This window comes from Polyodon spathula, chromosome 43 (genome assembly GCF_017654505.1).
Source record: "Polyodon spathula isolate WHYD16114869_AA chromosome 43, ASM1765450v1, whole genome shotgun sequence".
In the NCBI taxonomy this organism is placed as follows: domain Eukaryota; kingdom Metazoa; phylum Chordata; class Actinopteri; order Acipenseriformes; family Polyodontidae; genus Polyodon; species Polyodon spathula.
Genome location: NC_054576.1, coordinates 3,294,714 through 3,366,092, shown reverse-complemented (window position 1 = coordinate 3,366,092; position 71,379 = coordinate 3,294,714). Strand labels below are relative to the sequence as shown.

The window sequence follows — 71,379 nt, the reverse complement described above, 5'->3', positions numbered from 1 at the left end:
TGTGACTGCAGTGTGTTTTGACAGTCTACCCTCTCTGAGCCCTCTCTGTGATTGCATGCTCGGGGTTAATTGATTTTTTTCCCTGAAGCCCAGCACTAGTCTTCAGGAACGTTCTCCGGGGGATCAATTGATGTCAGCGCCGATGAAACGATGAAGAACTGAAGTGATTCAAAGCCATGATTACAGCAATCCGCTAATCAATATGGGCAATGCATGAATGTTTTTAATCAACACGTTTTCTGCTAAGAAGAGACCATTATAAAAGCGTCCCACAGTAGAAGCACAGCAAAGTCTGGTAAAGCATAGGGAAGCATTGTAAAGCACAGAGAGGTCTGGTAAAGCACAGGGAAGCATTGTAAAGCACAGAGAGGTCTGGTAAAGCATAGGGAAGCATTGTAAACACAGAGAGGTCTGGTAAAGCATAGGGAAGCATTGCAAAGCACAGAGAGGTCTGGTAAAGCACAGGGAAGCATTGTAAAGCACAGAGAGGTCTGGTAAAGCATAGGGAAGCATTGTAAAGCACAGAGAGGTCTGGTAAAGCATAGGGAAGCATTGCAAAGCACAGAGAGGTCTGGTAAAGCATAGGGAAGCATTGTAAAGCACAGAGAGGTCTGGTAAAGCATAGGGAGCATTGTAAAGCACAGAGAGGTCTGGTAAAGCATAGGGAAGCATTGTAAAGCACAGAGAGGTCTGGTAAAGCATAGGGAAGCATTGTAAAACACAGAGAGGTCTGGTAAAGCATAGGGAAGCATTGTAAAGCACAGAGAGGTCTGGTAAAGCATAGGGAAGCATTGTAAAGCACAGAGAGGTCTGGTAAAGCATAGTGAAGCATCGTAAAGCACAGAAAGGTCTGGTAAAGCATATTCATAAATAAAGCACTACAATTATATTTATTAAACCCTTAATTAAGATGGAAACCCGCAACCTTGTTCTCTGCTCTTGAGTTGCCCCGATATCAAATCGCACTGTGTTTTGTATTTGCTCTTACTAGGGCTGAAGTCATTGGATTTTGTATCGTGCTCTTAATTGTGCTGTGTGGGTAAGGGCGTCTGCTAATAATAATAATAATAATAATAATAATAATAATAACCCTATTGGCTAATACAGTGTCAGATGACCAAAATTTGCTGGTGCTTTTGCCCACAAACTGGGGCACGGGTCTGACTGGTTTAATCTGTACTGGTTTAATCACTCTGTAGCCAACAGTCAAAACACTCCTGCCCTCTGACGTCACTCTGCAGCCAACAATCAAAACACTCCTGCCCTCTGACATCACTCTGCAGCCAACAATCAAAACACTCCTGCCCTCTGACGTCACTCTGCAGCCAACAATCAAAACACTCCTGCCCTCTGACATCACTCTGCAGCCAACAATCAAAACACTCCTGCCCTCTGACATCACTCTGCAGCCAACAGTCAAAACACTCCTGCCCTCTGACATCACTCTGCAGCCAACAATCAAAACACTCCTGCCCTCTGACATCACAGCTTTAATGAAACTGATAGACTGAGACACACACACACACACACGCACACACACACACACACACACGCACACACTGACACACACACACACACACACACACACGCACACACTGAGACACACACACACACACGCACACACTGAGACACACACACACACACACGCACACACACACACACACACACACACACACACGCACACACTGAGACACACACACACACGCGCACACACTGAGACACACACACACACACACGCACACACTGAGACACACACACACACACATGCACGCACACACGCTCTGTGATTGCATCTCTCTCTCTCTCGACCCCTCAGAGATTCCTTTCTCATTCATCTCCTCCTGTGATGGCAGGCAGATTGTGTAATTTTGCATGGGCTGTGGTCCGGCTTGACTGTGAAGGAGTGATTATCAAGCATCAAAACAGCACCTCAGCAAACAGACAAACAGATCCTCATGATCCGCCCTCCTGACAAAGGGAAGGCCCGAGAGGCTTTCAGATTTCAATTAAAAGCCTTTCCTCTCTCTCACCCCCCCCCCCCCCCCCCCCCCCCCCCCTCACTGCACCTTTCATCAGAGTTCAGCGGGGGGACTCTGAGAGACTTTGGAAGCGAAAAATTTAAAATGACTAACTCATTAATATAATCTAAGATGTTAAGGCAATTCCACAGGCTTGCAGCCCCAGCAAAGGCGGCCCGCTTGCCGCGTTATAAGCCATGAAGCACGCAGACGCTTCTCAAGCAGAGTGCTGCTTTCCCCATGTCTCAATGTGTCCCGAATCCGCATGCCTGTCCAAACTCTCCCCTTTCAATTAAAACAGGATTCATGACAAGGTAACGAGGCCAGCCGACCCTGTCTCTTCTATCAGTGGTTTAAGAAGCCTGATTGGAGCTCTTTAAGTAGGTTCATAGGCTTCACCTTAACCCCAAATTGCTTGAGTTAGCCCTCCCCCCCGCCCCACCCTCCTCACCTGGAACATAACTTTGCACTGATCCTCTGGCTTCTGCATCACACACATGTTGCAGCCCATGATTGTGACGAACTCGACACGAGCAGAGAACAGTGACCCTTCAGCTCAGGGGGCGTGCGTTCAGCCTCTTCGTTGATCCCTAATGAGCCTTAATATGTCCTTAATCTGGGATTAATAGTTAATCCTCGAGTTGATGCTCAGCTGGATCTCTCAGTAGATCCTTTATAGATCCCCAGTGGGTCCCTTGGTGGTTCCTCGGTTGAAGAGTCAGAAACTGCGTTGATCCGTTCGAGTTAACCAGGTAAAACCAGAAGTCATCAAGCAGACCAGCGTTTGGGCTCCAGTGCCTTCATCAGTGTTACTGAAACTAAACTGAGTCAAGCAGACCAGCGTCTGGGCTCTAGAGCTTCATCAGTGTTACTGAAACTAAACTGAGTCAAGCAGAGCAGCGTTTGGGCTCCAGTGCTTCATCAGTGTTACTGAAACTAAACTGAGTCAAGCAGACCAGCGTTTGGGCTCTAGTGCTTCATCAGTGTTACTGAAACTAAACTGAGTCAAGCAGACCAGCGTTTGGGCTCTAGTGCCTTCATCAGTGTTACTGAAACTAAACTGAGTCAAGCAGAGCAGCGTTTGGGCTCTAGAGCTTCATCAGTGTTACTGAAACTAAACTGAGTCAAGCAGACCAGCGTTTGGGCTCTAGAGCTTCATCAGTGTTATTGAAACTAAACTGAGTCAAGCAGAGCAGCGTTTGGGCTCCAGTGCCTTCATCAGTGTTACTGAAACTAAACTGAGTCAAGCAGAGCAGCGTTTGGGCTCTAGAGCTTCATCAGTGTTACTGAAACTAAACTGAGTCAAGCAGACCAGCGTTTGGGCTCTAGAGCTTCATCAGTGTTACTGAAACTAAACTGAGTCAAGCAGAGCAGCGTTTGGGCTCTAGTGCCTTCATCAGTGTTACTGAAACTAAACTGAGTCAAGCAGAGCAGCGTTTGGGCTCCAGTGCCTTCATCAGTGTTACTGAAACTAAACTGAGTCAAGCAGACCAGCGTTTGGGCTCCAGTGCAGACAATCGTCCAAGTTACCAAATAAAAACGTTCCTTATTTTGGTTCAGTTGGTAAACCGCCTAAGCCAACAAGGGGGCTCCAACTCAATCCATTTGGGTGGGGGAGGAGTGGCGAGGGGGGTTCTCTCCACATAATAAGAATAATAATGTTTTAGAATTTGTCCAGAAAAACTTAAGCCATATCACGTCCGCATAAATATTTCAAAGCCGTGGATTTTTTTTCCCTTTCATTCCCAAGGATATGAAGAGTCACGGAGAGTAGTGGATGTTTTTAAATCCTTTTGAAATGTCTTGAAAGCGACGGTTTGATCGAGAGCTGGGTGAGGTTTAGACGTGCACCACGGCCCTCGCCTGTGTTTATTATTCAGGGAGAACCAGATCAAAGCCAAGCTCTCCTGTGTCCTGAGCCAAAAACTCTCCCCCAATTTCCAGCCTTCTTTCTGCATCTGTAGAAGAAATTGCAATTCTTTTTCACTTTCCTTCTTTCCTTCTTTCTCTGGTTCACATGACGTCCCTGTTCTGGTGCCCAGCAGAGCTGACTTCAGTTCTGAAGTATTGATTCGTGTTCAACTGGGTCTGTATCGCTTATATTCTGTTACAGAGAGAAACAGCAGAGAGAATGCAAACCCAGCATAGAGCGCTCCATCCAAAGAGAATCAGGGCATAGATCTGCGTGCATTTCAATGATTCACTTTACAACTAACTCATCCAAAATCAACATAGAAACCACTGGTTTAATTTGCACTGTCAATTACAATAACAGCGCACTGTAATTACACACTATTGTCACTCATAACAACCATCATTCTCAATATTATAATCCTGAATTAGGATGTGTGTGGCACATGAAAGACAGATGAATTCAATTCAGGATGAAAGGACTCAAATCACACAGCATACAATCAGGAACGTGGATATCGTGAACACATGAAGGCAGGTGGGGGTTGAATGGATATTTAAAACTAAAGAAATTTCCCTGCTGAAGTATTTGCGACCCATGCGAGGGTGAGACGGCTCTAATAATAATAATAATAATAATAATAATAAGAAGAAGAAGAAGAAGAAGAAGAAGAAGAAGAAGAAAGAAGAAGAAGAAGAAGAGACGTTTCCAAAGTTGTAAGGCGCAGATATCAAATAAAATAAAATAAAATAATCTAAAAGTTTTAAAAGATATTTATAGCTTATGAAACAAGGGGGGGGGACGACGACAATGTAGTTAATGAATGTATAAATACCGGTGCATGAATTCGAGGATTTTGGCGTGGTTGGTCGGTCCCTTGTGTTTGGAGGTTAATAAAATGAAACTCGGGCGTGACGTGGTCCGGTCCAGCCCAGTCCAGCCCGATGGTGCAGCCCGGTACACACTCACGAGCAGAGGGTTAGAACGGAGGTCGTGCCTCTTTCTCCTTGTAAAAGAGCACGCCTGCATCAACACCAGAGCTGCAGAAATACCACGGATGCGAACTGCAGAGGCAGACTCCAGTCCCGCTGGTGCAATATCGGGGAATGCTGCGCTCAGCTCCGACGACTGCAAGATTCTCCTTGGGTTCTTTTTTTTTTAAAAACCCGGGAGGAAATATCATTCCAGAGGCTTGATCAGACTGAAAGCAATTCCGCTGATCTGATTCTCTCTCTCTCTCTCTCTCTCTCACACACACACACACTCTACCTATCGCTCCCTCCCTCTCCCTCTCACACGGTCTACCTATTCTCCCTCTCTTTCTCTCCCTCTTTCAGCAAGTGTTGCTCCCTCTCTCCATCCCATTGTTTTTCCTTCAAGGTCTCTCTCACTGTCTCTCCTTCCCTCTATCTGTCAAACCTCCCCCTCTATTTCATTTGCATTGTATCTCCCCTTTCTCTAACCACTACTCTATCTCTATCCTTTCTCCGAGAGAGGAGAGTCATCTAATAGGAAGTAAGCTTCCCTCTCGCTCCCCATCCCTAGCCTCCCCCCCCCCCCCCCCCCCCCCCCCACCCCCCTCTCTCTCACTCACTCTCCTCCTAAGCTCTCAATCTCTCTCAGAAATAATTCAAATTATTTTTGTCTTTATCGGCAGGATAATTCATACAAGCACTGTCAAAGTGAATGCAGCACACTTATAGACATATTTAATAATGATCTATTTATATCAGGAGAGTGGGAGGGAAAGGGGGAGGCAGAGGGGATGAGAGAGATGGAAGAGACAGAGAGGGGGAGAAAGGGGGAGTGAGAGGGGATGAGAGAGATGGGAGAGACAGAGAGGGGGAGAAAGGGGGAGGCAGAGGGGATGAAAGAGATAGGAGAGACAGAGAGGGGGAGAAAGGGGGAGGCAGAGGGGATGAAAGAGATAGGAGAGACAGAGAGGGGGAGAAAGGGGGAGTGAGAGGGGATGAGAGAGATGGGAGAGACAGAGAGGGGGAGAAAGGGGGAGTGAGGGGATGAGAGAGATGGGAGAGACAGAGAGGGGGAGAAAGGGGGAGGGAGGGGATGAGAGAGATGGGAAAGATAGAGAGGGGAGTGAGAGGGGATGAGAGAGAAAGGGGGGATGAAGGAGACGGGGGTAGAGAGAGTATACCACCTCATGAATCTGATTGTACGGAATATGAGGATTTTTTAATTGAATATTTCTTGGCTGATCTGTTAAACACACACTGACACAACTACATCAATGCGCACACACTGAGACAGACGCAAATACACAACTACACACACTGAGACAGACGCAAATACACAACTACACACACTGACACAACTACATCAATGCGCACACACTGAGACAGACGCAAATACACAACTACACACACTGAGACAGACGCAAATACACAACTACACACACTGACACAACTACATCAATGCGCACACACTGAGACAGACGCAAATACACAACTACACACACTGAGACAGACGCAAATACACAACTACACACACACGTGAGGACGAAATACACAACTTGAGACAGACGCAAATGCACAACTGGTGTTTTTTACATCAATGCGCTGAAACTGAGACAGACGCAAATGACAACTACACACACACGTGAGGGATTTGTGCTGATGCTGGTGTTTTTTTCTCGCTGAAAAGAGAAATGATAGTATTGAGAGAGAGAGAGAGAGAGAGAGAGAGAGAGAGAGGGAGGAGAGAGGGAGAGAGGGAGAGAGAGAGGGAGGAGAGAGAGGAGAGAGGAGAGAGAGAGGGAGGAGAGAGAGGGAGGAGAGAGAGGAGAGAGAGAGAGAGAGAGAGAGAGAGAGAGAGAGAGAGAGAGAGGGAGGAGAGAGAGGAGAATTTCAAGGACATTGTTTAACTGTGTGCTGGGTTATCATTCACAGAATGTACTGAGGCAGCACATAGCGACAGACAGAGGGCTAATTCAACGAAAGCACCAGAGCCCGAATTCCGGTCTGCTTGACTCATTGAAAAATGGGACATTTCGAAACCTAACATGAAGCCCTGATTTTGACGACACGCGACGATAATACCTGAAAAGGAAGACCATCTGAAAAAAAAATTTTTGCGATATCGTTTTGTAGTTTCTTTGATTGCACTATGTTAAGTAGAAGATCTAAATGATGTTCCTGTAGTTTTTATTTTATTACTTCTTAGCTGATAGAAAACTTTTGGTCAGAGCTGTACATGTCGGGGCTGTTGCCAGCCATGAAAAATCTCTGTAAAGCAGCGTGTAAAAGAGCCGAAATAAATCATATTGGTATGATTTTAACAGAGGATAGATTTAAGCTAATTGATTTTAAGGACGCACTCTTTTATAGGGGGGGCTGTGATAACATTGCTTTTGCGATATGACACTCAGCCCTGGCACTAGCGTGTACGAGGGACACAGGGGTGAGCGATTAAAAGGATTACAGCAGAGTCTGGCTGCAAGAAATATCAGAGTCAACAGCATCAGCGTGTTCTAATCGCATCACAGGCAGGCTACATGTGTTAATCTCCACAGCAAACAACCGGAGACACAGCACAGTGTGAGTGTGAGTGCGTTCCTAACAGCTCTCTCTCTCCCCTCTGCTCAGTAAATGTTTGGGAATGTGCTTCGGAGGAGCTTTTGAAGGCATTGATTTTCAATCAGAAAGCCCCTTATTGCAGATCTGATCAATAGCTCCTGTAACAAGAGCTGGGAGAGGACAGGCTGCTCCCCAGACACTTCATTTACACAATAGAGGAGAGACACACATGCACTGAGACACAGTGAGAGACACACACACGCACTGAGACACAGAGAGACACAGTGAGAGACACACACACGCACTGAGACACAGAGAGACACAGTGAGAGACACACACACGCACTGAGACACAATGAGAGACACACGCACTGAGACACAGAGAGACACAGTGAGAGACACACATGCACTGAGACACAGAGAGACACAATGAGAGACACACACGCACTGAGACACAGAGAGACACAGTGAGAGACACACACACGCACTGAGACACAGAGAGAGACACGCACGCACTGAGACACAGAGAGAGAGACACACACACTGAGACACACACGCAGTGAGACACACACACACACTGAGACACACACGCAGTGAGACACACACACACACTGAGACACACACACACGCAGTGAGATCTGCATCTCTCAGGAACAGAAGAGGGGGAGAGGAGAGGGGGAGAGGGAGAGACAGAGAGAGAGAGGGAAGGAGGGGAAGAGAGAGAGAGAGGGAGGTCTCACATTGATTCTCATACAGTGGGATTTCCTAGTCTAAGCTCCACGGGACGAGGGAGGGGAGGGGTGTAGGTTCCTCAGCACAGCGCTCGCTCTCCCCTCCTCCCCCTCCTCTTCACCTCCTTCTCTGCAGCAGCAGCTCGTTATAATCGACTCGCCAAAGCAAACCAGGCAGAGAATGTCAGCAGGGACTCACAGAACCAGCAACAGACGTGTCAGAAATAACAGAGAGAGGGAGAGAGGAGAGGGAGAGAGTGAGACGAGGACGAGGGGGCACATCACCTCACACACACCCCTGCTTGTAGGGAGAAAGGGAGCGAGTCCCTCTCTCCTCGGGGGGGCAAAAACCCTCTCACCTGTCCACACCCCCGTGTGTGGTGTGTGGAGAGAGGGGGACGACTACAGAGGGAGAGAGGACAGTCTGTCTAACAGTCTCCTCTTTACAGACAGGAGAGAGGAGTGACCACGAGGTGGGGGGCACACACACACACACACCCTGCTTTACAGACAGGGAGAGAGGAGAGGGAGAGAGGACGAGGTGGGGGGCACACACACACACATACCCCCTGCTTTACAGACAGGGAGGAGAGGGAGTGGGAGAGGAGAGAGAGAGGAGAGGGAGGGAGGACAGCGGTGGGGGGCACACACACACACACCCTGCTTTACAGACAGGGAGAGGAGGAGAGAGGAGGGAGGACGAGGTGGGGGGCACGCACACACACACACACACACACACACACACACACACGCACCCTGATGTTACAGACAGGGAGGTTTTGAGGAATGTCGGAGGTCTCTCCTCACACTCTGACGACTTCTCGGGGGCTAACTTTCTCCACACACACACACACACACACACACACACACACACACCACACACACACACACACACACACACACACCCACACACACACACACACACATCCGGGAGAAATCACGTTTGCACAAAACCTTGTTCATTTAAGCCGGCAATGGCCGTTATATTCAAATGTATTTAAAAAAAAAAAAAAAAAAGTATTTATAATAAACCAACATTTGCATAGAACCAGCGGTCCGCATCAAGATTCAATGAAGCACAGGGCTGGTATGATAATTAATAATCTTACAGTTTACATTGCAATATCACTTATGGCTGTCTGTACCACACACAATAATAATAACCTGACTACATCTCAATACATTTCAATGCGTTTCCTTGCCAGAGCAGATACAGGATTACGAGCGCTCAACATTACCACTCGGTGTTTGGGCTTGTAATCCGTCTGCAAATCTGTTGATTCTAAAGTCCAGGGACGAGAAAAATGATTTCAGGACCCCAAGTCTTGAGGGGGAGTATATAACTTATATGTTACTTGTGGAGAGGGAGTATATATATATATATTATATATATATTATATATATATATATATATATATATAAAGGTTTACGTACGACACTCGACGGTGAGAGACCACCAACGGCACAAATAAAAGGAAGGAAGGTCCAAGGATCCAATTCGTCTAGGTCCCCACCGGTTCAACAATCTAAAGGTCAGGATTCCAGGGCCAGTCGCGAATTAGATCGTTTTGAAAGCTGGCTTGTGTGTGAAGTCGGAATAGACCTGCTTGAGAAACGATTGTGCCTCCTGTCAGTTCTGTGTCAACTCAGCGCCTGCCTTCTTTCTGTTCCTTAAGTAGATAGATAGATATGCCAACCCTCTCCAGGCTGGAGTCTCACTTATACTGCTCCTGAAGTCCCAGCTTCTCATATCGCAACCGGACCGATTCTCAAGTCCGATTTGGTAGAGAAGTCTGTGTTCATCATCCAGCTCCAGGACCTACATTGTAACTCCAGTTTTTTGCAAAAAAAAACGTTTAATGTGAGGACACCATATACTGTGAGACACCCCCCCCCCCCCCCCCCCCACACACACACACACACACACACAGACACCCCCCCCCACACACACACACACACACACACACACCACCGAATGACACTCTGTGGGGGGTGTGTGTGTGTGTGATGTGTGGCACTATGGCAATCTGTGTGGGGGGGTTGTGTGTGTGGATACTATGACACCTGTTGGGGGGGCCCCCCCCCACACACACACACACACACACACACACACACACACACACACACCGCTCTATGACACACCCAGGGGGGGGGTGTTGTGTCCACAGTGTGGGTTGGTGTGGTGTGTACTGTGAGTGTGGCTGTATTGACATGACACTTGGGGGGGGCACACACACACTGTGAGACACACACAAACCAAAATCAGAATTTCAAAAACATTTGTCTAACTTTTATTTCTAAAAGAAAAAATAAACAAAAAAAAAAAAACATTAAAAAAACATAAAAGGTTCAGCAAATAATTACAAGCAGGACAGTATTATTATAATAATAATACAAAACCATGAACAATATTACAGTGAAAAACAGAAGAAGAACATCCAATACAAGAAGTCGAGTGTTTTGAGATGGGAAACCAAGTAGCACCAAGAAAAGTCATCAGATTCTCTTTTGAAAACGTTTATTCTTTTTGAACTTCAAACAGTCCCTTCCTTTCACCACAACTTAAACAGTAAGTGAAATTGTATTTATTTCTGGCAGCTTCTAAACAGCCTGCCAGCCGCTCCCTCTCTCTTTAGTGTCACACTAGGAGAGCAAGCAAGGTGTGGAGACTACAGCTCCCAGCATGCCTCGCTCCGCACTACAAAAAGAAGGATGATGGGAGCTGTAGTGCTTTAAACAGCCACGTGGGGCAGTAGTAAGTAAACCATAACTTCGAGGACTGTAAGAGACACACAGGTACCGAGGCAGAGGGGGAGCGTGTGTTCATGCCAGCAATAACCCCACCTGTCCTCCGTTCAGGGAGCCCTGCCCACGTGCTTGCCCCACTGCACAGGCAGCGCTAGGTGCCCTCAATCCTGCTGCTGCATTTCCCCAAATTTGCTGGTTTTCAATAGGCCAGGATTCAGACAGGGAGATAAAAGGAGGGAGCATTGAGTGATATGAGAGAGAGATGTTAAAATAAACATTGAGTGCATGTAGCATCTGCACTAGCGCGTAAACATTTTGAAAGAGACACGGGGTGCAGAGTGCCGATGTGTTCACTGTGGCCTCAGGAGGTCCTAAACCAATGAATCAAGGGTTGTAGTGTCCATACTCTCTTCGGGAGCCTCGACCCCCCCACCCCACCCCCTCCCACATTATGATAGCAGGGAAATTCTGGGGAGAGGAAAGGAAAGAAAAGAAAGCGAAAGAGGGCTCGCCGACTTCTCAAGCCAGCAGACATGAGAGTCAGCTGTTTTTTTTTTTGTGGCCAGAAAAAAAAAAAAAAAAAAATTTTTAAGAACAGTAATAAAGTAACACACTGAGTCCATCACAAGATCTGCAAAGAAACAGAAAACACAGATTACTGCAAAGCGCAGAGCCACTCGCTGCCCTGCAGAGATGGGAACAGGACTCCCGCTGCACAGCAGTGTGATCCAGTGCTGCTTTCACTAGGAGTTTAATAATCAGACTCCCGCTGCACAGCAGTGTGATCCAGTCCTGCTTTCACTAGGAGTTTAATAATCAGACTCCCGCTGCACAGCAGTGTGATCCAGTCCTGCTTTCACTAGGAGTTTAATAATGAGACTCCCGCTGCACAGCAGTGTGATCCAGTCCTGCTTTCACTAGGAGTTTAATAATCAGACTCCCGCTGCACAGCAGTGTGATCCAGTCCTGCTTTCACTAGGAGTTTAATAATCAGACTCCCGCTGCACAGCAGTGTGATCCAGTCCTGCTTTCACTAGGAGTTTAATAATCAGACTCCCGCTGCACAGCGGTGTGATCCAGTCCTGCTTTCACTAGGAGTTTAATAATCAGACTCCCGCTGCACAGCAGTGTGATCCAGTCCTGCTTTCACTAGGAGTTTAATAATCAGACTCCCGCTGCACAGCAGTGTGATCCAGTCCTGCTTTCACTAGGAGTTTAATAATCAGACTCCCGCTGCACAGCAGTGTGATCCAGTCCTGCTTTCACTAGGAGTTTAATAATGAGACTCCCGCTGCACAGCATTGTGATCCAGTCCTGCTTTCACTAGGAGTTTAATAATCAGACTCCCGCTGCACAGCAGTGTGATCCAGTCCAGGTTTCACTAGTTTAATAATAAGACACACCTGAGCTTGTTAGCTAAAAACACTGGGGGGGCTGATCAAGCTGCTAGTGAAACCTGGACTGGATCACACTGCTGTGCAATAGGAGTCTGATTCCCATCCCTGCAACCCCTCTCAATATTACGTGCATATAGCGCTTTGAGACAAGAAGCCTGCCCGACAAACTAAAGAGAGCAGAAAAAACGTCCAAATGATTGTTTGACGATCTGCTAGGATTTCTAACGGAAATCCGATCTCGCTGCTTTTAAAAGCCAGATTGAAAACACCCCCGATAACCGAGCGGACGTCGATTTTAACGGGTCACGCTATTTTAGATTGTTTCTTGTTTTTGTCACTGCTTTTAAAAAGTACAATTCACATCCCTGGAGCTGGCTCTCCTCCTCACCCCCACTCCATTGCTGCTGTGCCGTGGCTCTGCCATCCCTGCCCTCGTTTTCTTGTTCTCGAACCCGTCTCCCGAGACTGGCAGGAGCCCCTCTCCTCCTCCTCGATCACACTTCCTCTTCCTCCTCTTGTCCGATTCCTTCGCTCGAACCCTCCCCCCGGGCCGACTCTCCAGCCTCTGAGCCTGAGAAGAGAAATCAGACCAGTTGCGTTCAAACCCGCTCCAAATCCAGTCTGAAACTCTGTGTGCTGCTGTTACAGCTTCCGCTAGAAGACATTTCCTAGTTTCTTTGATTACGTGTTAAATAGAAGATTGAAAGTTATGCTCGGCTGTAGAAAACCTTTCAATCCGACTCTGATTCTCAGCTCTGCCTTTCCCAGGGGGAGGGGCGTGTGTTTCGTACCTCTATGATGGTGGTCAGCGTGTCCAGGGGGGGGCTCTGCGCTGCCTGCAGGACTCTCCAGATGGACTGGCTCTGATCCAAAGACACCTCCAGGAGATCGCCTTCCGTCTGTAGCTCCTCTAGCTCCGAGCGAGCCTGGGGGGAGAGCTCGATCACCGGGCCTTCGAGCAGGGGCAGCAGAGCGTGAAGCTGCTCAATATCTAGAGAGAGAGAGAGGTTAGTACAATACAATGCGCTACAACAGTGCAGTGCACTAATCTACGATGCACTGCGACAGCACTGCAGACAGACAGACAGTGGCATTGCAACAGCAATGCAGGCAGACAGACAGTGGCATTGCAACAGCACTGCAGACTGACACATTGGCACTGCAACAGCACTACAGACAAACAGTGGCATTGCAACAGCAATGCAGACAGACAGACAGAGGCACTGCAACAGCAATGCAGACAGACAGACAGTGGCACTGCAACAGCAATGCAGGCAGACAGACAGTGGCATTGCAACAGCAATGCAGGCAGACAGACAGTGGCATTGCAACAGCAATGCAGGCAGACAGACAGTGGCATTGCAACAGCAATGCAGGCAGACAGACAGTGGCATTGCAACAGCAATGCAGGCAGACAGACAGTGGCATTGCAACAGCAATGCAGGCAGACAGACAGTGGCATTGCAACAGCAATGCAGGCAGACAGACAGTGGCATTGCAACAGCAATGCAGGCAGACAGACAGTGGCATTGCAACAGCAATGCAGGCAGACAGACAGTGGCATTGCAACAGCAATGCAGGCAGACAGACAGTGGCATTGCAACAGCAATGCAGACAGACAGACAGTGGCATTGCAACAGCAATGCAGGCAGACAGACAGTGGCATTGCAACAGCAATGCAGACAGACAGACAGTGGCATTGCAACAGCAATGCAGACAGACAGACAGTGGCATTGCAACAGCAATGCAGGCAGACAGACTACAGACAGACAGTGGCATTGCAACAGCAATGCAGGCAGACAGACAGTGGCATTGCAACAGCAATGCAGACAGACAGACAGTGGCAACAGCATGGCATTGCAACAGCAATGCAGGCAGACAGACAGTGGCATTGCAACAGCAATGCAGGCAGACAGACAGTGGCATTGCAACAGCAATGCAGGCAGACAGACAGTGGCATTGCAACAGCAATGCAGGCAGACAGACAGTGGCATTGCAACAGCAATGCAGGCAGACAGACAGTGGCATTGCAACAGCAATGCAGGCAGACAGACAGTGGCATTGCAACAGCAATGCAGGCAGACAGACAGTGGCATTGCAACAGCAATGCAGGCAGACAGACAGTGGCATTGCAACAGCAATGCAGGCAGACAGACAGTGGCATTGCAACAGCAATGCAGGCAGACAGACAGTGGCATTGCAACAGCAATGCAGGCAGACAGACAGTGGCATTGCAACAGCAATGCAGGCAGACAGACAGTGGCATTGCAACAGCAATGCAGGCAGACAGACAGTGGCATTGCAACAGCAATGCAGGCAGACAGACAGTGGCATTGCAACAGCAATGCAGGCAGACAGACAGTGGCATTGCAACAGCAATGCAGGCAGACAGACAGTGGCATTGCAACAGCAATGCAGACAGACAGACAGTGGCACTGCAACAGCAATGCAGACAGACAGACAGTGGCACTGCAACAGCAATGCAGACAGACAGACAGTGGCACTGCAACAGCAATGCAGACAGACAGACAGTGGCACTGCAACAGCAACAGGCAGACAGACAGTGGCATGCAGAATGCAGACAGACAGTGGCACTGCAACAGCAATGCAGACAGACAGACAGTGGCATTGCAACAGCAATGCAGGCAGACAGACAGTGGCATTGCAACAGCAATGCAGGCAGACAGACAGTGGCATTGCAACAGCAATGCAGGCAGACAGACAGTGGCACTGCAACAGCAATGCAGGCAGACAGACAGTGGCACTGCAACAGCAATGCAGGCAGACAGACAGTGGCATTGCAACAGCAATGCAGGCAGACAGACAGTGGCATTGCAACAGCAATGCAGGCAGACAGACAGTGGCATTGCAACAGCAATGCAGACAGACAGACAGTGGCATTGCAACAGCAATGCAGACAGACAGACAGTGGCACTGCAACAGCAATGCAGACAGACAGCAGTGGCATTGCAACAGCACTGCAGACAGACAGTGGCATTGCAACAGCAATGCAGGCAGACAGACAGTGGCACTGCAACAGCAATGCAGGCAGACAGACAGTGGCATTGCAACAGCACTGCAGACAGACAGACAGTGGCATTGCAATAATGGTTCTGTGTTCTACCGAGGGGGCGATGGCAGCAAGTACAAGCCAGCTGCAATGGGGTGAAACTGCCTTTGAAAAGCACTAGATTGTAGAACTGAAGGGAGTAACACTGGTGTCTCAGAGAGCTAGGAGGCGCTGAAGACAGTCTGGGAAGGGTCGCCCTTCTCCTCACCTGTCACACCAGAGCTGCCATTCCCCGTCCTCGAGTGCCCATTCTCTTGGGAGGACTGTGGGGACAAAACATAATTATAAAAAAGGACAGCAGAATCAGGAAGTGTCTCATGGTAATAGAAATAAGACTCCAACTGCATAGCAGCTCCACCCACTCCAGGTTTTACTAGCAGCTTGATTAGCCCCAGAGAATCTGTAGCGTTACATTCAATTCAAAACAAAACCACACTTTACCTTTGCTCTGTCTATCTAAACTAACACACACCTCTCCCCTCCTCTCTTCTGCGGCTGTATTCGTTCTCTCTTCTGCCTCCTCCTTCCCCCCTTCCCTGCTGTCGTCCTCACTGTGCCCGTCTCCTCTCTCTGTCCTGTCTTCACCGTGTCCATTCCCAGCACTGCCATGACCGCCTGTCCCGGCTTTGTCCCGCCGGGCCAGCCTGTCCTGCAGCTGCGTCAGCTTCTCCAGCGCCCCCTGGAGCTCGGGGGAGGCCAGCGCGGCCGCAGCGCGGCTCTGCCAGTTGATAGCCCTCTCGGTCAGGCACTGCAGTGCCTCTCCCTCCGGCAGGCGCACAGGGACACGCTGCAGAGCCACCAGCAGGGCCAGGATGGTCTCCAGTCTGGGGCGCCGACTGCGCTGGCAGAGCGGGCACAGGAACCTGGAATCCCAGTCCCACCAGCACAGCGCCGGACTGGGAGGAGAGGAGGCGGCGGGGCTGGGGGAGGTCTGGGGGAGGAGTTTGGGAAAAGAAACGCAACCGCTGTGGAATAAGTCTCTGCAGAGCTGGCAGCGGAGCATGGGGGGCCGCGGGGGGGGGCCCCACACACGCAGGAGTGGGGGGCAGGGGAGGGGGGTGGTGGGGGCAGCTGCGGGTCCCCACCTCCCCCCCGTCGAGACGTCCCGCCAGAGGTGGAGGGAGGGGGAGCAGCCCCGTCCCGAACCTGTCCAACTCGCCGACGATTCCTTCCTTCTCTTTCTGCTCGCTAAAGACGGGGCAGGGCTTGACAGGTCTCCTGCAGTCGCCGGATTCCTTCCTTCTCTTTCTGCTCGCCTTGTTTGAAAGCAGAGACCTGGAGGGAAGGGGGGAGAGAGAGAGAGAGAGAGGAGAGAGAGAGTGATGGGAGAGTGGAGAGAATGAGGGAGAGTCCTGACAGACAGAGAGGAGAGAGAGAGAGAGAGAGAGAGAGAGGATTATTGGAGCGGGGAGGCGAGCGAGAGGAGAGATAGACAGACAGACAGACAGAGAGAGAGAGGCAACTCACGATGGATCCAGGATCCCGGAGATCCTGAGCAGACAGACCCAAGCTATCTATGTCAGATTTATACAGGAGGGAGCAATCCCTCTCCCCTCTCTCCCTCTCTCTCCCTCTCCCTCTCCCTCTCCCTCTCCCGCACCCGCCTTCTCCACTTGGAACGCTTCACACTGTCTGAGCTGGCATCAGCACAAGGGCACAGCACCTGAGAACAGAGAGAAAGAGACAGGGTTTACACACACAGAGCACCTGAGAGAGGAGTGAGAGAGAGACAGCGTTTACACACACACACAAACAGAGCACCCGTGAGGAGAGAGAGAGACAGGGCAATACATAGACACATATATATAAAACAAACAAAAAAACACATGCTATACATACACACACACACTTTCAGCAGGGTTACACACACACACTTTCAGCAGGGTTACACACACACACACACACACCCACATCCAGCAGGGTTACACACACACACACACACACACACACACACACACACACACACACACACACACACACCTCCAGCAGGCTGTAGCAGGAGTTCCTCTTCAGGAAGGTCTTGCTCGCCTTCTCTCTCCAGGAGTGAGCGGTCACCACCTGCAGCTCCAGGTGCCGCAGCTCCTCCATGTGCACAGGCAGGTCCCTGCCGATCGCAACAAGCCCCTCCAGATCATCCAGGCAGGGAAAGTGCTCTCCGTTCTGGGGAGAGAGAGAGGGGGGGGGGGGGAGGAGAGACTGGAGAGACTGCAGAGAGAGAGGGGGGGTGAGACTGGAGAGACTGCAGAGAGAGAGGGGGGGGGAGACTGGAGAGAGACTGGAGAGACTGGAGAGACTGCAGAGAGAGAGGGGTGAGACTGGAGAGACTGCAGAGAGAGAGGGGGGGGGTGAGACTGGAGAGACTGCAGAGAGAGAGGGAGGGGGTGAGACTGGAGAGACTGCAGAGAGAGAGGGGGGGGGTGAGACTGGAGAGACTGCAGAGAGAGAGGGGGGGGGTGAGACTGGAGAGACTGCAGAGAGAGAGGGAGGGGGTGAGACTGGAGAGACTGCAGAGAGAGAGGGGGGGGGTGAGACTGGAGAGACTGCAGAGAGAGAGGGGGGGGGTGAGACTGGAGAGACTGCAGAGAGAGAGGGGGGGGGTGAGACTGGAGAGACTGCAGAGAGAGAGGGAGGGGGTGAGACTGGAGAGACTGCAGAGAGAGAGGGGGGGGGTGAGACTGGAGAGACTGCAGAGAGAGAGGGGGGGAGACTGGAGAGACTGCAGAGAGAGAGGGGGGGGGTGAGACTGGAGAGACTGCAGAGAGAGAGGGGGGGGGTGAGACTGGAGAGACTGCAGAGAGAGAGGGGGGGGGTGAGACTGGAGAGACTGCAGAGAGAGAGGGGGGGGGGACTGAGACTGGAGAGACTGCAGAGAGAGAGGGGGGGGGTGAGACTGGAGAGACTGCAGAGAGAGAGGGGGGGGGTGAGACTGGAGAGACTGCAGAGAGAGAGGGGGGGAGACTGGAGAGACTGCAGAGAGAGAGGGAGGGGGTGAGACTGGAGAGACTGCAGAGAGAGAGAGGGGGAGACTGGAGAGACTGCAGAGAGAGAGGGGGGGGTGAGACTGGAGAGACTGCAGAGAGAGAGGGGGGGTGAGACTGGAGAGACTGCAGAGAGAGAGAGGGGGAGACTGGAGAGACTGCAGAGAGAGAGAGGGGGAGACTGGAGAGACTGCAGAGAGAGAGGGAGGGGGTGAGACTGGAGAGACTGCAGAGAGAGAGAGGGGGAGACTGGAGAGACTGCAGAGAGAGAGGGAGGGGGTGAGACTGGAGAGACTGCAGAGAGAGAGGGGGGGTGAGACTGGAGAGACTGCAGAGAGAGAGGGGGGGTGAGACTGGAGAGACTGCAGAGAGAGAGGGGGAGACTGGAGAGACTGCAGAGAGAGAGAGAGGGGTGGGGGGGAGAGAGACTGGGGTGCTGAGTGCCAGGATGCTGTGTGTATTGATCAGTATTGATCGATTATGGATTGGTTACCTGTATCTCCTCCAGGTCGGCGGTCCAGGCCCGTGCCTTGCTCAAGGCCTCACTGAGTGCCAGGATGTTGGGCAGCTGCACTGGGATGTTCCGAGCCTCCTTAATGATGGCCTCCAAGGTGGCAGGGGGGTGCTTCTGCCTGTGGGGGGGAGCGACAGTATTGACTCTATATTCATCTTGTATTGATTCCACTGACTATTGCCCAAGATCCACTCTCTATTGTCCCGGTGCTGCTCACCTGGCCTCCAGGCAGATGCCAGCCTTCTCCTCCCAGCTCTCCGCGATGGTCAGCAACTCCTGCAGCTCGGCCATGGCTTTCTCCACGGCGGCGCTCTGTGGCACGCTGCAGCCCGCCTCCATCAGCGACCTCATGACCTCCAGGGTGACCAGCGACCCCGTCGAGGCCAGGGCCCGCTTCACCTCCCCCAGCCAGCGCCCCTGCTCCAGCAGACCCCTCAGCTGCTCCAGCTCGGGGGCCTCCACAGCCAGGACAGACCCCTGCTCCAGCAGGGCCTGGATCTGAGAGGGGTCCGCAGGGGACAGCGTCGCCCCCTGCAGGAGAGCTTGAGCACTGCGCTGGTACATCTCTGCCACAGACAACACGGCCTGGGAGACACGCAACGGAAGAGAAATGAATTAACGAGAGAGAAGTCAGCCCTGCCTCCCACACCAGTGACCCCCCCCAGCCCTGCCTCTCTCACCAGTGACCCCCCCAGCCCTGCCTCTCACACCAGTGATCCCCCCAGCCCTGCCTCTCACACCAGTGAATCTCATACCAGTTCATATATACAGCTCTTGCCAAAAGTTCAGCATCACCTAGATTTTTAGAACTGAAACACAATAAAAAATAAATATATAAACATAATTTAGATATTTTATTTAACATTATGCAAATCAAAGAAACTACGCAATGACATCACAAAAAAAAGCCATAACAGCAGCACAGCAGTATTTCATGTTAGATTTCCAAATGTCACATTTTTTGAATTTCTATCTGGAAAACTACAAAGCGCTGGTGTGTAATTCAACACGTTAAATTTATAAAGCAGAATTAGCTCATCGTAGAAGGTGATGCAAAACCTTTGGCCACAGCTGTACTGCCAACTTCCAGTGGAGTGTGCTGCCCTCTTGTGGACAGACTGGGCAGTGCAGTGACTTGTATGGATCTGTACAGCCGGACAGACCTTACAGTCCCTCACCTGCACCTCTGGGATCTGGGAGAGGACACAGGGAAGCGCCAGCATCTGATCCAGGAACGTCTTCAACTCGGCCACCGTCATCTTGGGCAGACTGGGGAGGAGAAGAGAGGAGAGAGAGAGAGAGAGAGGGGGGTCAGGATACTGACAGACACAGGAGACAAGTCCAGCTGCACAGAGAGACAACTCAGGTTAGACAGGATGACACACACATGTTCATTAATAAGTGTAGGTAACTAGAGGAGTGTGTGAGCGAGTGACTAGCCTGTACGGAAAGATCTTGTGCACTGGAAAGCAACGTACATTAAAAACAGCAATAAAACGCAATATAAAAACATCCCCATTTACTACAACACACACAGCCCCCCACACACAGCCCCCCTCACGCACTCACACAGAGCCCCCCTCTCACCCGGCCTGACTGCGTGTCTTCCCCAGCAGGGCGGCAGTCTCGCTCACACAGCGCTCTGCCTCGGAGATCGTTCCTCGGAGACGGTGCAGCAGCTCGTTGTCAGGAAATTTCTTATCAGCAGCTTCAGAGCACAGGGCTCTCAGCTCCTCCACCACTGCGGGGAAGAGGGGGGCAGAGGAGCGCTTCAAACAGGGTGACAGACTGGAAGAGAGCGAGTCACGCAGAGCAGCGTTCGGGCTCCAGTGCTTCATCAGTGTTAATGAAAGTGGACTGACCCCCCTCCCCCCCCGGTCCCCTCAAAATCCTCAGGACTCCTCCTCCTCTCACCTCTCTTCCTCCCGTCCTCCATGTCCAGGGCCTGCTTCACCTTGCCTGCCCAGGTATCGTAGGACTCTGCTCTCAGCTTCAGCTTGTGCAGCATGGTGGGCAACTCATCTAGCGTGTATCGATACCTGAGAGAGAGCGAGAGAGAGAGGGCGGGGAGAGAGAAACAACGTGATCCTCAGTCGGTTACATTACACTAATGACTCACTATTATTATTATTTTGTATTTGCTCTGGAGAGCCCCGCACTATAATAACAATACAACCCATTTTTAAAGTAGTTCTACATAATCCAGGCTTAACCACAGGCTGGGTTCCCGTCTTCTCTCTGCAGACTGAAATGCATTTCTTAATTTCTGAAGGTTGCGCAGTGTCGATGGACAGTGGTACCCAAGGCAGTGTCTCTCCGGGGGACAGCGTGGACAGGGGTACCTGAGGTAGTGTCTCTCTGGGGGACAGGCGCACAGCTCGTCCATGTGATTCAGGCAGACCAGCCTCTCGGGGCAGCTGTAGCAGGCGAGCGCCGACAGGAAGCAGGTGGTCTTGCACTTGTCACAAACCCGCTCGTCATCTGGGAGCAACTCGAATGCCTCGCGCTCCGCCTCCGTGATACCCTGAGAGACACGGGACACCTTAATACAGGGGGAGAGGGGGAGCGCGACCCACAGAGAAACAGGGAGACAGACAGCACTGCTCTCCTCAATGCCCTCTCCAGCAGTGCCCTCCTCCTCCCCTCCCTCTCCAGCAGAGCCCTCCTCCTCCTCCCCTCCCTCTCCAGCAGCGGCCTCCTCCTCCTCCCCTCCCTCTCCAGCAGCGCCCTCCTCCTCCTCCCCTCCCTCTCCAGCAGCGCCCTCCTCCTCCTCCCCTCCCTCTCCAGCAGTCCCTCCTCCTCCTCCCCTCCCTCTCCAGCAGCACCCTCCTCCTCCCCTCCCTCTCCAGCAGTGCCCTCCTCCTCCCCCTCTCTCCTCACCTTGTCCAGCAGCGCTTTCCTCAGCTTCCTCTCCTCCTGCACCATGATGAACATCTCCTTGTGCACCGCGATGGCCATGTTGAGGTCCAGTCTCTCCGGGCAGGCCGCCATCTTGCAGGTGAGCTCCTCGTGAGAGAACACGCAGTACCGATGCAGGCGGCGATAATGCTCAATGCAGCGGCGTCCTGCCGGGAGCTGGGGACGAGGGACGGGGGACACAGAGAGGTTAACCACACAGAGAGAGAGAGATCTCTACTGTCTGTGAGGGTGTAGCTGCTGAGAGGGACCCACGAGCAGCGAGATTTCTAATCAGGTCTTTCTCCCGTCTGTGTTTTAACCCTTTAAGAATTCAATTGATACCCGCTTAGTGACATGAAAAAAATAAATAAATAAAATAAATAAATCGATGCGTTGATACTCACCCAGTCTGCGGCAGCGAAGTTCACTGCCTCTGCAAAGTTGTACCCTTGGTTGAAGCCACTGTGGTAAGCCCTAGGGAAGGTGATCACAAACTCCCCCGCACACTGATTGGTACGCACCACCTGGAAAAGGGAAAGATTGTAGAGGATTAGACCAACTGAAGAAAAAGCAGAAGGGGGGGGGGGGGGTCTTTTTCTTTCACATTGCTCTCTGTGCGTTTCTCGCTCTGTCTCCGCACTCACCGGCACCCCGTACCCCATCAGGATGTTGGGGTTCATGATGGTGACGAGCTGGTGCAGCAGGTCTGGCTGGCTCTCGAACAGTTCGGGGGTCAGCTTCTTCATCACCTCCTCCAGGCGCTCCGCGGAGGACGAGGGGACCCCGTACCAGGTCTTGGGCTCCCCCCTGGAACAAAGAGGAAGGGAGGTGGGGGGGGGGGGTAGACTCCTCAACACTTCAAAAGAAGCAGCAAACAAACCCAGACAGCTCTCTACACCTCCTCTCTCCTCACCAGTGCAGGTAGTTGATGGAGTAGCTCCAGTGGTCCTCGATGTGCCAGCAGAAGGTTGAGAAGACCATGCCCACGTAGAGCCAGGGCACCTTCATGCCCGAGATGTCAGCGTTGATGTGACACAGCACGGACTGCTCCAGCACGGGCATGACGTTGAGGTTCCAGCCACTGTGGGCGTACTCCTGAGTGAGCGAGAGAGAGAGAGCAGCAATCATAGTTAGCGTTACCAAATCACAGCGAGGCTCTCCTTACCACACACAACGTTTATATTGTACACTGCACCTCCACCAAACCCAGTAAAGCACTAAAATCAACCAGACCTCCTCCTCCAGTCCCGCCCCTCCTCCAGTCCCGCCCCTCCTCCAAAGCGAGGTGGTCCCCCGGGAGGAGGAGGGCCCTCCTGTGGAAGGTCCTCCTCACCTAGGGAGGTCCTCCTCCAAGGAAATCAGGGAGGGGGAGGAGGTCAGGAGGAGGGGGAGGAGAGGGTAGGGGAGTTAGTCAGAGGGGGAGGGGAGGGGAGGTCAGGGAGGGGAGGGGTGGGCGGAGGCAGGGAGTTTTCCTCCCAAATCCCCCCCCCCCCTTACCCCTCCCTACACCTCTGGAGGAGGGGGTCCTCCAGTCCAGGGGAAGGGGAGGGGAGGAGGTCCAGGGGAGGGGAGGAGGAGGAGCAGGGAGGGGAGGAGGAGGAGGTCCCCTCCATCCTCCCCTCCCTCTCCTCCTCCAGGGGAGGGGTCCAGGTCCCTCCCTCCCCCTCCAAGTCCAGTCCCCTCAGGGCCACCCTCCTCCTCTCCCTCACCCCCACTCCCTCCCCCTCCTCCTCAGTCAGTCCCTCCCTCCTCTAAAATAGTCCTCCTCCTCCCTCCCCCAGGTCCTCTCAGAGGTGGTCCATCCCACTCCCTTCTGGTCCTCTCCTCCAGTCTCCCTCCTCTCCCCCCCTCCCGTCCCTCCACCCCTCCTCCTCCAGTCAAGACCCTCCCTCTTCCTCCGTCAGTCCCCCTCCCCTTCCCTCCCAGTCTATCTGGGGTCATCTCCTGAAGTCAGTCCCTCCCCTCCTCTGTCTGCAGTCCTGCACATCCGCTGCCAAAGTCCTTGGAGTGGATGTCGGCTCCATACTCCACCGTCACGTCCTCCTCGATGCTGCTGACCAGCCGCCAGAACTCCTTCTCCACCAGCTCTGTGGGGACCATCTGCAACAGACACAGGGTGAGTACACAGAGACACACAGGGTGAGTATACAGAGAGACAGCACACAGACACAGGGTGAGTATACAGAGAGACACAGGGCGAGTATACAGAGAGACAGCACACAGACACAGGGTGAGTACACAGAGAGACACAGGGTGAGTATACAGAGACAGCACACAGACACAGGGTGAGTATACAGAGAGACACAGGGTGAGTATACAGAGAGACAGCACACAGACACAGGGTGAGTATACAGAGAGACAGCACACAGACACAGGGTGAGTATACAGAGAGACACAGGGTGAGTATACAGAGAGACACAGGGTGAGTATACAGAGAGACAGCACACAGACACAGGGTGAGTATACAGAGAGACACAGGGGTGAGTATACAGAGAGACACAGGGTGAGTATACAGAGAGACACAGGGTGAGTATACAGAGAGACACAGGGTGAGTATACAGAGAGACAGCACACAGACACAGGGTGAGTATACAGAGAGACACAGGGTGAGTATACAGAGAGACACAGGGTGAGTACACAGGGTGAGTACACAGAGAGACACAGGGTGAGTACACAGAGAGACAGCACACAGACACAGGGTGAGTATACAGAGAGACAGCACACAGACACAGGGTGAGTATACAGAGAGACACAGGGTGAGTATACAGAGAGACACAGGGTGAGTATACAGAGAGACACAGGGTGAGTATACAGAGAGACACAGGGTGAGTATACAGAGACAGCACACAGACACAGGGTGAGTATACAGAGAGACACAGGGTGAGTATACAGAGACACACAGGGTGAGTATACAGAGACACACAGGGTGAGTATACAGAGAGACACAGGGTGAGCATACAGAGACAGCACGCAGACACAGGGCGGCTACACCGAGAGACACACAGAGACATAAGGTGACTACACAGAGCCAGGCAGCACAGAGCCAGCACAGACAGGCACACTCACGTGGACGGGCATGTTGAAGTAATCCGCCTTGAAGGCGTCGGCCATCTCTCCGAAGCTCTGCAGCGTGTACTCCCGCGTCGCCTGCTCGAAACCAAAAGCCTCTGCGGGGCGGGTGCACTCCTGAGAGAGAGAGAGAGAGAGGGGGCGGTTAATAACGAGGGGAGAGGAGACAAGGTAGGGTGTGTACTGCAGTACTCACCTTAGCCACAGAAAGTGTGTCAGGGTGTAGGGTAGTGTAGGGTGTAGGGTTGTGTGGGGTTAGCGAGGGTTGGGTACGATTATGGTGCAGGGTAGTGTAGGGTTAGGGTTGGGTATGATTAGGGTGCAGGGTAGTGTAGGGTACTGAACAGCGATCCTCACCTCAGCCACACACTTGGGGCAGCGCCAGTCCCCCTTGGGGGTCTCGGAGAGGGGGGGCAGGAGGCAGAAGGTGTGGTAGTTGTCGTCACAACCATCACACAGAAGCAGCTTGTCATCTTCATCCCCGCGAGCGCACATCCGACACACGAAGGAGTCCACCTGACACGCACACACAAGCCCGTCAGCAGCTTCCACACGCAAGCCTCAGAGTCCCTATGGCACAGCGCACTGGCTGGTGCGAAAACGCACGCCACTCTGGGTCCGTGCGGAAACCCCTGGTGCTCCGCAAACAGCTCCCAAAAACCCAGCGAAAAAACTGCTGTGCTGCTAGAATTACTAAAGCAAGCCCAACCAAACACCTTTAACCCCGTCAGAAGACAGGTCTGCCCTGCTTCGACTATATCCCTTCACTTTTTAAATGAACACACAAGTGTGCATTGACCTGGTAAACTTACTCTCGAATCACCCTGCATATTAATTACAGCTCCCTTTGATGCAATGCCAAGCACCTCCCTCACTAACAGCTTTCCAGTGCGAAACCAGTAACAACTACAGAACTCTTGCACATTACGAAATACTTTTTTTTAAATTGACTATTTCAAACTCGTTTGTAAAGACTAAAAAATAAAGCAAAACCAGCTCAGTGCTTTTCATCTCCAGCAATCTCTAACACGTGCGACAGTGTTGCCAGAGAGACAGGACTGCATCGATAATCTAACAGCTGGACTTGTGAAGCGTACTGTTGTGCGAGCGGTCGTTTACCGTGTGCTTCCCCCCCCCCCCCCTTCGTACGCCGGTGGTTTTTACGTGGACGGAGAGCGAAGCTGCAGAATAACAAGTTGTGTTAGAAATGGTGTGGAAAGGTTCATTTGCTACAAAGCGACGGCTGCAGGGCCTTGCACTGGAAAAGGCTGGGAACCACTGGTCTAGTATCTCAGTGTGTGTCTCAGCGTGACTCACGATCTGCATGTTGCTCTGGTTGTGCGTGCTTGTGTGTCTCAGTGTGACTCACGATATGTGTGTTTCTCTGGTTGTGTGTGGGTGTGCTGCTCTGGTTGTGTGTCTCAGAGTGACTCACGATCTGCGTGTTGCTCTGGTTGTGTGTGGGTGTATTGCTCTTGTTGTGTGTCTCAGAGTGACTCACGATCTGCGTGTTGGTCTGGTTGTGTGTGGGTGTATTGCTCTGGTTGTGTGTCTCAGAGTGACTCACGATCTGCGTGTTGGTCTGGTTGTGTGTTGCTCTGGTTGTGTGTCTCAGAGTGACTCACGATCTGCGTGTTGGTTGGTTGTGTGTGGGTGTGTTGCTCTGGTTGTGTGTCTCAGAGCGACTCACAATCTGTGTGTTGGTCTGGTTGCGTCGCAGTCGCATGGTCATCTTGGTGCAGGGCTCCTCCTGGCTGGGGCTCTCCGGCTTCACGTCGGGCTGCAAGGAGTCCCCCGAGGGCTTCAGGTCCTCGTCAGCGCCCGCGGGAGGGGAGAGGGGCTCTTCCTTCACCCCCACACTGTCCTTCACCACCAGAGTCTGGGGGAGATCATCTGAGACGGGGAGAGAGGGAGAGATCTCAAAATACAGACGTGTGGCTCGTGTGTACGACACAGACAGCTCCACAGGCACACAAGACAAGGAATGTCCCAACCAAGTTTCACTGCAATTTCTGAGCTCGAGACATCACAGGTAATCCCTCTGCAGCTCATCAGTGTACCGGTCTCTCAGTCGACTGTCTGCAGCTACCTTTCTTCCTTAGGGCCTTGTCTCGGGGCACCAGTCCCAGGCCCATCATCTTGGGCCCGGCTCCGTAGATCTGCAGCTTCTTCAGCTCAGGATTCTTCTCAATGTCCTCCTCTGTGGGCTCGGGCTGCAGGACAGAAAGAGACAGAGCAGGGGTCGGCTATATGTTTTAAAGACAGTTCCGGGGTCAGGCGAGCGATCTGTTCGGGGGTACTCACGTCAGGCTGCACCCGGTTGGCCCGGCGCCCCAGGCTGATGATTTTGGAGGGAGGTACAGACTGCCGCAGGGGGATGCTGTGGGGTTTGTACTCCTTATCTTTGTCTTCACTGTCATACAGCTGCCGAGGCTTGAACTGCTCCAGAATGAGAGAAGGGGGGGGGGGGGGGGGGGGAGCGAGAGAGAGGGAGAGTAAATACCTACAGTCTCCTGAGAGAGAGAATATCCAGAGTCTTAGAAGCAGCACCTGTGTTGTAATGGAATCTGTACGAGCCACACACTCAACACTAATAATACAGATAATAACACTCATCCACACAGACCACTACACTGCTGTGAGGATCACAGACGCGCTGCTAACATCTACACACACTGTCACCGTACAGATATAGCCCTTCCAGTCTGTGCGTGTGTAACTGGGTGGGGGGGGGGGGGGTGTTACCGTGAGATTGCCCCCCGACTGGAACATCTCGAAGGGGTACACGATCCTCTCGTAGTGGGAGCGCAGCAGGGAGCCGATGTTCTTGCCCGGGGGGTACCCCAATCTCTGAGCCACTCGCACCCAGCGCCGCTCCTTACACACAGTGTCGTAGCCTCCCTCCTCCATCACTATCTGAGAACAGAGAGGAGGAGAAGAGAGGAGGGAGAGGGAGAGGAGAGGAGGGAGAGGGGGAGGAGAGAGTGTATTAAGTTTTAGTGTTTCTGTTGAAGACGCTGAGATAGTCTTCCAGTGGAAGCACTTGTCGTTGTATGCCTTCATTATTTAGTTTCTCTCCCTGTGTTGCTCAGTTCTCTCTCCCACACCTTGCCCAGGCTGTAGAGGTCCAGGATGCGTCTCTCAATATTGGGGATCTTCAGAGAGGACCCCTGGATCTCCCAGAACTTTGCGATGCGATCCAGATAGTTCAGCTTCACACGAGTCTCAGCCTGAGAGAGAGATACAGTGAGCAGGGTTAGCTGTACAGTCCAGCAGTCACAGTGAGCAGGGTTAGCTGTATAGTCCAGTCACAGGGAGCAGGGTTAGCTGTGTAGTCCAGTCACAGGGAGCAGGGTTAGCTGTATAGTCCAGTCACAGTGAGCAGGGTGAGCTGTATAGTCCAGTCACAGTGAGCAGGGTTAGCTGTATAGTCCAGCAGTCACAGTGAGCAGGGTTAGCTGTATAGTCCAGTCACAGTGAGCAGGGTTAGCTGTATAGTCCAGTCACAGTGAGCAGGGTGAGCTGTATAGTCCAGTCACAGTGAGCAGGGTTAGCTGTATAGTCCAGTCACAGTGAGCAGGGTGAGCTGTATAGTCCAGTCACAGTGAGCAGGGTGAGCTGTATAGTCCAGTCACAGTGAGCAGGGTTAGCTGTATAGTCCAGTCACAGTGAGCAGGGTTAGCTGTATAGTCCAGTCACAGTGAGCAGGGTGAGCTGTATAGTCCAGTCACAGTGAGCAGGGTTAGCTGTATAGTCCAGCAGTCACAGTGAGCAGGGTGAGCTGTATAGTCCAGTCACAGTGAGCAGGGTTAGCTGTATAGTCCAGTCACAGTGAGCAGGGTTAGCTGTATAGTCCAGTCACAGTGAGCAGGGTTAGCTGTATAGTCCAGTCACAGTGAGCAGGGTTAGCTGTATAGTCCAGTCACAGTGAGCAGGGTTAGCTGTATAGTCCAGTCACAGTGAGCAGGGTTAGCTGTATAGTCCAGTCACAGTGAGCAGGGTTAGCTGTATAGTCCAGTCACAGTGAGCAGGGTTAGCTGTATAGTCCAGTCACAGTGAGCAGGGTTAGCTGTATAGTCCAGTCACAGTGAGCAGGGTTAGCTGTATAGTCCAGCAGTCACAGTGAGCAGGGTTAGCTGTATAGTCCAGTCACAGTGAGCAGGGTTAGCTGTATAGTCCAGTCACAGTGAGCAGGGTTAGCTGTATAGTCCAGCAGTCACAGTGAGCAGGGTTAGCTGTATAGTCCAGTCACAGTGAGCAGGGTGAGCTGTATAGTCCAGTCACAGTGAGCAGGGTTAGCTGTATAGTCCAGTCACAGTGAGCAGGGTTAGCTGTACAGTCCAGTCACAGTGAGCAGGGTTAGCTGTATAGTCCAGTCACAGTGAGCAGGGTTAGCTGTATAGTCCAGCAGTCACAGGGAGCAGGGTTAGAGATTCGGCCCATCTCGCTCGTTTGATTGTTAGTAGCTTGTTAGTAGCAGTAGTAGACAGACAGACACACCTCCAGCTCATTGAGCCTCTGAATTCGGGGAGTGAACCTGAAGTTATCCACATCCACTGCAAAGGGGGGCTGCCAGTCCTGAGAGAGAGAGAGAGAGAGAGAGATATTCTCATTCCCACTGCCCAATGGGGTCCACCAATCGGTGTAGGTGTCTATAATTGGAGGCAAGTCTTCATCTCCCAATTTCTGTCATTAGGAGTGTCACAGAGCACAAGACACTAATATATTGTCTTACCCGGCTATTGGCAAGCTGTGGCCGCTTGCAGAGCAGAAGGCTGGTGTGCTGTAGACGCTAACAGTGCTGGGACCTCACTGTTACAGATATTAACATCAGTAGTAGAAGCTACATAAGACCTGTCCAGTTTCTGGGCATTACCCTGTGGTGCTGTGCATGACATATTTAACAATCCACTGTCAAACTCAGTTCACTAAAACAGTAAGAATATGAGGAAGAATCTGCCTGACTATAATATTAGAGAACACACAAACTCTAAGACAAACTAACACAACCCGATCTTTAGAGAATTAATAACAACTAGATAAAAAAAATTCTTGTCATTGTACAGCGCTTATATTACAGGCACAGAGGCAGTCGAGAGAGACGCATTCATTACCCACACTCCTTGTGCTCTTACCGCCGGGGGCCTGATCTTGCAGATCCCCGATTTCTCTGCGATGGGGCGGATTTTGGCGATGTACCCCAGCGGGTCTGCGAACTCCTCCCGGGTCGGCTCAAAAACCGGACACTCCGGCGGGGGCACGAACTCGTCCGACTCCATCGTGACAGTCCCGGGTCAACCCGAGCTCCTGCGGGGACGGAGAAGCTGTGAACCTCAGATCAGGGCGGGGGGCCCCACAGCTTTCATTGGGGTGTGCCCCCCCCCCCCCTAAATAAAAGGCAGAAGCAGGCGGGGCGACCCCACCTCTCTCAAAATCACACGATTACAGAATTGACTTTTTTTTTTTTTCAAAATCCAGCCAATTTCAACAAAGCCATAAAAACAGACCCCCCCCCCCCCCCACCTTCCACCTTCCACCTTCCACCTTTTGTATAAACATGCATCAAAACACATAGAAAAAAACAGTATCGCCCCCAACTGGCTGTTGTGGGATTCTGCAACCGACGCCTTTACCCTGCCTGGTAAATGCATTTCCATTTTTAAAAGCTGCTTCTGTCATGATCATGTTTCTCAAAACAGCCGCCCACATCAGACCTGCCTTAGAAATATATGAATTCACAACAAGAGCAATACCAAAGCATTTGTGGCTAATCCAAAGGAAGGGGGTGTAAGATTGAGCGATCCGGTTTTCACTCTGAAGTTTCTCATTTTCTCTCTGAAGTCTGAGATTAAGATAATGTAAACGCATCATACCCGCCTCGCCGCACCTCTTCAGACCCGTCCTCGGTGTCTCTTCTTTTCTGAGCTGCCCACCCCGAAACTCAAGCCCAGATCATGCTCAAGTCAAACAACCCGTCCCCCCACCCCACCCCACCCACCCCGTGTCAAAACACTTTGAAAATGTCTTTTTTATTCTGTTAAGGTCCAGGCTGCGTGGTGTGTGTTACTTTGAGACTTTCTCTATCCTGCTGTCTCAAACTCAAACGGGATGTGAAAGGCAAGGCAGGGTCCCGTGTGTTTATAAACCTGCCCTCAATAATAATAACAATGATGACGAGGATGACGAGGATGATATCTCTTCCACGGACTGGCAAGTCTTCCCGTTTGCTCTGAAAAGCAGCCCTGCCGGGTCCCTGGTAGATTATTCTCGGCCGGACTGTACCCCACGGCGCCCCGAAAACCCGGTCCGTCAGCCGCACCGGACGGAGCTGCAAACAGCCCGGCTGTCTCTCGATGGGTTTTTGTCTTGTGTTAATTTTATTCAATTTTCTTCTTCTTCTTCTTCTTTTGGAGACCACCCCCCCCCCCCCCCTCTCCTCTCAGAAACGTCTCACCCCGAGCCTGGTTGATGTGGGCATGTTTTATTTTTGTTTTATTATTATTTAAATAAACGCCACGGTCTCCTCTCCTCTTCTCTTCTCCTCCTTCCTCCTCTCTTCTCTGTCTCTCTCCTCTTATCCTATTCTCTCCTCTCTGTCTCTCCTGTCCTGTCCTGTCCTGTCTCTCCTCTCTCTGTCTCTCCTCTCTCTGTCTCTCTGTCTCTCTCTGTCTCTGTCTCTCTCTGTCTCTCCTCTCTCTCTGTCTCTCCTCTCCTCTGTCTCTCCTCTCCTCTGTCTCTCTCTCTCCTCTGTCTCTCCTCTCCTCTGTCTCTCCTCTCTCTGTCTCTCCTGTCCTGTCTCTCCTCTCCTCTGTCTCTCCTGTCCTGTCTCTCCTGTCCTCTCTCTCCTCTCTGTCTCTCCTCCTGTCCCCTGTCTCTCTCTGTGACTGTCTCTCTCCCCTCTGTCTCTCTCTGTCTCTGTCTCTCTCTCTCTCTGTCTCTCCTCTCTCTGTCTCTCCTGTCTGTCTCTCCTGTCCTGTCTCTCCTCTCTGTCTCTCCTGTCCTGTCTCTCCTCTCTGTCTCTCCTGTCCTGTCTCTCGTCTCGGCTCTGTATCAGTTAAGGCGTCTATGCCGCTGTTACGATGGTTGATAGTTGTTTTTATTCGCTTTTTCTTCGCAGGTGGGAGAGGGCGGAAGTAGGACAGGTCAGAGAGGAGAGCCCGAGACATAGTAAGGACTGCAAGAGACGGGTCAAGTGCGTCAGTTGGACATATCTAGCAAGAAGCAGACTTAGTTGTTTTTATTCGCTTTTTCTTCACGGCTCCTCTTCTTCGCCCCGATCGCGTTGTCCGGCGGCCATCTTGATTTCATCACAGACCTCGCTGCTCCCCGGGCATCCCTCCGCGCAGGCAAGCAGTCCCCCTTCGCCTTCACCCCCCGAAAAAACACACACCCCGGCAGAGGGGCCTGGTTACCCCTCCCCAGAGGGCAGGAAACACTGGTACAAAGCGCTCTTCGCTGACAGCAGTTGCGTCAATCTATTTTATTTTTTATTTTTTTTTAAGCCAGAGATGTGAACGTGACGCGCAGTGATACGCGCACTCAGTCCCAGGCTCTCACGGTGAAAGGAAGTTCCGGCAGCTTGGAGCGTCGCTGCCCGCCTGCGTGCTGACGTCACGGCGCTCTCTGACGCCACCAAGCTTCTGCGGTGACGTCAGCCAGAGACGCTACTGTTTCAGACAGACAGACAGACAGAGACAGAGACAGACGGACAGTGTCCCGCCCCCATTCGCATGCAGTTTCTGTGGGTGTCTGCTTGATCCATTCTTCCAGGCTTTATCTTTTTTTTTTTTTTTTAAATCACAAAGCAGAGCCTGTTGACAGTCCAGTTGGTTTACATTCTCTGTGCTGCAGTTGTGGCTTTTTTTTGCTTTTTTTGGGTTTTTGTTTTTTTGTTTTTAACTGTCCTCTGGCATCATCTTGTGGGTAGTGTTTGGTACTACGCTGAAGCGCGACGTCGCAGTTAACCGCCGCCAAATCAAGGATAATAAAAAATGAAGGATCGGACGGGCTCCCACGATTCTGCGCTTTTTAAAAATCACAGGCGCCATTATTGGAGCCCATTACTGCGTAGAAGTCAATGGGAGCGCACGGAAAGTATATGATAAAATGCGATTGTAGTTCAAATTACCAAATGTTACTGGCCAGTGAATGATTTAATCAGTAAAGCGTTCAACGTTTATAATATATATATATATATTTTTATATTCGTTTTCTGTTTATCTTAATTTTTTTGAAGTTTGCTGCTCTGTGTACAGGGCAGAGCCTCTCTGTATCCAGCCTCTCCGTGTGCTGGGCAGAGCCTCTCTGTATCCTGGGCAGAGCCTCTCCGTGTGCTGGGCAGAGCCTCTCTGTGTGCTGGGCAGAGCCTCTCTGTGTGCTGGGCAGAGCCTCTCTGTATCCTGGGCAGAGCCTCTCTGTATCCTGGGCAGAGCCTCTCTGTGTGCTGGGCAGAGCCTCTCTGTGTGCTGGGCAGAGCCTCTCTGTGTGCTGGGCAGAGCCTCTCTGTGTGCTGGGCAGAGCCTCTCTGTGTGCTGGGCAGAGCCTCTCTGTATCCTGGGCAGAGCCTCTCTGTGTGCTGGGCAGAGCCTCTCTGTGTGCTGGGCAGAGCCTCTCTGTATGCTGGGCAGAGCCTCTCTGTGTGCTGGGCAGAGCCTCTCTGTGTGCTGGGCAGAGCCTCTCTGTATCCTGGGCAGAGCCTCTCTGTGTGCTGGGCAGAGCCTGTGTGTCCTGGGCAGAGCCTCTCTGTGTGCTGGGCAGAGCCTCTCTGTGTGCTGGGCAGAGCCTCTCTGTATCCTGGGCAGAGCCTCTCTGTGTGCTGGGCAGAGCCTCTCTGTGTGCTGGGCAGAGCCTCTCTGTATCCTGGGCAGAGCCTCTCTGTGTGCTGGGCAGAGCCTCTCTGTATCCTGGGCAGAGCCTCTCTGTGTGCTGGGCAGAGCCTCTCTGTGTCCTGGGCAGAGCCTCTCTGTGTGCTGGGCAGAGCCTCTCTGTATCCTGGGCAGAGCCTCTCTGTGTGCTGGGCAGAGCCTCTCTGTGTGCTGGGCAGAGCCTCTCTGTATCCTGGGCAGAGCCTCTCTGTATCCTGGGCAGAGCCTCTCTGTGTGCTGGGCAGAGCCTCTCTGTGTGCTGGGCAGAGCCTCTCTGTGTGCTGGGCAGAGCCTCTCTGTATCCTGGGCAGAGCCTCTCCGTGTGCTGGGCAGAGCCTCTCTGTATCCTGGGCAGAGCCTCTCTGTGTGCTGGGCAGAGCCTCTCTGTGTGCTGGGCAGAGCCTCTCTGTGTGCTGGGCAGAGCCTCTCTGTATCCTGGGCAGAGCCTCTCTGTGTGCTGGGCAGAGCCTCTCTGTGTGCTGGGCAGAGCCTCTCTGTATCCTGGGCAGAGCCTCTCTGTATCCTGGGCAGAGCCTCTCTGTGTGCTGGGCAGAGCCTCTCTGTATCCTGGGCAGAGCCTCTCTGTGTGCTGGGCAGAGCCTCTCTGTGTGCTGGGCAGAGCCTCTCTGTATCCTGGGCAGAGCCTCTCTGTGTGCTGGGCAGAGCCTCTCTGTGTGCTGGGCAGAGCCTCTCTGTATCCTGGGCAGAGCCTCTCTGTGTCCTGGGCAGAGCCTCTCTGTGTGCTGGGCAGAGCCTCTCTGTGTGCTGGGCAGAGCCTCTCTGTATCCTGGGCAGAGCCTCTCTGTGTACTGGGCAGAGCCTCTCTGTATCCTGGGCAGAGCCTCTCTGTGTGCTGGGCAGAGCCTCTCTGTGTACAGGGCAGAGCCTCTCTGTGTACTGGGCAGAGCCTCTCTGTATCCTGGGCAGAGCCTCTCTGTGTGCTGGGCAGAGCCTCTCTGTATCCTGGGCAGAGCCTCTCTGTATCCTGGGCAGAGCCTCTCTGTGTGCTGGGCAGAGCCTCTCTGTATCCTGGGCAGAGCCTCTCTGTGTGCTGGGCAGAGCCTCTCTGTATCCTGGGCAGAGCCTCTCTGTGTGCTGGGCAGAGCCTCTCTGTGTACAGGGCAGAGCCTCTCTGTGTGCTGGGCAGAGCCTCTCTGTGTGCTGGGCAGAGCCTCTCTGTGTACAGGGCAGAGCCTCTCTGTGCTCTCCTGCACATGGGGCAATGCAGTGAAACCCAGCACAAGTACAGCAGCCCAGCGTATAAAAGAAGTTTTTCCTACAGAGTCAGAGTTTCCAATATTTTAAACTTAATAAAGAACATTCATTAAAACTCTATTTTTAAAACCATAACGGAACACGAGTGTTCTCGTTAATATTCACACACACCTTGCAAATAACATGCAAATAAAACACACAATAAAACACCAGCAAAGGCAAGCGTTTTTTTTTTTATTATTTATTTTTTTGACAGCAATAATTTTTTTTATAATCTCAGAAGCATTAAATATTCACATTATTTCTTTATATATACAAATAAAATTCCTTATATATTTTTCATATATTTTTCTTAACAATAATAATAATAATAATAATAATATTAACTCCTCCCACATGTACAACAATTTCTCTTTTTTTGCTTCACAGTAACAGGTAGTAAAAAACAAAACAAAATAATAATAATAAATGGTTCAGCCCAGAGCCCACTTTTACACACATGCACACCCCCCTGAAACATGGAGAGATGGTACAGCCCATTTCAAAGTCACTATTCCTGGCTGTAAACATTATATCATTATAGACACAATATACAATATACTGTACAGATTCATTCAGAAAGTGCAGGGGCTCTATTTTATTTCGTTTTTTTTTTTAAATTTATTTTTACATGCTGTTCCCTTCCTCTCTCCCAGTCCCTCAGCTCTAACCAGTGAGCCACACTCCCTGCCTCTCTCCCAGTCCCTCAGCTCTAACCACTGAGCCACACTCCCTGCCTCTCTCCCAGTCCCTCAGCTCTAACCAGTGAGCCACACTCCTCCTCCCCAGTCCCTCAGCTCTAACCACTAGACCACACTGCCTCCCTGCCTCTCTCCCAGTCCCTCAGCTCTAACCACTGAGCCACACTCCCTGCCTCTCTCCCAGTCCCTCAGCTCTAACCACTGAGCCACACTCCCTGCCTCTCTCCCAGTCCCTCAGCTCTAACCACTGAGCCACACTCTCTCCCAGTCCCTCAGCTCTAACCACTGAGCCACACTCCCTGTCTCTCTCCCAGTCTCTCAGCTCTAACCAGTGAGCCACACTCCCTGCCTCTCTCCCAGTCCCTGAGCTCTAACCAGTGAGCCACACTCCCTGCCTCTCTCCCAGTCCCTCAGCTCTAACCACCAGACCAGGCCACACTGCCTCCCTCTCCCAGTTCCTCACCTCTACCACTAGACTAGCTTCACAACCTTGTTATCCAACCTAGTGGTTGGCTGCAATGCACTGAAAGAGGGTGACAGCCCGGGCAAACCACAGAGAGGTGACTGACGCTGTCATCCCCTCTGCTCTAAAACACTGCAATGAAAGGAGTACCAGAGCATCGGCTGATCAAACCCATCCCTTCGTTTGTTACAGTCGAGGGCTCAATATTACTGGATAATAATACATTATTCAGAGAGAGAGAGAGAGGAGAGAGAGAGAGAGAGAGAGAGGAGAGAGGAGAGAGACGGATGGAGATTGAGAGGGGGAGAGAGAGATGGAGGAGTTTGGACTTCCTGCAGTAATCAAATATTTATTTTTCAGGAGAAGTGGATGTATATATATATATATATATATTATATATATATATATATATATATATATATTCTTTTTTTTTTTTTCGTAGACAATATAGGACTTCCTGCAGTAATCAAAATATTTATTTTTTATTAAAGGTGTGTATATATATATATATATATCTATATCAAGTAATATAAATATATTATATTATTTGAATGTATTAGTTATTATTTTAATTATTATCATTCTGAGCCACAACATTTCAAGCAAAATTTTATTCAAAGCATGGGGCGCCGCAAAGTTAACGATCGTCACTTTATGTGCAAAACACACCTTCAAACATTCAATAATAATAATAATAATAATAATAATAATAAAATAAAATAAAAAAAATAAAATAGTAAATAAGTCATCGTTGGAAATATAATAACCCCAGTGATATCATCGGGCAACCGTACACGTAGCGACAAGTTTTGTCCCGTCATGTGCAATCAGCTATAGAATGCTTAATATTATTTACATTTTATAGAGTCTAGTTTACCAGTTCTCAGCATAAGCGTAAGAAAGGATAGTTACTTTCCTTTCAATAATATATATATAATATTATAATAATCATTTGAATGACAAACATATCAATGCAGTACTAATAATGACAACAATATCAATTGCAGTAATAATATTAAGAAGAAGAATACAAATCAATAAGAACACTGTTCAGATGCTCCATTATGAATTTTTCCTGGAGTGACGATTCTCTGTTCCTGACACCTCCATACAAAGCAGCAACACCGCACAACAGACCACGGCACTCCGCAGTGCCTTGCTTTCAGAGCTGGGCGCATCTACCACCTGGGCAATCTCTCCTCGCCGCAATGCAAGCTCGCCAGGGGGTTGAAATCTCAAAGAACCGCGTGTGACCCCGAGCGAGTCGCTGAACCTCCTTGTGCTCTGTCCTTCGGGCGAGATGCAAAACAGACGAGGTCCTATTGAAGGGATTCTGCAGCAGCCACTGACTCACTGTGTGTGACCCCGAGCGAGTCACTTCACCTCCTTGTGCTCCGTCCTTCGGGCGAGACGCAAAACAGACGAGGTCCTATTGGAAGGGATTCTGCAGCAGCCACTGACTCACTGTGTGTGACCCCGAGCGAGTCGCTGAACCTCCTTGTGCTCTGTCCTTCGGGCGAGACGCAAAACAGATGAGGTCCTATTGGAAGAGACTCTGCAGCAGCAGCTGTTGACGATGCAGAGTTCACCCCCCTGGTCTCTGCGAGTCGCTCTGGATAAACGCCTCTGCTGAATGACTCATAATAATAATAATAATAATAATAATAATAATAATAATAATAATAAAGTATGGACCAACGCTGCACATGTTATAACAAATATTTCTCGTTTCCTAGTAAATATTCCACTGATAACTACTTTAATTATGACACAGAACATTGTCCTGGATATGTTGTATAGTTCCATTGGTATTAACAACGTTGCAATTATCATTTATTTAGAAGAATGTTTTACTTTGAAGCTAGCCTCGTTTTTTATTGCCTTATCTTTAAAAGTATCACATGTTGTGTGTTTCTATAAATAAAAAAATAAAAATGCTAAACAAGAGGGAGGGAAAAAATCTCATTTGTCTTTTTTTTTTTTTTTTTAACTCATTTGTTCTTCTAGCTCTGATTTCAATATCATTCTCACATCCTCGGGGGACAGTTCTGAAAAGTTTAAAACAAACCCAGTGTGATCTCAACAGCGCTCCTTTAAACCTGCCCCCACAACACGCTGCTGCCCTCTAGTGGAGGCAAGGAACAGACCCTTAAGAGATGCCATGTTCTGCAGGAGGGCCAGCAACACAGCTCTGCCCAAAAGTTTCGCTCTGTGAACTCATCTTGCTTCATAAAGTGGAACGAAAGCTTCTGAACGACGCTGCGTTAATGTGCTGGGTTACACACCAGCGCTTTGCAGCTTTTCCAGATACATCACAAAAAGAGAAAAAAAAATATGACAATTTGAGAAAAAAATGTCGACATCTACCATGAAATACCGCAGTGCTGCTGTTAAGGGTTCAGGTGGATTCAGGTGACATCATTCTGTACTTTTTAAAAGATCTCTGATTTTAGGGGCTGCAAAACGTGTGCCGCAGCTGTAGTTTGAGGATAGTTCTGGGAATTGCTCCATTACGAGCAGGGGTGCTGGAAGGACGCTGGGGAAAACGCAGGGAAAGCCACGTTAGCTGGGGGACAGTATTTGGTGTGTACTGGAAAGCAGCTACCTGGAGACACTGTTTGGCACAGGACAGTATTTGGCATCTGCCCAGTTGAAGATTCGGTAGAAAAAGTCACTAGGGAGGCCGGCAGGCAGGCAGGCAGCTCCCAGTTTGATACTGGGAAGGAGATAAGAGGGGAGTTGGTTTCAGACTGGTTTCAATGCTATCAATCTCATCAGTTCGGTTTCAAACGTTTTCTATTTTAAAAAATGCCAACCCTGTTCCACCGAGTTCTGCTCCCAAAAAAAAATAAAGTTTCTTGTCCGTTTGACGCGATGCGAAAAAAAGAATTCCTTTGATCCTGTGAGTGTGTGTGTGAGTGAGTGTGTGAGTGTGAGTGTGAGTGTGTGTGTGAGTGTGTGAGTGTGTGAGTGTGAGTGAGTGTGAGTGAGTGTGAGTGTTTGTGAATGAGTGAACCCCACAGGTGTGTGACTACCCTCACCACCTGACACACTCACACCTACTCACTGACAACTCACTGAGTGTCTGAGAGTGACTGTGTGACACTGAGTGTGTAGTGAGTGACACTGACTCAGTGTGGTACACTTAGTCACTCACCACTACACAGTGAGTGTGTGAGTGTGAGTGTGTGTGTGTGTGTGTGTGAGTGTGTGAGTGAGTGAGTGTGAGTGTGAGTGTGAGTGAGTGTGAGTGTGTGTGAGTGAGTGTGTGAGTGTGAGTGTGTGAGTGAGTGTCAGTGTGAGTGTGTGAGTGAGTGTGAGTGTGTGTGTGTGAGTGTGTCAGTGTGTGAGTGTGAGTGTGTGTGTGAGTGTGTGCGTGTGTCAGTGTGTGTGTCAGTGTGTGCGCGTGTCAGTGTGTGTGTCAGTGTGTCAGTGTGCATGTGTGTCAGTGTGTGTGTGTGTGTGAGGGTGTGAGTGTGTCAGTGTGTGTGAGTGTGAGTGTGCGCACACACGCACAGTGTGTGTGTCACATCGTGTCAGGTCACACACAACAGTGTGCGTCACTCACACAGTCACACGTGCCCACGTCACACAACACCCACAACGTCACAGTGTGCAGGGTTAGTCACAGTCACACACAACCACACACAGTCACACGTGTGTTGTCACACACACAGTCACACCCAAACAGTCACACACACAGTCACACGTGTGTGCAGTCACACGTACCACAGTCACACACACAGTGACAGTGTGTGTACACACACACAGCACAGTCACAGTACCAGAAGTCACACAGTGTGTCAAGTGGCAGGGTTGTCCCAGTGTGGTGTGTGCACACCACACACCAGTCAACACACACAGTCAGTGGGGTGTCAGTGTGTGTGTCAGTCACACGTACACACACAGTCACAGCAGTCAGTAACCACCAGTGTCACACCACAGTGCCCCCCACAGTACACACACAGTCAGTGTGTACGGGGGTGTCAGTGTGTGTGTGTCAGTGTGTGTGTCAGTGTGTGTGTGTGTGTCAGTGTGTGTGTCAGTGTGTGTGTGTGTCAGTGTGCGTGGGTGTCATGTGTGTGTCATGTGTGTGCGTGGGTGTCAGTGTGTGTGTCAGTGTGTGTGTGTGTGTCAGTGTGTGTGTTCAGTGTGTGCAAAGGGTGTCAAACACAGTGTGTGTAGTGTGCATGCGGGGTGTCACACAAGTGTGGGGGGTGTCCACAGTGTGTGGTCACCCAACAGTCACACACACAGTCACCACGTGTCCCAGTGTGTGTGTCAGTGTGTGCACACGGGGTCACAGTGTGTGTCACACACGCCCCAGTGTCTGCGGTCACATGGGAATGCGTGACAATTTGAACGCTCTGTCTGTAGTTTGAACGCTAGACGAGGAAAAACACAAACCGCCGTGGACACAATTGAGTGGTGAACCACGCTGACAATTGACCAATTGGAACACAGACTGGTGACCCCCGAGGTCAGAAGTGCCGATACCGCGACAGACAGTGTGGTTGACGCCACGGATGGTCATCAGTTACACGAACCAGACTGCGGTGTCTACCAGTATGTCACGTTATGTCGTGGCTGTCGATACAGCACAGACAGACAGACAGACAGGCAGACAGACAGGCAGGCAGACAGACAGACAGGCAGGCCAGCGTGCACAGGCAGGCAGGCAGACAGGCAGGCAGGCAATGGACAGGCAACAGGAGCCGGCACACCACGAACCACACGAACTCCCCGTTACACCCGTTGACAAGGAGGGGCGATGTTGAGAGGCAATGTTCACTCTTCACTCTTCCTCCTCCTCCTCCTGCTCAATCTCACACCACAAGTTATCTGATGGGAAGACAAAACAAAATTTGTCATGAGATATTACTCTCCCCTCTCCTCTCCTCTCTCCTCACCTCTCTCCTCTCCTCTCCTCTCTCTTCCCTCCCTCCCTTCCTTTCCCCTCTCCTCTCATCTTCTCTCTACCTCTCTCCCCTCCCTTCCCCTCCCCTCTCCTCTCTTCTCCTTTTCTCTCTACCTCCCTCTACACTCCTTTTCCCTCCCCTCTCCTCTTTCTCCCCACTCCTCACTCCCCTCACTCCTCTCTCCCCTCTCTTCCCCTCACTCCTCTCTCTCCCCTCTCCCCTCCCCACTCTCCTCGCTCCTCACTCCCATCTCTCTCCCCTCTCTCTTCACTCCTCACTCCCCTCTCCCCTCACTCCCCTTTCTCTCTCTCTCCCCTCTCTATCTCTCTCCTCACTCCCCTCTCTCTCCCCTCTCCTACACCACAGTGCTGATGCGGTTTATTGGCTTGGATTTCCCGCTGCCCCCAGTCCCCGCCCCTCCCGACCCCGCCCCCTGGCCCTGCTGTGATTGGCCGGGGTGCTGGGGTGGGTGTGGCGAGAGCGGGGTGAGCGGGACAGAGGGAGGTGGGAGCGGGGAGTGGGATGGGGGAGGGGGGATGGAGGAGAGGGAGGGATACTGGGAGACATACTGGTGATGTTGAGCCACCTGCTGCTGCTGGGCAAGGGCGTGCACGGCATGCTGGGATTGGACAAGGTGCCGGGGGTGATGGGAAGACGCCGAGACCGGCACAGCGGAGCCCCCGGTGGTGAATATGAACTGCTGCGGGGGGTGTGCTGGCTGAGCGGGCTGGGAGTTTGATTTGGGTCTCTGGAGAGGGTGCTGGGAGTGGACATGCTGCTGGACTGGGTAGGGGGCTGATGGGTACCCCTCCAGTAGTGGGGGAGGGGGGAGTGCAGAGGGGGACGGGCCGCACGGGTAACTGTCCCACCGTCCCCCACCACATGCGGGGGCTGCCCCGTGGACAGGGTGGAGAGGTCCGTGTATCGGACAACTGGAGGGGATGCTGGGAGAGCTGGGAGAGACCGGGAGTGAGGGCCTGTGTTGAGACCTCCCAGACCACGACCCTACCCGGGGGCGCGCTTGGACAGGGAGCCCTCTGGAGGGTGTGGTGAGAGGGGTGGGCGGGGTGGGAGGGGTGGGTGGCCTGTGGCGGGGTGGGCTACACGTGGGTGAGAGGGGATGAGAGGGTGAGAGGGATGAGAGGGGTGGGCGGGATCTGGACCCGCCAGGGGGGGTGGGTTTGAGGGTGGGTAGGGTGGGTAGGGTCCCCCCGGGTGGGACGGGGTGGGAGGATAGGGGCGGGGCCATTGCCAGGGGGCGGGGCCTGCACGTGGTATCTATGGGGGATGGTGGTAAGGGGGAGGGCGACCCTGGCTCACGACTCACCCACCCCCGGAGGCCTGGGCCAGCGAGACGCTGTGACAGTACTTGAGCGTGCAGGGCCTGGATTTTGACTGTCCGCCTTCGACACGACCCCAGAGCGGGGGGCACCCAAACCCCCCCCGTGGTGGGGGGGGGGACTGGAGCCGGGTAGTGGGGTTCCTGGCGGGATGAGGGGGGAGGGGTTTGGGGCGCTTGGCCTCCGAAGAGGGAGCCAGCCCAGGAAGGCAGCAACCCCCGGCTGCAGGGAGATGGAGGTGCCTGTTGGTACCGGGCCAGTGGCGCACTGCTGATCCGGTGCTGGAGGTGCGATGGTGCTGGGCAGGCGACCCGCCACTCGGGAGGGGCCGATGTAGGCGGTACTCGTCAGGGGGAGAGAAGCAGCTCCCCGTGGGGCCCGGCGGGGGGTGGTGGGGCGGCAGGAACCGCTGGTGGTGAGGGTGAGGGCTGCTAATAATGGAGCCCTGAGAGAAGAGAGAGGGGAGGGGAGTGGAGACGGGAGGGGAGGGGAGAGAGGAGGAGAGGGGAGAGGATGGGAGGGGGAAGGGGGAGAGGGGAGGAGAGAAAAGAGGGGAGAGGGGAGGGGCAAGGAAGAGAAAGGGAAGGGAGGGGAGACGGGGAGAGAGAGAGAGACAGAAACAGGGTTAAAAACACATTTACATTTGCATTCAGTATCAGATCAAGCACAGCCCAGTTTCTTCTAATTGTCAAATTGTGCTGCTGTCAATCCACGCACTGCCGAGTCCCCTTAAAACAAGAGCACCCCTGAACAGTGGGGCAGGAGACCCCGACAGGATGAGCGCCCCTGAACAGAGGGGCGGGAGACCCTGACAGGATGAGCGCCCCTGAACAGAGGGGCGGGAGACCCTGACAGGATGAGCGCCCCTGAACAGAGGGGCGGGAGACCCTGACAGGATGAGCGCCCCTGAACAGAGGGGCGGGAGACCCTGACAGGATGAGCGCCCCTGAACAGAGGGGTAGGAGACCCTGACTGGAAGAAGGCCCCTGAACAGAGGGGTGGGAGACCCCGACAGGATCAGCGCCCCTGAACAGAGGGGTGGGAGACCCCCACTGGAAGTGTGAAGTGGAGTCCTGGGAGGGAGTTCCAGAGCAGGGCTGTCTATCATTATCCTGCAGGTTTCATTCTGCTTCATGAAGCAAAATGTGTTCATTCTGCAGGGTGATGATGCAAAGCTATTGGCCAGAGCTGTATAAAACAGTTTGGACAGCTCTGTTATAAATGATCATGCTCGACTTTCCTAGCTCGTCAAGATTGCTTTCCTGGTCTTTTACACAGAACTGCACAAGCACGGTGCCGCCCTCTACAGGCGCTGAGGCGTTACTGCATTCACAACCAGCTTGCTGTCCATGCAGGAGCAATCATGCAAAGCAATATGAATACACGGGGCTGCATGACCCTGAGACAGCACTGAAAACCAACCACAGCTCAAATAAACACACAGGGAGGAACCACGCGACACTGCATGCCGGGGGAGGAGGACACAGACCCCCCCCACTTACTTCAATGGTGCTGTCCAGTGATCCCACGCTGTTCCTGCGGCCTCGCTTGCCTGTGCCCAATCAGGGGAGAGGAACATTAGGGCGGGGCCTCACACACGGGCCAATCACAGAGAGGAGCGTGAATCTGTATTCTGTACTGGAGCTCCCTGTCCTGCCAGTATGAATACACACAGCTGCCTAGCGACGCCAGTATGAATACACACAGCTGCCTAGCGACGGCAGTATGAATACACACAGCTGCCTAGCGACGCCAGTATGAATACACACAGCTGCCTAGCGACGCCAGTATGAATACACACAGCTGCCTAGCGACGCCAGTATGAATACACACAGCTGCCTAACGACGCCAGAATGAATACACACAGCTGCCTAACGACGCCAGAATGAATACACACAGGTGCCTAACGACGCCAGAATGAATACACACAGCTGCCTAACGACGCCAGAATGAATACACACAGCTGCCTAGCGACGCCAGAATGAATACACACAGCTGCCTAGCGACGCCAGTATGAATACACACAGCTGCCTAGCGACGCCAGTATGAATACACACAGCTGCCTAGCGACGCCAGTATGAATACACACAGCTGCCTAGCGACGCCAGTATGAATACACACAGGGCCTAGCGACGCCAGTATGAATACACACAGCTGCCTAGCGACGCCAGTATGAATACACACAGCTGCCTAACGACGCCAGAATGAATACACACAGCTGCCTAGCGACGCCAGAATGAATACACACAGCTGCCTAACGACGCCAGTATGAATACACACAGCTGCCTAGCGACGCCAGTATGAATACACACAGCTGCCTAGCGACGCCAGTATGAATACACACAGCTGCCTAGCGACGCCAGTATGAATACACACAGCTGCCTAGCGACGCCAGTATGAATACACACAGCTGCCTAGCGACGCCAGAATGAATACACACAGCTGCCTAGCGACGCCAGTATGAATACACACAGCTGCCTAGCGACGCCAGTATGAATACACACAGCTGCCTAACGACGCCAGAATGAATACACACAGCTGCCTAGCGACGCCAGAATGAATACACACAGCTGCCTAGCGACGCCAGTATGAATACACACAGCTGCCTAGCGACGCCAGTATGAATACACACAGCTGCCTAACGACGCCAGAATGAATACACACAGCTGCCTAACGACGCCAGAATGAATACACACAGCTGCCTAGCGACGCCAGTATGAATACACACAGCTGCCTAGCGACGCCAGTATGAATACACACAGCTGCCTAGCGACGCCAGTATGAATACACACAGCTGCCTAGCGACGCCAGTATGAATACACACAGCTGCCTAGCGACGCCAGTATGAATACACACAGCTGCCTAGCGACGCCAGTATGAATACACACAGCTGCCTAGCGACGCCAGTATGAATACACACAGCTGCCTAGCGACGCCAGTATGAATACACACAGCTGCCTAGCGACGCCAGTATGAATACACACAGCTGCCTAGCGACGCCAGTATGAATACACACAGCTGCCTAGCGACGCCAGTATGAATACACACAGCTGCCTAGCGACGCCAGTATGAATACACACAGCTGCCTAGCGACGCCAGTATGAATACACACAGCTGCCTAGCGACGCCAGTATGAATACACACAGCTGCCTAGCGACGCCAGTATGAATACACACAGCTGCCTAACGACGCCAGAATGAATACACACAGCTGCCTAGCGACGCCAGTATGAATACACACAGCTGCCTAGCGACGCCAGAATGAATACACACAGCTGCCTAGCGACGCCAGAATGAATACACACAGCTGCCTAGCGACGCCAGAATGAATACACACAGCTGCCTAGCGACGCCAGTATGAATACACACAGCTGCCTAGCGACGCCAGTATGAATACACACAGCTGCCTAGCGACGCCAGTATGAATACACACAGCTGCCTAGCGACGCCAGACCCAAGCAGCGAACCGAGGGGCTGCAGCACGCTACAGCATGCAGTTAAACTACAGCTCACTAGAACGGGCAGAGCTTAGTGGGCGATCTTTAGTTTTGAAACAAAACAACACTGGCATTGCAGCGAAAGTCAATCAAGTTCAGCTGAGAAACTTCGTCTGTTGTAGAGTCACTTTCAGAAAAAAATAAATTGATAATTCCTTAATGCAAAAAATACCAAAAAAACAAAAAAAACTAAACCGGGAATAACTGCGACAGTTAAACGAACCCTGCAGCTAGGGTAACAAGTGTATTTAGTTATCTGTTTATTTATTACATTAAAATAGTGCTTCTGATTCAGTATCACAACACCAAACGCTTGTATAAAGGTCCCCAGGCACCTCACACACATAATTAAAACGCATTTATAATTATATATATATATATATATCTATATATATATAATATATATATATATATATATATATATATAAAATGTGAAAGTAATTTCATTAAAACTATTCAAAGTAAGATTGAGAAGCTGTTTTATAAAAAGTACGTTTCATTATTCTAAAACTGAACAAACTGTGAGGGTCCCGCCAGGGTCCTTGATGGAACTACTTTCTTCCCTATTCCATAATTTAGGAGCTCTACGAGAAAACGCCCCTCCCTCGTCCCGTGTTGATTTTGTTGACCCTCGGAATAACCAGCAGCCCCGCATCCTGTGATCTCGGAGAGCGGTTTGGAAGATACCGGGTCAGGACCTCCTGGAAATAACGCGGTGCGAATCCATTCGGGGCTTTATGAGTTAACCACGAAATCTGAACGTTTTGGGACACCACAGAGAAGTGCACTACAGTAACCAATTCTAGAAGAAACAAAGGCATGCCAGCCTCTCGGCATCAGATAACTGGTCCAAATATTTCTCAAGATACTTTTGCAACTTACCTAATATGAGTCTCAAATGGTAGATCAGGATCAAAGAGTCTCAAATGGTAGATCAGGATCAAAGATGACCCCCCAGACATTTCCCTTCTAGTTTAAGATTTAATGAGAGATTACTAGATCATGTAATCTCACATTTTGTTTGATATCCTGCGTTTTTGCCCAGCGTTGTGTTCTCTGCTGCAGTAACCCTCAAAGGCCACAAGGTGGAGCCAGAGGGAAAGTGAGAGGCTATGAATATTGTACATAATAATATTTTCATACAGTACAGCTGTCCTATATTTGAATTTTTTATCAACAAGAAGAGAAAGTTGTCTCTGTGTGTGTGTGTGTGTGTGTGTGTGTGTTTCCAATGTGAAAACAGACTCCGCCCACTTTTGCTCTTACCTGTCTCTGATAGGTCCCTGAGGGAGGAGCTCAACGCAGTGCGCTTAAGCCCCTCCCCTGTGGTGTAGCTGTCATCCAGACTGGGCCGGCTCAGGGTTCCGTTCACCGTCTCGTTGTTCTTGACCCCGCCCCCCAGCACAGGCCCCGCCCCTGTCAGACTGGGACGCATCACTCCCTTCTGCTTCTCCAGCTCGGCTGTGATTGGAGGGAGAACACACTGACATCATCATCATCATCATCAGAGAGCACTGACTGTGTCTGTCTGTCTGTTTGTATGATCTGTCTGTCTGTCTCTGTCGCTCCCAGTGTTCCCAGTCCTCCCAGTGCACTCACACTCCACTCTGTACTTCTCCATCTCCTGCACCTCGGCCGCGCTCTCTCTCAGGTCGCTGGAGAAGCGGGTGCGGTCCTGCTGGCTGGGAGCGTTGAAGATGATCAGGACCTTCCTCTCCCCCCCTGGGATGGAGGAGGTGAGCCTGATACCGTGAGCGTAGTCTGGGGAGAGACGGGGGGGAGAGGGGGTTAGAGACCCACACAGTACAATACAATTCAGTACAATACAGTACAGCACAGTACAGCACAATTAGACTCATACACTAAGCACTGATACTGGGAGGGTAGTGTGGGGAGAGAGGGGGGTGGGGGTTAGACTCATACACTAGGCACTGATACTGGGAGGGCAGTGTGGGGAGAGAGAGGGGGGGGGTTAGACTCATACACTAGGCACTGATACTGGGAGGGTAGTGTGGGGAGAGAGAGGGGGGTTAGACTCATACACTATGCACTGATACTGGGAGGGTAGTGTGGGGAGAGAGAGGGGGGTTAGACTCATACACTAGGCACTGATACTGGGAGGGCAGTGTGGGGAGAGAGAGGGGGGTTAGACTCATACACTATGCACTGATACTGGGAGGGTAGTGTGGGGAGAGAGAGGGGGGTTAGACTCATACACTATGCACTGATACTGGGAGGGTAGTGTGGGGAGAGAGAGGGGGGTTAGACTCGTACACTATGCACTGATACTGGGAGGGCAGTGTGGGGAGAGAGAGGGGGGGGTTAGACTCATACACTAGGCACTGATACTGGGAGGGTAGTGTGGGGAGAGAGAGGGGGGTTAGACTCATACACTAGGCACTGATACTGGGAGGGCAGTGTGGGGAGAGAGAGGGGATAAGGAAATGCAATGAACAGCCAGTCTCCTGTGTACAGTGCAGAGAGGCCGGAGGGACTCAGTTTCATCAGCACTGGGACTCTGGGGAGACAGCCCCACACGAATTCTTACAGGAGTTTTGGAACAGGTGGACCTGCATCTCCACCAATGGGAAGGACTGTCGGAAGCTGTACGTCACCGAGGTCTTCTTCTTCTGGAAAATCTTCGTCACCTGAAATACAGGAGAGCGTTCAGACAGCAGCGCAGAAGCAGAACACAGAGCGCCATGTCTTACAACATGATCGGCAACCCCACAACTGCACTGCTCTGCACTGTACTGCACTGCTCTGCACTGTACTGTACTGCACTGTACTGTACTATACTGCACTGTACTGCACTGTACTGCACTGTACTGCACTGCACTGTACTGCACTGCACTGTACTGCACTGTACTGTACTGCACTGCACTGCACTGCACTGTACTGCTCTGCACTGTACTGCGCTGTACTGCACTGTACTGCGCTGTACTGCTCTGCACTGCACTGCACTGTACTGCTCTGCACTGTACTGCACTGCACTGCACTGCACTGTACTGTACTGCTCTGCACTGTACTGCACTGCTCTGCACTGTACTGTACTGCACTGTACTGTACTGTACTGCACTGTACTGCACTGCACTGTACTGCACTGTACTGTACTGCACTGCACTGCTCTGCACTGTACTGCACTGTACTGCTCTGCACTGTACTGCGCTGTACTGCACTGTACTGCGCTGTACTGCTCTGCACTGTACTGCACTGTACTGCACTGTACTGTACTGCACTGTACTGCACTGCACTGTACTGCACTGCACTGCACTGCACTGCACTGCACTGTACTGCACTGCACTGTACTGCGCTATACTGCACTGCACTGCACTGTACTGCTCTGCACTGTACTCTGTGACGCACGTACTGCTCCGTGACACTGTACGGCGTGACATGACGAGACCGGTGCTCTGACCCCGACATGAACAAAAACGTATGACATGCACTGTACTGTGCATGACGAGATATGACATGACTGCAACGACATACGCGACATGACTGTGAGCGCTATGCTGTGACATGCTGAGCGAGCGCTATGCGCAGTGTGACGCACGTATGTACGCTGACGCAGACGTAATGACAACGTGTACATGTACTGCGCTATACTGCGAGTACCTGTACTGATTCTTATGCATCATGTGTGACTGTGACATTACTTTATTGTGGGTGTACTGTATTTACGACATGACGGTACTGTATTTGACTGTATTGTGAGCATTGTACTGTACTGTATTGACCATGTCACATTGACATGACATTGAACTGACATCGAAGTTGTACTGTATTGCATGACATGACATAACTGTTGACAGAACATAAAAGTATTGGACTGTACATGTACATGACATTGAAAGGACGACATGACATAAACATAACGATACTGTCACCCCAGGTAACATGAATACATCAAGTCCTCGGTACGTTGGACTGGTGAATCCAGCTTTGCCTAGTTTTTCACAGTGGCATACGACGGTAGACTCGGACACTGTGTATCCGTACTATTGTATTGAAGTGTACTGTACTGTATTGCACTGTACTGTATTGTATTGTAGTGTACTGTATTGAATTGTATTGCAGTGTACTGTATTGCACTGTATTGTATTGTATTGTATTGAAGTGTACTGTACTGTATTGTATTGTGCTGTACTATACTGTATTGTATTGCAGTGTACTGTATTGCACTGTATTGTACTGTATTGTATTGAAGTGTACTGTACTTTATTGTATTGTGCTGTACTATACTGTATTGTATTGCAGTGTACTGTACTGTACTGTACTGTATTGTACTGTATTGTATTGTATTGCAGTGTATTGTATTGTATTGTACTGTACTGTATTGCACTGTACTGTATTGCACTGTATTGCATTGTACTGACTGTATTGCACTGTAGAACATCCCATATTGTACATGATACTGTCCATGTATGGCAGTCATCGACATACAGTGTACCTTATAGGTAATTGCGGGGGTACTTCTGCAACATGACATCTCTCACCACGAGAGGGGGACAGACATGAAGTACCAGGACACCACTACTGTATTGTACTGTATTGAAGTGTACTGTACTGCAGTGCCCCCCTCACCACGAGCAGGTCGTTGAACAGGAACACCTCTCTCTGGTGCACCCCTGTCCTCTGGGGTCGGTTGGGGTCGGGCACCTCGTACAGCTGACAGCAGCACACCAGACGACGGTGAGGGAGAGACAGGACCTGAGAGAGAGAAAGAGAGAAGAAAACAGTCCGAGAGTCTGAATGCAAACCCAGCGGTACCGGTGAGGGAGGCTGGGGGCTGCAGCCTTCTCTTCCTTCGTCTCACCGGCTTCTTTCCCACGATGACTCTCTCTACCGCCTGCACTTGAGACACGTGGTCATCGTTGGTGCGCAGCTCCCACTTCTGAATGCGCTGGTAAATACCCAGCAGCAGGTCACGAGGAATATCCTGGCCGTTGTCGACCCCTGAGAGAGGAGAAAGGGTGAGAGAGAGGGAGGAGAGAGGAGAGGGTGTGCGTGTGACAGAGTGTGAGAACGAGTGTTAACCCTGAGCTCCTCACCTCTCAGGTTCTTGATGAAGTCGTCAAGCTTCATCTTCCTCTCAGCCTTGACGCTGGGGCTGTACATGTCAGTGTTGAGGAGGATGATGGCGAAGGCCAGGATGAAGATCGTATCGGGGTTCTGGAACTGCCTGATGAGCGCGGGGTTACACACACAGTATCGCTGACTGAGGAGAGAACACACAATACAATCCACAGGGTCACACACACACAGTATCACTGAGGAGAGAACACACAATACAATCCACAGGGTCACACACACACAGTATCACTGAGGAGAGAACACACAATACAATCCACAGGGTCACACACACACAGTATCACTGAGGAGAGAACACACAATACAATCCACAGGGTCACACACAAGGGTATGTCTTATTATTAAATGACTAGCAAAGCCATGAATGGAGGGGAGTGCTGTGTCGGGGGGTGCAGGTATTTCAGATGGTACCGTGGCAGATTTAGGGTTTGCTTTGTGCTGTGAGAGAGAAATAGTGAGAGACAGACACACCCACAGACAGGCAGGCAGACAGACAGGCAGACAGACAGACACACAGACAGACAGACTGACCTGAAAGCCTCAATGAGTCGCTCCACTTTCTGTGCCTCCCCCTGGACTTTGATCTGAGCCTGAAATTTCCTGAGAGCATCGTCCAGATCCATCCCAGAGAAATCCATCTCATCCACAACACAGCTGAGAGGAGAGAGAGGGGGGGAAGGAGGCAGTTAGGAGAGATGAGTCGAGAGGCAGTCTTGGTGATTTAGCGAGAATCAGTGTGTGAGACACTGAAACGACTGAGTCTGAACCTCCTTGTGCTGCGTCCTTCGGACGAGAGGTCAAACAAACGAGGTCCTATTGGAAGAGACTCTGCAGCAGGAGTTGATGATGATGACAGTGTTCAACTCCTATTTCTATTTGAGAGGGCGCTTGGAGAGAAAAGGTATGCTGAATGGACTTACTACATTAATTAGGAAGAAGAAAGAAGAAGAGAAGAAGGGAAAGAAAAACTCTCCTATGGTAGGAGATTCTTTGACACTTACTACTTCTCTCTTCACACCCTTCGCAGGGAGAATCACCTAGGTAGAGTTGGTACCATGGAGAGGAGATCATTCAATGAGTAACGGGAGCGGAGAGAGGCGAGAGGAGGAAGGTATACAGAGGTTGGAAAGGGGATATCAAGAGGACAGAGTAGGGGGAGAGGAGAGGAGAGGAGGCAGGGGAGAGACGCCTAGAAGGAGAAGGAGGAGGTCATCGGGGAGAAATAGGTCTCCTCTCCTTCCCTCTTTCTCTTCTCTCTCTCCCCTCTCCTCTCCTCTCTCCTCTCCTCTCCTCTCCTCTCCTCTCCTCTCCTCTCACTCCCCTCCCCTCTCCTCTCCTCTCCTCCTCTCCCCTCTCTTCTCTCTCTCCTCTCCTCTCCTCTCCTCTCCCCTCCCCTCTCTCTCCCCTCCTCCTCTCCTCCTCCCCTCTCCCTCTCCCCCCTCCTCTTCTCTCCTCTCCTCTCTCACTCACTCCAGCACGTCCTTGTTGAACTGTTTTTGCCGGTTCCCCAGGAACTCTCCTATCATTTGCCTGCTCAGCCCCTTCCTCTCCAGGATGAAGTGAGCGATTCCCACGGGCGTGTCCGACACAAAACCACGCTCGATCAGGTACTGGATCCCCTTCTCAGGCTTCCTACGGAGAGAGACAGAGAGAGTGAGAGGGTGAGAGAGACAGAGAGAGACAGAGAGTGGGAGAGACAGAGAGCGGGTGACAGACGCACACGCTGTCACACGCTCACTTGTTGAAGAGGTTCAGTCCGATCCTGTACTGTCTCCTCTGCACCACGTCGTTATTGAATGCCGGTGAGTCCCAGCTGTGCCGGCTCTCCCGCTGGTAGGTCTGCTTGCCCAGGGGGGGCAGGGGCTCGCGCAGGCTGTCCCGGGACGAGGATCCCGAGCTGCAGTTGATGGTCTCGTTGGAGTTGGTGGTGCTGTTCAGGGAGTCGTTGTCTCCGTCAGAGCAGCAGGCCTCGCTGCTGGTGGCCGTCACGTTGTTCACGTTGTTCAAAACCGGGCCGCCCCCCCCGTTGTTGGGCCCGGCTCCCCCAGAGGGGGGCAGCACAGGCATCACTGGGAGAGCAGGGAGCCCGGGCAGGATGGCTGGGGGGTCAGGGTACTGGTGCTGGTGAGAGTGGTGGGAGTGGTGGGAGGAGTGGTTGGGGTGGTGAGACCGCCCCCCGCTGGCCCTGGTTTGCCCCTGCGGGCCCTGCCTGTGTTTCAGGGTGCCCTGCGGGGACCCTCCCCCGGTCGTCTCCGGTTCGTAGCCCAGCTGCCGGCTGAGGGAGCCCCGGTCGGAGCGGTCACTCATGTCCACTGAGCTGTCGCTGGGGGGCTCGATGGTCAGCAGGGGCAGGTGCGCCCCTCGGAGCCTGTAGTCCCGGCACTCTGTACAGGGCGTGCTCCTGCGGCTCCCCTCCGTCTCCCGGCTGTCCTCCCTGCACCCCCCCCCTCCTCCTCCGCCCCCCGGCCCCCAGTACTCGGTGTCCGTGCTGCTGGGGGCCCGGTCCAGGGAGAGGGGGGAGGAGGGTAGCCCATCCTCCATGTAGAGAGTCACGTCGCTGTACGAGGTGGCAGTGCTGTCCTCGTGCTGCTGCTGCTGCTGTCTGCTCCGGGAGGTCGGGGTCCCCCCCCAGACCCGTTCCGCTCCCACGCCTTCCTCTTCCTCCTCCTCTTCCTCCTCCTCTTCTTCCTCCTCCTCCACTCCGAATCCTTCCCCCTCTCCTCCCCCTGTCTCTCGGGGGTCTGTGTGAGAGGGGCGACAGGTGAGCGCATCATCGATAGAGTCTGCCAGGGACTTCACCTGGGAGAGACAGAGAGTGAGAGTGAACAGGGACTGAGATACTCAGAGAGAGAGACACAGTGAAAGGAGGGACAGAAAGAGAAAGACTCAGAGTGGGAGTGAGACAGCAAGACAGAATTAGACACACAGACAGAGTGAGACACACACAGACAGAGAGACACAGTGAGACACACAGAGAGAGAGACAGAGTGAGACACGCACAAACATGGAAAGTGTGTCACACAGTGCACTACATATCCCCCTATGCAGGAATAATAAAATCAAATCAAATCAAATTTAATTCAATTCAATTCAATAAAGTTCGACCTGCTTGGAGAAGCTGTCCTCCAGATCGGACATGTCGTTCCTGTACTCTGTGCTGGCTCCCCCCGCAGGGCTGTCAGGGTGCTGCATGTCCGCGGCTCCCGCTGCAGAGAGGTTGCTGGAAGGGTATTGCCCCTGCCCCTGCCCGTGCCCCTGCCCCTGCCCCTCGAAGGAGTACTGCAGCCGCATGTTTGACAGGATGATGCGTCGCGACATGCGGCTCTCGGAGGCGGAGCTGCGCAGGCGCTGGAAGTTCTTGTTCATGCGGTACTGCCGGAATGCCGTCTGGATCGTGCGAGCCGCTCGCCGGCTCAGGAAGTACCCGCCGTACTTGCGCTCCAGCATCTCAACCTGGGGACAGGAGGAGGGGGTCTTACAGTAACAGCACAGAGAGGACTGGGAAAGCACAGGGAAGCATTGCAAAGCACAGAGAGGTCTGGTAAAGCATAGGGAAGCATTGTAAAGCACAGAGAGGTCTGGTAAAGCACAGGGAAGCATTGTAAAGCACAGAGAGGTCTGGTAAAGCATAGGGAAGCATTGTAAACACAGAGAGGTCTGGTAAAGCATAGGGAAGCATTGTAAAGCATTGTAAAGCACAGAGACAGGTCTGGTAAAGCATAGGGAAGCATTGTAAAGCACAGAGAGGTCTGGTAAAGCATAGGGAAGCATTGTAAACACAGAGAGGGCTGGTAAAGCATAGGGAAGCATTGTAAACACAGAGAGGTCTGGTAAAGCATAGGGAAGCATTGTAAAGCACAGAGAGGTCTGGTAAAGCATAGGGAAGCATTGTAAAGCACAGAGAGGTCTGGTAAAGCATAGGGAAGCATTGCAAAGCACAGAGAGGTCTGGTAAAGCATAGGGGAAGCATTGTAAAGCACAGAGAGGTCTGGTAAAGCACAGGGAAGCATTGTAAAGCACAGACAGGTCTGGTAAAGCACAGGGAAACATTGTGAAGCACAGAGAGGACTGCACAAGCTCCCCTCCCCTCTCTCCTCACCTTCTTGTCCTGCAGGTCAGTGGAGAGCTCATAGCTGTCAGACATTGCTTTGGGCCGCTTGTTGTCCTCTTCCTGTTGCTTGCGCAGGGCCAGGCTGGCCGGCTGGTGCCGGGTGCGCTGTGCCCAGGTCACGCTGGCGGGAGGGGGTGGCTGTGGAGGGGGGTGGTGGTGGTGATGGTGGTGCTGTTGCGGGTGGGGGGGCACGGGAGGGCTGTTGTCATAGCGATCAGCTCGGAAGGGGGTCTGGCTGCACGGGCTGTCCGAGAAGGTGCCCGTCTCTGTGTTCTGTGGCTCCCCCTCCACACTGCGGCACAGAAAGACAGACAGACAGGTGGACAGACAGACCAGCAGGACACAGAGACAAGAGGAGAGAAGACAGGATTAATATGAAGGACCTGATCTTTTCTTTTAGTGCGAAACATCGAATGAATGACATGACCGTTGGTTTAATTTTTAAACAAACTTTACGTTTTCCACGAGAAGTCTTTCTCAGTGTCTTCAACAGAAACACTAAAAGAAACAAAATGTTTGCCATTAAATTTATTTTTTAGTGTTGAAGACAATGAGAAAGACTTCTAGTAGAAACTGTACAATTTTTAATTTGTAAAACAAAAAGCAGTTTCACGAGCACAACCTTTAATTTATAAAAAACACTATTATTATTATTATTATTATTATTATTATTATAATTATTATACTTTTCATTTTACAGCCCTTTCAATCCACTTTCTTCAGCTAATATTGCTGGCGCAATGGATTTCCAAACCCCTTATTTCACACTCTTGCAAAAAGAGCTTTTTAAATAGAGACTCACACACACACAAGACACCAGAGGGGTGAGGGTTGAGTTCTGACGTGTGAGAAATTCTCACGCTGAGATTAAATGAGTCTGCAGCTTGCACTGGATCCTTTCATCTCGTTGGGTCTTTCTGCATATTTTCTTTGGAATTGGAAGTAGAAATATATTTCAAGCACATGCCTTATAAAAGTGTCCCACAGTAAAAGCACAGCAAACTGTGATAAAGCACAGAGAGGACTGGTAAAGCATAGGGAAGCATTGTAAAGCACAGAGAGGTCTGGTAAAGCACAGGGAAGCATTGTAAAGCACAGAGAGGTCTGGTAAAGCATAGGGAAGCATTGTAAAGCACAGAGAGGTCTGGTAAAGCATGGGGAAGCATTGTAAAGCACAGAGAGGTCTGGTAAAGCATAAGAAAGCACTGTAAAGCACAGAGAGGTCTGGTAAAGCATATTGTAAAGCACAGAGAGGTCTGGTAAAGCATTGGGAAGCATTGTAAAGCAGAGAGGTCTGGTAAAGCATAGGGAAGCATTGTAAAGCACAGAGAGGTCTGGTAAAGCATAGGGAAGCATTGTAAAGCACAGAGAGGTCTGGTAAAGCATAGGGAAGCATTGTAAAGCACAGAGAGGTCTGGTAAAGCATAGGGAAGCATTGTAAGCACAGAGAGGTCTGGTAAAGCATGCATTGCAAAGCAGAGAGAGTCTGGTAAAGCATAGGGAAGCATTGTAAAGCACAGAGAGGTCTGGTAAAGCACAGGGAAGCATTGTAAAGCACAGAGAGGTCTGGTAAAGCATAGGGAAGCATTGTAAAGCACAGCATAGAGCACTGTAAAGCACAGAGAGGTCTGGTAAAGCATAGGGAAGCATTGTAAAGCACAGAGAGGTCTGGTAAAGCATAGGGAAGCATTGTAAAGCACAGAGAGGTCTGGTAAAGCATAGGGAAGCATTGTAAAGCACAGAGAGGTCTGGTAAAGCATAGTGAAGCATTGTAAAGCACAGAGAGGTCTGGTAAAGCATAGGGAAGCATTGTAAAGCACAGAGAGGTCTGGTAAAGCATATTAATAAATATTAATATTTATTAATAAATAATAAATATTAATAAATAGGGTAAACTAACCCTATAAAAGTGTCCCCCAGTAAAAGCACGGCACAGTGTAATGAAGCACTTTGCTGTGTTTTCACTATGGGTGCTTTTGTGAGGGGAAGCTTGATAATTTGAACCGATTATGTAAAAGGAAGCACCACAAGCCTCACAAGCCTCAGACAGCCCCTCATGCAAATCCCAAATACAAGGCAACAAATTCATTCTCAACACAGGAACCATCTTCGACTGAGAAAGGGCTACAGATCGAAGAAACAAAGCCATTGGTTAGCCTTGGAAGGACGTGTGCATTGATCCAGTACCGATAAGCTATTGATCAGTACAATCCAACAGCCCACTGACAAGCATTGCACCTTGACTTGTAATCCAGTATCTATTCGATTACTGAGCAATACTTGAGCATCACTGATCCACTATCACGTATTGATCTGTAATCCATGCAGATGAGGAATGCATCTTGATAAGGCAGTGTACTGGTCTCACTCACATGTAGAGATGAGCGCGGGAGGGAGGCTTGCTTCTCCAGAACAGCAGTGCCATCACACAGAGGTTCAAGAACAACGCATAACACAGGGAGCGCTCTGCCTGTCTGCCTGTCTGTCTGTCTGCCTGCCTGCCTGCCTGTCTGTGTGTCTGTCTGTCTGTCTGCCTGCCTGCCTGTCTGTGTGTCTGTCTGTCCCTCACTCTCTCTCTCTCACAGCACAGAAATCTCTGTCCCTGTGTGAAATACCTGCACCCCCTCGAGACAGCGCTCCCCTGCCCCTCCAACTCCCTCCCTCCGCCTCCGAGCAGCTAAACAAGCAATAACTAGAAACACAATTCTCTTTCCTCCTCTCTCACTCTCTCCACCGTGAGAAACACAATGCTTCTGCAGCCAGAAGCACAGGGAGAGAGAGAGAGAGAGAGAGAGAGAGAGAGAGAGAGAGAGAGAGAGAGAGAGAGAGAGAGAGAGAGAGAGCAGTAACTACCAACAAACACAACAGGCCTCGACAAGAAGCCTGGCTAATACTAATTACTGAACCACAGACCTTCCTTCCTCCTTCTCCCTCGCCCTCTCCCTTTCCTTTTCTCTTTCCCTCTCCTGCTCTCTCCTTCTCTCTCCTTCCTCCCCTTCTCCTTTTCTCGTTCCCTCTCTCTTACAGTCCAATATTTTCTTCCTTTACTCTTGGACTGTGACAGTAGCACTCTCAGTCCGGCACTCTCTCTCTCCTCTTTCTCTTTCTCTCTCTCTCTCTCTCTCTCTCTCTCTCTCTCTCTCTCTCTCTCTCTCTCTCCTCAACGTTTGCCTCTAACAGTATATCTATATCTATATACATACACTTCTTTTAATCTGTCTTCCTGTCTCTCTCAGTCCCCAAGTTGGCAGCACAGCCTAAATCTCAGCTTCCTCTCACTGTTTGGAAAATCAGCAAAGTGAAAGAGAGGGATTGAGGGAGGGAGGGAGGGAGAGAGGGAGGAGCCGTCATGTTCCAGTCCTAGACTCTCGTTTGAAAAACACACAAAAAATAGCAACAAACAAGAATGACTGGCCACACCTGCCAGCCTGTCTCGAGAGGAACTGTCACTACTGCAGAGGTACAGAGAGTGAGAGAGATAGAGGGAGAGAGGGAGAAAGAGAGACAGAGAGCTAGAGAGGGGGAGAAAGAGATAGACAGAGAGATAGAGGACAGGTGAAGAGAGTGACAGAGAGAGATAGAGAGGGGGAGAACGAGACAGACAGAGAGGGAGGGAGAAAGAGAGACAGAGAGAGAGAGGGAGACAGAGAGAGGGGGAGAAAGATAGACAGAGAGAGAGGACAGGTGAAGAGAGCGACAGAGAGATAGAGAGGGGGAGAACGAGACAGACGGAGAGAGAGGGAGAAAGAGAGACAGAGAGAGAGGGAGACAGAGAGACAGAGAGAGAGAGGACAGGTGAAGAGAAAGGCAGAGAGATTGAGGACAGGTGAAGAGAGAGACAGAGAGAGATAGAGAGGGGGAGAACGAGACAGATAGAGAAAGAGGGAGAAAGAGAGACAGAAAGAGAGAGGACAGGTGAAGAGAGAGGCAGAGAGATCGAGGGAGAGCACTGGTGACACTGCACTGGCCTTGTGACAAACCCTGAGCGGAGATCCCTGACACAGGAAATTAATGTGAACTGAAGTATGACACTGTGAGAAGAAACCCACACAGGATCTCCTGTACCCACCAGGGCTTTATAACCAATGAAATAAAGAATCAACATGCTACAGCAAACATGCATTCATTTCTGTTATACGACGAGGCTAAAGCATAGTTAGTTAGGTATAGTGAGCACGCTGTGGTCCCGTTCTACCAGCCTCGTCCCATTGCTGCTGCCCTATACTTGTGCTACCATTGCCCCTCAACATAATACAGATTGCATTGCCATTGTAGTGCTGTTGTCTGTGTGTGTGTGTGTGTGTGTGTCTGTGTGTCTGTGTGTCTGTGTGTGTGTCTGTTTGTATGCTTTGTCATTGCCTCTCATTGTGAAGAGACAGTGCAGGTTAATGAATTCATTCTTCTCTCATTGAGGGATGATCATCACTCTGCCAATAACACACACACTGACACATTGACAACCCTCTCATAATACACAGCACTAGACCCTGATATTGATGAGATCGAGCCCTCTGAAATGTCTTTATAATATACAGCACTAGACCCTGATATTGATGAGACACAGCCCTCTGAAATGTCTTTATAATATACAGCACTAGACCCTGATAGTGATGAGACACAGCCCTCTGAAATGTCTTTATAATATACAGCGCTAGACCCTGATATTGATGAGATCCAGCCCTCTGAAATGTCTTTATATTATACAGCACTAGACCCTGATATTGATGAGATCCAGCCCTCTGAAATGTCTTTATAATATACAGCACTAGACCCTGATATTGATGAGATCCAGCCCTCTGAAATGTCTTTATAATATACAGCACTAGACCCTGATAGTGATGAGACACAGCCCTCTGAAATGTCTTTATAATATACAGCGCTAGACCCTGATATTGATGAGATCCAGCCCTCTGAAATGTCTTTATAATATACAGCACTAGACCCTGATATTGATGAGATCCAGCCCTCTGAAATGTCTTTATAATATACAGCACTAGACCCTGATATTGATGAGATCCAGCCCTCTGAAATGTCTTTATAATATACAGCACTAGACCCTGATATTGATGAGATCCAGCCCTCTGAAATGTCTTTATAATATACAGCACTAGACCCTGATATTGATGAGACACAGCCCTCTGAAATGTCTTTATAATATACAGCACTAGACCCTGATATTGATGAGACACAGCCCTCTGAAATGTCTTTATAATATACAGCGCTAGACCCTGATATTGATGAGATCCAGCCCTCTGAAATGTCTTTATAATATACAGCGCTAGACCCTGATATTGATGAGATCCAGCCCTCTGAAATGTCTTTATAATATACAGCACTAGACCCTGATATTGATGAGATCCAGCCCTCTGAAATGTCTTTATAATATACAGCACTAGACCCTGATATTGATGAGACACAGCCCTCTGAAATGTCTTTATAATATACAGCACTAGACCCTGATATTGATGAGATCCAGCCCTCTGAAATGTCTTTATAATATACAGCGCTAGACCCTGATATTGATGAGATCCAGCCCTCTGAAATGTCTTTATAATATACAGCACTAGACCCTGATATTGATGAGATCCAGCCCTCTGAAATGTCTTTATAATATACAGCACTAGACCCTGATATTGATGAGATCCAGCCCTCTGAAATGTCTTTATAATATACAGCACTAGACCCTGATATTGATGAGATCCAGCCCTCTGAAATGTCTTTATAATATACAGCACTAGACCCTGATATTGATGAGACACAGCCCTCTGAAATGTCTTTATAATATACAGCACTAGACCCTGATATTGATGAGACACAGCCCTCTGAAATGTCTTTATAATATACAGCACTAGACCCTGATATTGATGAGACACAGCCCTCTGAAATGTCTTTATAATATACAGCACTAGACCCTGATATTGATGAGATCCAGCCCTCTGAAATGTCTTTATAATATACAGCGCTAGACCCTGATATTGATGAGATCCAGCCCTCTGAAATGTCTTTATAATATACAGCACTAGACCCTGATATTGATGAGATCCAGCCCTCTGAAATGTCTTTATAATATACAGCACTAGACCCTGATATTGATGAGACACAGCCCTCTGAAATGTCTTTATAATATACAGCACTAGACCCTGATATTGATGAGATCCAGCCCTCTGAAATGTCTTTATAATATACAGCGCTAGACCCTGATATTGATGAGATCCAGCCCTCTGAAATGTCTTTATAATATACAGCACTAGACCCTGATATTGATGAGATCCAGCCCTCTGAAATGTCTTTATAATATACAGCACTAGACCCTGATATTGATGAGATCCAGCCCTCTGAAATGTCTTTATAATATACAGCACTAGACCCTGATATTGATGAGACACAGCCCTCTGAAATGTCTTTATAATATACAGCACTAGACCCTGATATTGATGAGATCCAGCCCTCTGAAATGTCTTTATAATATACAGCACTAGACCCTGATATTGATGAGATCCAGTCCTCTGAAATGTCTTTATATTATACAGCACTAGACTCTGATATTGATGAGATCCAGCCCTCTGAAATGTCTTTATAATATACAGCACTAGACCCTGATATTGATGAGATCCAGCCCTCTGAAATGTCTTTATAATATACAGCACTAGACCCTGATATTGATGAGATCCAGCCCTCTGAAATGTCTTTATAATATACAGCACTAGACCCTGATATTGATGAGACACAGCCCTCTGAAATGTCTTTATAATATACAGCACTAGACCCTGATATTGATGAGATCCAGCCCTCTGAAATGTCTTTATAATATACAGCGCTAGACCCTGATATTGATGAGATCCAGCCCTCTGAAATGTCTTTATAATATACAGCACTAGACCCTGATATTGATGAGATCCAGCCCTCTGAAATGTCTTTATAATATACAGCGCTAGACCCTGATATTGATGAGATCCAGCCCTCTGAAATGTCTTTATAATATACAGCACTAGACCCTGATATTGATATACTGAAATGCAGCTAGACCCTGATATTGATGAGACCCAGCCCTAGACCCTGATAATGAGATCTCTGAAATATAATATACAGCACTAGACCCTGATATTGATGAGATCCAGTCCTCTGAAATGTCTTTATATTATACAGCACTAGACTCTGATATTGATCACTAGACCCTGATATTGATGCTCAATGACAATCCACAGCAATGCAAAGCGATGCAGGAACTGAAAAACTACAATCAAGATGGCAGCACCCACAGACACCCAATCACATGGGCTCCATGTTTGTGGTTCTAATTATTCACGCCTTTGAAAGTTACTCAGTCCCGGTACAATACCACCCAGCCTGGATTCTCATAACATATAATGGGTAGACAAATACCTCTACTGCTAATAATAATAACTAGAAGACCTGCTCCCACACAAACTCAAAGCCAGGGCAGAAACCAACAGGACAGAAACACAGTGTATCGAAGGTACAGCTGTGGCCAAAGGCTCTGCATCACCCCCCCTACAGAATGAGCAAATTGTGCTTCGTGAAGTGGAATCAAAGCTGCCGAATAATGTGACGTGTTGAATTACACGCCAGAGCGTTGGAGTTTTTCCTTAATTAATAAATGTGACATTTCGAAATCTATCATGAAATGCTACTGTGTTGCTGTCATGGCTTCCAGTGGACTCGGGCGATATAACTTTGTAGTTTCTTTGATTACTGGATATAAAAGATCTAAATTATGTTCACACATATGCGTATGTATGTATATATATATATATATATATATAAAATTATGTCTCAATCCGAGAATTCTAGGTGCCGCAAAACTTTTGTCCAGAGCTGTAGAGAAGCCAGCAGCTTCAAAGCATGAACTGGGACCCCGCTGTGGAGCAGCCGTGCAAGCAGGAGGTGTGCGGGTCCAGCCGTTACAGAAAGGGGCTCGACACCAAGGGGTTCAAATCCCAGCTCGGCCGCTGACTCCCTGCGTGAGGCCCCGAGCGAGTCACTTCACCTCCTTGTGCTCCGTCCTTCGGACGAGACGTCAAACACACGAGGTCCTATTGGAAGGGACTCTGCAGCAGCAGCAGCTGTTGATGATGCAGAGTTCACCCCCCTGCTGAATGACTGATCCTAATAATAGTTATAACGAAACCTGGCACGGCCGTGTCTTTTCACTTGTAAGGATATTGAAAGTGGTGAACAGCAAGCCTGTTTGATTCGAGTCGCTCAGGATCCTTCATGCACAGATGCATCTGCAGGAGCAGCAGCAGCAGGGAGAGGAGGAGGAAGCTCTTACCAGTGTGTGAGCCTGTGATGAAGGTAGCTGCGAGTGTTTTCCGATGCACATCTCAGGCACCACATCGTGATGTTTCATAGAGGGAAGCAGACTCGCAGATATTTTGGGGATTCTCGGTGGCGTCCGTCACATCAGAATTTAAATAAATAAATAAATAAATAAGTAAAATGAAGCTGTCTTCATGTTTTTCTCGTCCTTCTCCGCTTGACAATCCCAGACGTCACTCAGGCTAGCCTCAGTGTGGATCGCAATCGTCACGGCAACAACAATCCTTTCTTATTCCTTCCATATCTCTTTGTTGAATGAGATTATAAATACATGTATGAATGTATTTCTTTATTAAACACCCATTGAGGTCCATAGCATAAAAAAACTATTATTATTATTATTATTATTATTATTATTATTATTATTATTATTATTATTGCATGACCTGTCTGTTTGCTCAAACATTACAGAAGTGTACAGAAGCTGACGTCATCGCAGATGCCCTGAATGGAATATGATTTCGATCAGATGTATGATTATGAATAATGCTGGTTAATATTCCCGCTGCCAGCAGACTGGTGCCAATCTGACCGGCTGCTTTTACCACACGCTACATTTCCATCTACTGTGCTGGCAGTAATCAGCGTGTCTTCAACAGCATATCCTTCAATTATTACTATGATTATTATTATTATTATTATTAAAAAAAAATGAATTCATAGTTTAGTGTCGCGACAAAAAAATCACGAAAGCGCATGACAGTCTCAAATTGTATTAAGTCGACAAGTAATATTGTTTATATATATATATATAATATAATATATAGATATACATATTTAGCAGCAGTGGTGGTTCAGAGATGTTCACAAGGGTGTTACTTTTGATCTTTGTGTTATTAATGGGGTTGCTATGATCATGAGTTGAAGCTCTCAAGATTTCAAGAATATTTCTCTTAAAAAGCCACAAAGAAACCTACATTCAGAACTGGGTGTCCTTTGGTTACTGACGCTGTTATCTCTAACAGTAGGCAAACTAAGGGATAAAAATAACAGAACTGCCAGCTTTACACCAGTAAAACCAGTATACCCCTACAGGTCAACAGATCTGCTAAACAGAATCCCGCATTTTTCAAAAACGACGACAAGTCAAATGCCAGTGAAACCAGTCAGTGCTCCCACTACAGTGCTGTATAGTCCCAGGAGAGCTTTTGTCATTACAAACACAATCTTGTTTTCCAGAGAACTGCTACTGCCCAAGTTTAGCATTGTATTGTCCAATAAGTAGAAAATGCAGTCACAAAAAATGCAGTCACAAACCAGTCTAGCCCCAGTACAGGCTCCCAGTCCCAGTTTGGCAGCCCAGTGCTGGTCAATAGGCTCCCCAGTTGGTTCCCAGTTGGCTCCCAGTTGGAAAGCAGTCGATTCTGCAGTGCAGAGGATCAGAGCTGTAATCCCAGTATGGAGGAGTTGTTGTCACCTCAACACGCACCCCCGCACACTCGCTCGCTCTCTCCATCCGTCTCTCGCTGCGTGACTCAGGCAGAAGGATCTTCTCTCTCTCCCTCTCTCTCTTGTGTTTTTCTCCCTGTCTTTCCCAATCTGTGTTGTGTGTATTTCTCTCTCTTTCTCTGTCTGTTTTTCTCTGCTAGCGCGCTCTCCTTCTCGCTCTCTCACGTGTTTGCATTTCAGCTCCCCCCTCCCCTTCTTTGTTTCTCCTCTCTCTCTCTCCTCTCATTCTCTGCCTACTGTCTGTTTGTAATATTGAATGACACTATAATCCAGTAGGTGTGTATGTAATAGGGTACTTGTGTAACAGGATTAGCTACAGGACAGCATCACACACACACACACACACACACACACACACACACACACACACACACACACACACACACACACACACTCACACACACACACACACACAAACCCACGCACACACGATTTCGAAAGCTGCAGTGGGCTGTATTTCTCTGCCTCCCGGCTCCAGGTTACAGTGGGGTGGTTCGATCTGGTTTTATACAATATCATTGTTATTGGAATTAGAATTAAAACATTACACTTCTCATAATGGACCAGTGCGTCTCATTTAGACCCCCCCCCCCCCTCTCTCCCCCCTCGTATTCTATTCTATCTGCCCCCCCCCCCCCCCCTGGAGGGAGATAGTCAGAGATTTAAGTCAGAAATAATATAAGGTAAAAACAGAACTAAAAGGGAATTTTGCCAACGTTGTTGCAACAATAAATAATCAAATCAAACTATCAGCTGTTTATTTATTAGGTTGTTATGTATGATTTATTATTTTATAAAACCTTCCTCCCCCTCTCTCTCTCTCTCTCTCTCTCTCTCTCCCCCCCCCCCCCCCCCCTCTGCTCAGCTGAGCTGTGGGAAGCAGGTTGCTTAGCGACAGTGCATGCTGTGTTGCTATGGGTATGTATGGGGAGAGGGAGGAGGCTGTTGCCACGGTGACACAGTCAGATTGATATTTGCTTCCCTCAGTAAATGATTTCCCCTGTATATTAAAAAAGTATTAAAATATTTACAACGATAAAGGCGAGGTCTGCTGTGAATCTGCCACTGTGTTGCATTATTCACAGCCCCTGCTTGCTGGCGAGCGCTCTGTATAAACACTGAGTCAGGGCTGCCGCGTGACTCTCAGTGCAGGAGCGCTCTGTATAAACATTGAGTCAGGGCTGCCGCGTGACTCTCAGTGCAGGAGCGCTCTGTATAAACACTGAGTCAGGGCTGCCACGTGACTCTCAGTGCAGGAGCGCTCTGTATAAACACTGAGTCAGGGCTGCCACGTGACTCTCAGTGCAGGAGCGCTCTGTATAAACACTGAGTCAGGGCTGCCCCGTGACTCTCAGTGCAGGAGCGCTCTGTATAAACACTGAGTCAGGGCTGCCGCGTGACTCTCAGTGCAGGAGCGCTCTGTATAAACACTGAGTCAGGGCTGCCGCTTGACTCTCAGTGCAGGAGCGCTCTGTATAAACACTGAGTCAGGGCTGCCGCGTGACTCTCAGTGCAGGAGCGCTCTGTATAAACACTGAGTCAGGGCTGCCGCGTGACTCTCAGTGCAGGAGCGCTCTGTATAAACACTGAGTCAGGGCTGCCGCGTGACTCTCAGTGCAGGAGCGCTCTGTATAAACACTGAGTCAGGGCTGCCGCGTGACTCTCAGTGCAGGAGCGCTCTGTATAAACACTGAGTCAGGGCTGCCGCGTGACTCTCAGTGCAGGAGCGCTCTGTATAAACACTGAGTCAGGGCTGCCGCGTGACTCTCAGTGCAGGAGCGCTCTGTATAAACACTGAGTCAGGGCTGCCGCGTGACTCTCAGTGCAGGAGCGCTCTGTATAAACACTGAGTCAGGGCTGCCGCGTGACTCTCAGTGCAGGAGCGCTCTGTATATATGGCGATTGATGCAGCACAGTTGAGTGAGTGCTGCAGCACGGAGAGTCTTGTTTTACTGCATTCTTTCAAAGTGTGACCTATTGAACAAAGAAATGAAGCAGACAGACTGGCTTGCTGGCATTCCCTTGGAGGAATGTTGATCTGCATCGAAGAGGAGTGGAATCCCACAGTCATCTCAACTAAGGATGTTCACTATCCTTGCACTACTGCACTGCCATGCACTGTAGATATAACTCCCTGTAATCCTAACTGGCTGCATCCTAGTTCATATTGGATTCTAGCAGCGTTATTATTATACACGGCATCCTAGTTCATATTGTATTCTAGCAGTGTTATTATTATACACGGCATCCTAGTTCATATTGGATTCTAGCAGTGTTATTATTATACACGGCATCCTAGTTCATATTATTCTAGCAGGTTATTATTATACATCCTAGTTCATATTGCAGTGTTATTATTATACACAGCATCCTAGTTCATATTGTATTCTAGCAGTGTTATTATTATACACGGCATCCTAGTTCATATTGTATTCTAGCAGCGTTATTATTATACACGGCATCCTAGCATATTGGATTCTAGCAGTATTATTATACACGTCCTAGTTCATATTGTATTCTAGCAGTGTTATTATTATACACGGCATCCTAGTTCATATTGTATTCTAGCAGTGTTATTATTATACACGGCATCCTAGTTCATATTGGATTCTAGCAGCGTTATTATTATACACGGCATCCTAGTTCATATTGGATTCTAGCAGCGTTATTATTATACACGGCATCCTAGTTCATATTGTATTCTAGCAGTGTTATTATTATACACGGCATCCTAGTTCATATTGGATTCTAGCAGTGTTATTATTATACACGGCATCCTAGTTCATATTGTATTCTAGCAGTGTTATTATTATACACGGCATCCTAGTTCATATTGGATTCTAGCAGTGTTATTATTATACACGGCATCCTAGTTCATATTGTATTCTAGCAGTGTTATTATTATACACGGCATCCTAGTTCATATTGGATTCTAGCAGTGTTATTATTATACACGGCATCCTAGTTCATATTGTTCTAGCAGTGTTATTATTATACACAGCATCCTAGTTCATATTGTATTCTAGCAGTGTTATTATTATACACGGCATCCTAGTTCATATTGGATTCTAGCAGTGTTATTATTATACACGGCATCCTAGTTCATATTGGATTCTAGCAGCGTTATTATTATACACGGCATCCTAGTTCATATTGTATTCTAGCAGCGTTATTATTATACACGGCATCCTAGTTCATATTGGATTCTAGCAGTGTTATTATTATACACGGCATCCTAGTTCATATTGGATTCACAGTGTTATTATTATACACGGCATCCTAGTTCATATTGTATTCTAGCAGTGTTATTATTATACACGGCATCCTAGTTCATATTGGATTCTAGCAGTGTTATTATTATACACGGCATCCTAGTTCATTATTCTAGCAGTGTTATTATTATACACATCCTAGTTCATATTGGATTCTAGCAGGCATCCTAGTTCATATTGTATTATACACGGCATCCTAGTTCATATTGTGCAGTGTTATTATTATACACGGCATCCTAGTTCAGTATTCTAGCAGTGTTATTATTATACACGGCATCCTAGTTCATATTGGATTCTAGCAGTGTTATTATTATACACGGCATCCTAGTTCATATTGGATTCTAGCAGTGTTATTATTATACACGGCATCCTAGTTCATATTGGATTCTAGCAGTGTTATTATTATACACGGCATCCTAGTTCATATTGGATTCTAGCAGTGTTATTATTATACACGGCATCCTAGTTCATATTGTATTCTAGCAGTGTTATTATTATACACGGCATCCTAGTTCATATTGGATTCTAGCAGCGTTATTATTATACACGACATCATAGTTCATATTGGATAGTTGTAAAGTGCAATCTGACTTCGTCCACTAGGCGGTGATCACAGACCCTTCTCAGCTCAGTTTAAATGTTTACTGAATGGCTAAACATTTGAACACCTGTAGAAGTAAACTTGAAATTTGACTGGCTTCGTAACTCATTAACAACCTCCTAACTTAGACATTTTTCTACCCTGTGCCCTTTCAACCTTAACGCAACACAATGCCTGTGCAGTGCAGTCAGTTCGGCTTGACCTGGGAGTTCGGATACTCCTGGCCATCTCAAAGCCAGGCACAGACAAACAGCGAGAAAACAGGTTGAACGCTGGGCTACAGAGGCACACTCGATACAAACCAACAGAAAAATCAGACTCCCCTTGCACAGCCGTTTCAACCACTCCAGCTTTTACTGCCAGCTGGTGTGTCTAGGTAACAAGATCATTTTTGAGACCTTAAATTGACATTCCTCGCTGTCTTGTAAGAGCAGTTTGTCTTTGCAGGTTTAAAGACCCTGATACTGCTCACCCAACCAGACTCAAGCAGACTCCTCGATTAAACAAAAAGGAAGTGACATCACGTGTTTACCTGGAAGTGGAAAACTTGCGCAGGAGTGCCCACAAGAAGTAGCAGCTGCACGAGAAATTCCGAATGAACGACAAGAATCCCACCATCTCTGACACAAGTGGAGGCGGTAGCACAGAAAGCTACCTGCACACGCCTCCTTCTTCTCTCTCTCTCTCTCGTTCTCTGAGCTGCCGCTGAGCGCTGCTCCCCTACTCCCTTCCACGCTGCCTCTCTCCCTCCCTCCAGACTCCTGTGCCTCGCACTAACGGCTCCAATCTTCCTGTCCCTTCTTAACTCTCAGTCTCTCTGGAACACACCCCCCTCAGTACAGGTATCTCTCCCACCTCTCACTCTCCAGCCCCTTCTCCTCTCTTACTGATTTACCATGAGGTCCACTCGATCTCCCTCTCTCTGTTTCTCCCTCTCTCTCTCTCTCTGTCCCTGTTTCTCTCTCTCTGTCTCTGTCCCTGTCTCTTTCTCTATCTCCCCCGTCTCTCTCTGTCTCTCTGCGTCTCTCCCTCTTTCTCGCTCCCTCTCTGTCCCTGTCTCTCTGTCTCTCTGTCTCTGTCTGTCTCTCATGAACTCATTCTGCTCCCTGCTCTCACATGTTTTTCACTCTCGCTATTGATTAACTATGAGGATGTTAACCCCTCCCTGCCCTCTGCGTGCTGCTGTCGTTGATTAGCTGCTCTCCCTCACTGCCCTTCTCAAAATCTGGCTTTACTTCCCTGTGCTGAGCAGGTTAGGCGTGTGTGTGTGTGTGTGTGTGCATTCCTCTCTCTCCCTTCCTCTTTCCTTTCTCTCAAAAATGAATCTTCTGTCCTCATTTAATGCAAGGCTCACTCGATTGCACCCTCTCTCTCTCTCTCTCTCTCTCTCTCTCTCTCTCTCTCTCTCTCTCTCTCTCTCTCTCTCTCTCTCTCTCTCTCTCGAGCACAAAGCACTTCAATCATAAACCCATGGTTTAACCCAGTCTGGTTATTTAAAGAAATATATTAAACACTATTATTATTATTATTATTATTATTATTGGTTTTAAGGCTAGCTGAGCAGACACGCCTGTGACAGCCCCAGTGCAGAAGCTATAACACAGTCCATGTGCTTTGAAACCTGCATGCTCGAAATAGGTTGCAGGTAAATTATTTATCAATCCAAGCTGCTTCCTGCCAGCTTCATAATACAGAGAAAAGGATTTAAATTATCTCTGTAAATCTGTCTTTGCCTTGGACCAGCCAGCTACAGTTCCACTCCAAGCCACTAGGTGGCACTAGCGGCCAGGAGCTTGACTTGACAACACAGTGAGCCACATTTTCAAAACCTTTTACTCGAGTCTTTAATGAAATCCCACGTGTTTTTAATACAGATGTACCAAGCTGAGAATCAAACAGCTCAAGAACACAGAACAGCAATGGGGCAATGCAGACAAACAGACAGACACACAGAAACACAGACACACAGACATGCAGACAGACAAAGAGACACAGACAGACACACAGATACACAGACAGACTGACATGCAGACAAACAGACAGACACACAGAAACACAGACACACAGACATGCAGACAGACAGAGAGACACAGACAGACACACAGATACACAGACAGACTGACATGCAGACAGACAGAGAGACACAAACACAGACAGCTACAGACAGACAGACAGACAGAAACACACACACACAGACAGACAGACATGCAGACAGACAGAGAGACACACAGACATGCAGACAAACAGACAGACACACAGAAACACAGACACACAGACATGCAGACAGACAAAGAGACACAGACAGACACAGACAGACACACAGATACACAGACAGACTGACATGCAGACAAACAGACAGACACACAGAAACACAGACACACAGACATGCAGACAGACAGACAGCAGCACTACAATGGCTGTCTAATGAGTATTACACTGTGGAGCAATGGGACGTGGCTGGTAGAATGGGACCACAGCGTGCTAACTACACCCTTCCTAAATGTTCTTCAGTGGCAATGCAGGTAGACCGTGGCACTACAACAGCAATGCAATGATGCTGAGAATGGTAGCACAAGTGTAGGGCAGCTGCCATTGCAGGAGGATCGCT

General features: G+C 50.0%; 3 protein-coding genes across 3 annotated transcripts in view; all 3 read right to left on the bottom strand.

Moving 5' to 3' along the window:
- The window catches only part of LOC121305504 (PDZ domain-containing protein 4-like), a 15,873-nt gene extending 13,012 nt beyond the window's left edge, over window positions 1-2,861 (bottom strand). The window contains exon 1 of the mRNA XM_041237144.1: window positions 2,470-2,861. Coding sequence (XP_041093078.1) covers window positions 2,470-2,529 — 60 coding nt within the window. The 5' untranslated portion in view covers window positions 2,530-2,861. The remainder of the gene's footprint in view (window positions 1-2,469) is intronic.
- Window positions 2,862-11,500: 8,639 nt separating this feature from the next.
- On the bottom strand, window positions 11,501-31,417 carry LOC121305503 (lysine-specific demethylase 5C-like). Its single transcript, XM_041237143.1, is given in 31 exon segments — window positions 11,501-11,572; window positions 12,727-12,909; window positions 13,130-13,329; window positions 15,617-15,671; window positions 15,881-16,426; window positions 16,429-16,683; window positions 16,876-17,004; window positions 17,006-17,071; window positions 17,389-17,568; window positions 18,880-19,018; window positions 19,118-19,485; window positions 20,079-20,169; window positions 20,488-20,641; window positions 20,815-20,939; window positions 21,243-21,424; window positions 21,781-21,975; window positions 22,203-22,322; window positions 22,443-22,605; window positions 22,712-22,958; window positions 23,027-23,131; window positions 23,784-23,898; window positions 24,865-24,984; window positions 25,225-25,383; window positions 26,558-26,760; window positions 26,957-27,080; window positions 27,172-27,306; window positions 27,613-27,783; window positions 27,975-28,097; window positions 29,368-29,445; window positions 30,003-30,174; window positions 30,741-31,417. Coding segments are annotated over 30 exon segments (4,884 nt in total). The 5' UTR covers window positions 30,147-30,174; window positions 30,741-31,417; the 3' UTR covers window positions 11,501-11,563.
- Window positions 31,418-42,738: 11,321 nt separating this feature from the next.
- On the bottom strand, window positions 42,739-69,718 carry LOC121305505 (IQ motif and SEC7 domain-containing protein 2-like). The gene is made up of 13 exons (XM_041237145.1): window positions 69,304-69,718; window positions 55,098-55,401; window positions 54,104-54,451; window positions 52,737-53,797; window positions 52,469-52,630; window positions 51,530-51,652; window positions 50,959-51,125; window positions 50,724-50,863; window positions 50,492-50,617; window positions 48,453-48,552; window positions 47,504-47,665; window positions 47,171-47,365; window positions 42,739-42,853 (listed from the first exon to the last, which is right to left on the bottom strand). Exons 1-13 carry the CDS (start codon window positions 69,387-69,389, stop codon window positions 42,840-42,842), a joined length of 2,988 nt encoding a protein of 995 aa, XP_041093079.1. The 5' UTR covers window positions 69,390-69,718; the 3' UTR covers window positions 42,739-42,839.
- Between the last annotated feature and the right edge of the window lie 1,661 nt (window positions 69,719-71,379).

Bases quoted from the DNA above. Each gene is read 5' to 3' on its own strand.
- LOC121305505 (XM_041237145.1), bottom strand. From the start codon at position 69,389: ATGGTGGGATTCTTGTCGTTCATTCGGAATTTCTCGTGCAGCTGCTAC. The intron at 54,452-55,097 runs GTGAGGAGAGAG...TCCTGTCCCCAG, and splicing joins CTGACCTGCAGGACAAGAAG to GTTGAGATGCTGGAGCGCAA. The intron at 47,666-48,452 runs GTAAGAATTCGT...GTCTCTCCCCAG, and splicing joins CCACCTGTTCCAAAACTCCT to ACTACGCTCACGGTATCAGG.